The 70,670-nt window shown below is 34.9% G+C and overlaps 2 protein-coding genes across 2 annotated transcripts; one reads left to right on the forward strand and one right to left on the reverse strand.

The window, feature by feature from the left end:
* Positions 1-9,444: 9,444 nt before the first annotated feature.
* Positions 9,445-26,038, forward strand: UTS2B (urotensin 2B). Its single transcript, XM_029940796.1, has 5 exons — positions 9,445-9,547; positions 14,067-14,165; positions 15,317-15,354; positions 16,252-16,345; positions 26,013-26,038. Exons 1-5 carry the CDS (start codon positions 9,445-9,447, stop codon positions 26,036-26,038), a joined length of 360 nt encoding a protein of 119 aa, XP_029796656.1.
* A 4,164-nt stretch (positions 26,039-30,202) lies between these two features.
* Positions 30,203-60,289, reverse strand: OSTN (osteocrin). Its single transcript, XM_029940795.1, has 4 exons — positions 60,191-60,289; positions 56,982-57,196; positions 34,018-34,114; positions 30,203-30,335 (listed from the first exon to the last, which is right to left on the reverse strand). Exons 1-3 carry the CDS (start codon positions 60,287-60,289, stop codon positions 34,030-34,032), a joined length of 399 nt encoding a protein of 132 aa, XP_029796655.1. The 3' UTR covers positions 30,203-30,335; positions 34,018-34,029.
* Positions 60,290-70,670: the final 10,381 nt, after the last annotated feature.

Genomic DNA, 70,670 nt, shown 5'->3' on the forward strand with positions numbered 1-70,670 from the left:
AGCTGTAAGCCAGCTCTCAGAGTAAGAGAAAGGAGAAAGTTGAAATCAGGAACAGAGAGGAGTGAACAAAACACCCAAAATTAGTTCCTAACAAGAGTAAAGTCAGGAATGTGGCCAAACATAGATCTATTCCTCCATGAGTTAGACACTTTCAAGGGACAAATCCTTCCATCTGCAGTTCAAATCCAAGAGTTACACACAAGGAGAAAAGGCATAGAAGTTACATTTGAAGAGAATCTCTTAGAAAAATGCTCCTTTCTCCCAACCCCCTTTGGAAAAGCCTTGATTCAGACCTTAAATGAATGTGCAGGATGCCAGTTTCCTATTCTGAAGTCTCTTGGCTTCAACACTTTCTTTATCATGGATATTGACTTTCATTCTCAGGTATAGCAAGCATCATTACAGTTTATTGCGTGGCCTACTAAGGTGTTCACAAGTTAACTTGCCCATTAAATCAAAGTCACATTTGGTTCCCCTTCACCTCACTTGCTCAATGCCACGTACCTCCTCTATTTGGGAGAAAAACCACAGCAACAGAAATATGCCAGTCTTTGGCTCTCTTTCCCTCTTTTCCTCTGAGCACTGAGACTCTGATTTTGGAAATCTCATCCCTTCCTTGTTTTGGAAACACTTGTCCCTCATCTTCCTTGAAATAGCTCTATTCTGTGTCTAGAATAGTCAGGAACCTTCCTTCCTTTGGTAGGTGGATTTGAAGTAGTTGGACTAATGGGAGGCACCCAAGCACAAACGGAACTGCAAATGGACTCTTATTCTACTTGTTTATTCATTTGCTTAATCACTAGATATTTTGCTTGGGATTATTATGTACCCAAACCTCTTGTGGTTTCTGAGGATATGGTTATGAACATGGCAATAAGGACAGACAATGCACAGAAACATACATAGTAATTTCTTTAGAGTCAAAATATGTGCTAGTTAGGAAAAATACAGTGAAAGGATATGACAGGCAGACCTACCTAGTCTGGAAAAATCAGAGAGAATTTGCTGAGGAAGTGACAATTTTAACTGAGGCTTAAAATGGAGTGTGTGTGTGTGTGTGTGTGTGTGTGTGTGTGTGTAAGTGGGAAGAAGGAAGTATGTCTCCTTGAAGGTACAGAGTCCTTGTGGCAGAAAGTAGCTCAACATTTCTGAAGAACTAAAAAGATCATTGTGGCTAAACTGTGGAAAGGTAAAAATGAGTCTGGATGAATTGAAGATATAAATGGAGGCAGATACTGAAGGATTTTATAGACCATTCAATTCATGACATTGAATTTTTATCCTAAGTGTAACAAAAAAGTGTTGAAGGGTTTTAAGTAGGAATATTACAGTCTGGCATTTGCATTTCCAAAGATTACTCTAGAATCTTTGTGGGAAATGGATTAAAGGAGAGCAACACTGGTACAAGGAAACTTGGTATTAATGGCTTTTCAGTAGTGTAGGAATGAGGTGATGACTCCCTAGTCAAGGAGGTGCCTAGAAAGACAGACATGGAAAGATTTGAAAAATACTTAAGTGGTTTAATGACAGAGATTTGCAATTTATTGAAAAAAGATGGGGAGGAAGGGAGAGCAATGGGGTTCTTGAATGAATAACTGGGTAAATGGCCATCCTGCTTAGTTAGTGAACGCTGGAAGAGACATGAAACATTGAAGTGAAAAGGAAGGGTTTGCTTTGTATGTGGTTGAGAACCTTTTAAAAAATTCAGGTACAGTACTCAAAAGAGAGGTGAGGAGAGAGGTATACATTTTGGAGTCACTGGCATGTGTGTAGTGATTAAAGTTATGCATTTCCTAGAAGAGATTGAAACATGGTAAGAAAAGAGAATCTAGAACAAAATTCTGACAAGGTTCACCTTTCAAATGTCACAGGAGGAAGAAATGTTAAAAAAAAAAAACCTGAAAAGGAATGACTAGTAAAGTAGGAGAAAACCAGGGAGTTTTTCAATGAGAAGACTGTGGTCAACCAAGATTCTGAAAAAGATACACAGGGAGCGCAGAACCCGAATGGGCTCATAGGGTTTGGCAGCAATGATGTTCTTGGAGAGAGAGGGCTATTTCATGGAGCTGGAAACAGGAAGGTAGAAGGAAGATTGAAATGGGCTGAAGTGAATAAATACGTGGGAAAGAAACAGAGGAAGAAAATTATTTCCTGAAGTTTGGCTTTGATGGTGAGAGAAACTAGGGACTACTGGGGAAGTAGTTTGAAGTTGTGAATAGTGTAGTAAAGTTTATTTATTGTTTAAGATAAGAGAGAGAAAGGTTTGTTTAAATGATAGTGGCAAATGGACCCCTTTACAACTGATAAACCATCTTTACAGCTACCATCTCCATAGTAGGTGAAAGAAGAAGGTCAGCTTAGAGACATTTGTCATAGCCCAAGGCCCCTGATGGCCAAGGAGTCTACCCTTCAAACTGAGGCCCAAACCCTTTTTTTGAAAGTCTCTTCCTCTAGTCTCAGTTCAAAGAGTCTAGTTTCCTACATCTGTAAGCTTAGGGAATCATTTTTCTTACACTGGATTTTTAATTAAGTTTTTCCTCTCTTTTTATTTCCACAGACTGTGCTTTATATGATTTCTTGCCCAGTGATTTATCTCAGTTACATTTTTGAATGATATTTTGGTTTGCATTATATGCTATAAGAAAAGAACCATATATTGGACCCTTCATTTTAAGTCCCTAGTCTGACCAGAATCTAAGCCCCTATTTACTTCTACTCAGACACCTTCCATGCTTTCAACTATTATCAAAAGTGCTACTTGAAAACATTAAGCTCCTATATTACATTGTGTCTATGTCTGGAAATTTCAGTTACCTTGCCTGTTTATTGGTTTAGAGCCCCTTCTGGATGTTACTTCTTGCAGGTGTTCAGTGTTAGGTGTATTTGTTTTATTACTATTACTCTCCCATGGATTTTGCAAGCGAGGTCTCTATATCTCATGGTTCTTCTTAATAAAGAAGTAACAAAATATCTCAATGTTTTATTTCTATACTAAAATATTAATAATTACATTTAGCAGCTTGGTGATATTACTGAAAACCTATGGAAATAAAAAGGTATAAAGGAATACTATGAACAAAATTATATACCCAAAATTAGATTTTCTAGATGAAATGGACAAATTCCTGGGAAGACACAAACTATCAAAATAAAATCAAGAGGTAGAATAGACCTATAAAAATAAGATTGAATTAGTATTTCAATAACTTCCCACAAAGAAAAGTAAAAAACCAGGTGATTTAACTGTTAAATTCTACCAAACATTTAAAGAAGAATAAATACCAATCCTTAATAAAGTCTTCAAAAAATAAAAGAGGAGAGAAGTTTCCCCAATTCACTCTATGATGCCAGTATTATCCTGATACCAAAGCTTAAACAATGAAATAACGAGAAAATTACAGAACATCCTGTATAAATATAGATATAAAAACTTTCAATAAAATACTAGCAAACTGAATCTAATAGCATTTACTAAGGATCATACACCAAGTGGGATTTATCCCAGAAATTCAAGGTTTATTTAACAATCAATCAGTGCAATACATTATGCATAAAGGACAAAATCACATGATCATCTCAGTAAATGAGGAAAAGCATTTGACAAAATCCAATACTCTTTTATAATAAAAATAATCAACAAACTAGGAATTTAAGAGAATTTCCTCAATCTTGTAAAGGGCACCTGCAAAAACCATCATCTAAAACTAATATTGTACTTAAGGTGAAAGTTTGAAATCCATCCCCTGTGAGACCAGGAACAAGGGAAGTAGGTGTGTTCTCACCATTTCTATTAAACATTGTGCTGGAGGTTATAGCCAGAACAACTGACACAAAAAAGAAATAAGAGCCACCTAGAATGGACAGGAAAGAATAAAACTATGTTTATGGATGACATGCTCTTCTATAGAGAAAATTCTAAGGAATTTTTTAAAAAAACAAAACCAACCATTAACCAGCCAACCAACCAACCAACCAACCAACCAACCAACCAAACAAAAGGTTAGAGCTAATAAATGAAGTCAGAAAGGTTTCACGAAACAAGATCAATGTACAAAAATCAATTGTATTTTCATACCCCATCAATGAACAATGTGAAAGTTAAATTAAGACAATAATTCCATTTATTATAGCATCAAGAAGAGAAAACATTTAGGAGTAAATTGAACAAAATTAGTGTAAGGCTTTGAAAGACACTGAAGATCTAAAAAATTAGAAAGACCATGTTCATGGTTTGGAAGAATCAATATTTTAAAAATGGTGATATTTCCCAAATTGATCTACAAATTCAATGTAATTCTTATCAAATCCCAATTGCCATTTTTACAGAAATTGGCAAGCTAATTCTAAAATTCATGCAAAAATGAAAGAGATTCTGAAAAATAAGGAAAAATTTGGAAGTCTCACACTCCCTCATTTCGAAGCTAACTTACAAAGCTTCATCAACCAAGATAATATGTGGGGGCATCTGACTGACTCAGTTGGTAAAGCATGCGACTCTTGATATTAGGGATGTAGGTTTGAGCCCTATGATGGGTGTAGAGATTACTTAAAAAGAATCAAACTAAAAAAAAAAAAAAAAAAAAAGATAGTATGGCGGTGACCTAAGGATAGAAAAACTGATCAATGGAATAGAATTGAGAGACCAAAAATAAAATCGCTTATCAAAATGGTGCTGAGACAACTGGGTATCTATATATAAAAGAATAAAGTTGAACCCCTACCATACACCACATACAAAACATAAAGCAAAATGGGGCAAGGCCTACATTTTAGAGCTAATTAGAACTACAAAATTCTAAAAGAAAACATGGGCATGAGTCTTCATGACTTTGGATTAGGCCATGATATCTTAGATATACTAAACACACACACGCATAAAAAATAAACAAATATTGGGCTTTATCCAAATAACAACTGTGCTTCAAAGGATATTATCAATAAAGTGCAAAAATAATCCACAGAAAGAAGAAATATATTTGCAAATTATATATTGGATAAAGGACTAGCATCCAGAATATAAAGAACTCTTAATATATAATACTAAAGAATATACTATAATAAAAAATAAATTAATAATAATAAATTAATAATATAATAAAAGACAAATAACCTAATTTAAAAGGTTGTCAAGGTATTTGATTAAACATTTCTACTTTATTTTGAAAAAATACTTTCTGAACTCTTTTAAATAAAAAAAATCCACACCCACACTTATCAGAATGCCAAAGCTTCCACTTTTGCCACCTTCTTTTTTTAAAAAAAATTTTTAATGTTTTTTTATTCTTGAGAGAGAGACAGTGAGAGCAGGGGAGGGTCAGAGAGAGGGAGACACAGAACTTGAAGACAGTCTCCAGGCTCTGAACTAGGTGTCAGCACAGAGCCCGATGTGGGGCTGGAACCCACGAACCATGAGATCATGACCTGAGCCAAAGTCGGATAGTTAACCAACTGACCCACCCAGGCACCCCTGCCTTCTTCTTTCTGTCTGCTGTTTTTTCCACTCATTTAACTGTGTGTTAAAAATTCTACTAAAAGGGGCACCTGGGCTGCTCAGTCGGTTAAGCATCCGACTTTGGCTCAGGTCGTGATCTCAAGATGTGTGGGTTCAAGCTCCATGTGAGGCTCTGTGCTGACAGCTCAGAGCCTGGAGCCTACTTTGGATTCTGTGTGTGTCTCTTTCTGCACCTCCCTTGCTTGCAGTCTCTCTCTCTGTCTCTCAAAAATAAATAAAAATTTTAAAAAATTAAAAAAAGAAAACATTAAAAAATTCTACTAAGAAATCACAGGGTTAGAGGGAGGTCCAAATAAAATGTTTAAATTTTTTACTTACTGTAGAAAAAGCCCAATTGTTTAATAGAGTCAGAAATTAATTATTCACATGTGTTTGAGTCACCAGATGGACCCTGATTATCTGTGCTTTTCCTGTCACTGATTATGAGATATAGTTAAGATATAAATGAATCTTATGAGTTATCTATAAATGATAACTTGACAACTTTTTCACTGACAAAATAGAAATGTTATTCAGAAGCTATAAATGAAATAGACTAATAGATGAAAATAAAATTGCTCTTGAAAATCTGAAGCAAAATGTTGTAAGTTTCTCTTAAAATTGGGATCTTTCTTATTGGAACAACCAATCATTTTACATTTCTGTTTTCCTAACTGAGGACAAGAGACAACGTGAGTTAGAAGTGGGACTCTGCAGTGTATCTAGGTTTCCTTTTGGCGCCATAACTTTTCCTTTGTTGTAAAAGGTGAAAAATCAAAACAACTTTATAATTTTTGAAGGACTGATATAGAAGGTAAGTAAGATACTGATATGTGAAATGTTTAGAACAGGGCCTGGCATAGGGTTATTGCTCAATAAGTGGCAACAATACCCTTGTTACATATTATTACTGTGTATACACTAACAGCCCCAGAAACAAATACTCTAACTTCATTTATCTGTTTAATATAATCGATAGTGAACTTTTTTTATTTGAACAATTAGATTATATATATATTTGTATATATATATATAATCATGAAAAGAATTTAGTAAAATATTTTGATTATTAAGAGTGAGAAAAACTTTAATTAAAGGTCTTTGTGAGCCTTTCTTTCCAAAGTAGGTGAAAGGGTCATGAATAAGGCACTTATTTTTCATTACTTTGCCAACATCAGCTAAAATCTGACAGAAGATTCAGGAGATTGCATCAGATTTCCTGAAACACATGTTTGTAGAGCAAAAGTCATACATAACATTTTGTTTAGAAATTAGTCATCAGCACCCAACCTTATCAGAAAAGAAGGCAAACCTGATAGGAATTGGGGTTCCTTGACCTGCTGTTTAACATCAAAATTTTTTAAAAATCCAAACAATCTTATTTATATTTAAAAACATTTTTATTAAATTAAGGAACCATGAGCTGAACATGTCTTTAATACTGACTCATATTTAACTTGCCATTTCATTTGTTGTTTATTGCCAAGTCTTCATTTTGGATTATTAGATTTATTATCAATATGTTATATATGAATGATCAGGTTTATTATCAGTATAGTTTATATTTTTTTACTCTTTCTTTTTTAAAAAATGCATATTTATTCATTTTTGAGTGAGAGAGAGGCAAGGGGAGAGGGAAACAGAGAATTCCAAGCAGACTCCACACTGTCAGCACAGAGCTTGATGCAGGGCTTAAACCCACTAACCATGAGATCATGACCTGAACTGAAACTAAGTGTCTGATGCTTAACTGACTGAGCCTCTGTTATGCCCAGATCACAAAATCCCCAACAGCCAAGACCATCAAGGAGTCCAAATCACATATGCAAAAGCAAAGGCCGTTTATTTGGGCTTAAGCTCAGTCTCTCAGACCTCACCAACGCAGTGGATCCGTGCTGAGAGCCCCAATCATCAGTTGGGCAGGGTTTTTACTACAGTTGGGGTGAGGGATGGGGTGAAGGGGGAGTTACAAGGAATTGTGACATAGGCACAGCAGTCCTAGTAACAACCTTAACCACTCAGAGTCTCTAGGGCATCTGTTACATTTGGCAGGACCCAATCATGACATTTGGTGTTCCTTGAAAATAACCAATTACGGGGTGGGCTAAGGACCCCCATGTGGGGTTTGGGCAAGTGGCGAGTGATTGGCTAACTAACATTAAGTAACTCTCTATTGTCCCCAGCCCCCAAACCCTCAACCTCAGGAATGTTAAGCATCCTCTTGGTCCTTACTGATTGACTGGTTTAGGGGCAGTTCTTGAGCAAGGTGTAACTGCCTGATTGTTTCAGGGAATCTGAAACTAAGGCCTTCTAGTTTCTAAGGCTTATTTTAAGCCTGTCATGGCGATAGTTTGGCTCTTCACCTGGCAGGTGCCTTTTCAATCTTTTCTGTAATAATAGTTTGGGATTATACCCTTTTTCATCATAGTTGTATATTCTTTGTTTATTAGGTAGTACTGATTTTCCATTTTCCATGCTTACACACTTTAACAAGAAAAGAGCTTAAAAAGCTAATCCAAATAATATAGTAAAGAAATAATGGTGAAAGGGATCAAGGTATATTTAAATGACAGGGTTTGAAACACTATGGTATGGAAAACTTTAAGGATTAAGTTTTAAATATTGTCCTTGAATTTTTAGGCTCAAGAGAGAACAGAAACTGAAGGGTCAATTATTCTTTCCATTCATTTAACTTTATACCTAGATATAAAGTTTCAGAGCATTATCCAATTTTGCCTCCAAATTACGAGATATTTCAGTTGCTGTTTACTCTGAATTTATCCAATTTTGCCTCCAAATTACGAGATATTTCAGTTGCTGAAAACAGAACTTGCGGCATTTGATCAGAAGCTTGAGGAATAAGTAGGTGAAATGGTGCAGGAATGGAGTCTCCATAGACAGAAATTTGTCAGCAAATCTCTGAAGTGAGGAAGTGAAAGGTGTGTTCAGGAATTGAAAGCTTACTGTGGTGCACAGACATATAGTGAAAATGAGCCTGGGAAAGAAAAACAAGACTGAGTATCAAATTAAGTAGTTTAGATTTTATTTGGGGAATTTATTAAAGCAATGGGTTAGTGAAAAGTTGGGCCATTGTCCTTCTTTCACATTGTCTCATGCTGCTGTTTGTGCATAGGAAACTGAGTCAGTTTTAGAGCTAATGCATCTAGGGTTCTCCTGACAGAAGAAGTAAATGCCAAGGCCAGAGGTCATTAGCACATCTTTGGAGCCATAAAATTGGAATTGTGGATATACTGAAAGACTTTGACTTAAAAAGAAAACCATTACAATTAAAGCAAGTATTAAAGAGTGTAATTGACGGGACATTTGCCAACTTTGGATTAATTAGATTTAGCTTTAATCTTTAGAAGTGCTTGTTGCAGCAAAATGAAACCATCCTTCTTCAGTGCAGTAAGACATTAATGTTCCCATTATGATTCATTTCCAATCTGAGCACTCCCCAGTTCAAATCTATTTGGTTGGTTAAAAATGAAGTGGTGGTTTCAAATAACAGTGGGCTATCAGGAAGACCTGGGGGGTGGGTGGAAGAGTGAGGGGGGCTCTAATTCAGTCAAATGAAAGGCATTGTTCCCATTTCATTGTTATGAAAATCAAACCCACAGGTTCTATATTGCCAATTTTTGCTTTATGCTGTGTTGGAAGTACGTGAGCATGCATAGGAATGCCTGCTTTTAGTGAAATGGGCAGGTATGAGATATATCGATTGGCTTCTTCCTGTCATTGACTGAGTAGCAAACCTGTCACTTCTCCAAGTAGTGAATTATGTTGACAGAATGCATTACATTTTATAAGTTTTTTTCTTTGTCCAGATCATTTGTAGTTGAAGCACACTTGCCACCTTTTAAAAGTCATCTCTGCAGCATTCCCGAGCCACTGAAGTATTCATCTTGGCCTGGATAGTCAGTTTCTTTGTTAGCACAAAGAAGATTTTTAACATGAACAAGATCCTTTCAACCACTCTTTGCTTTGGACTCCTAACTTTGTTATCTGCAATGATTTTTTTGGAAGTGGTGCATGGGCGGCCATATCTTACCCAAGGTACGTACCTGTGAATCTAAAATCCTACAGATGGGTAAATAATCATTATCATCCTGTTTGCATTGCTTTGAGTTTTCTGCCATTATCAAAGTAGAACTGTAAGGCATTAGTATTATTTAATCATCGAACATATTTTGAGAAGTTGCTATTTTAAATTAAATTGTGATGCTGTTCTTCTCACATACATTAATTTTAACCAACATTATACTAAATTTATTTTGACTGCATTTAATTTTTTATCTAATCATGGTGCACCTTTTTCTCACTTCTGTTCTATGACCAAAGATAGTGAATAAATAAGCAGTAATATAATCAATTACCTAATTTGTACATATTTTATTTTTTAATATGTGCATATTTTAAAGTATATCTGGGGAAAGAAAAATAAAACTTTTATCCAATGAGATAAAACATGAGTTACTTATGAAAGGAGAATGACTCAGATAAGAACACATTAAGATGGAACTTTGTGTTTTCAGAGATTTGGAAAAAAGAATGCATGGGGATATCTACATGGTCTTTTCAGAAGGACGATGCTAACATCCACATTATGCATTGACTGTATTTATCAGATTTCTAACATATTTAGAGTACTTACATTAAATGAAATAATTTAATCTATGACATCTAAAATATGTACCATTAAAAGGTTGGCGAAAATAAATTTCTGCTCTCTTGGAATATTGTAATTTGTATTGATCTCTCTTTACAATATTCACCAATTTTGTACTGGAAATAGCTCTTCATCTAAGAATCAGTAGAGCTAAATTTAATGTTGATTTATTAGGCTAACAACCTCATTGAAATGTTTATATATTTCTTTATGTTGGAAAAATAGTAATTTAAAATAGTGGTCTCTAATTTTCCTTCCAGCATGAAATTTTGAGGTTATCTATCATCTAACTGACCTCCTTATTGGGAAGGAAAGTGCCTTTAGCTTTGTTTTACATAGGACAACCAAGGCAGGCTAGAATACATTTTGTTTACATGACATTGGGTGGAGAAGGGAGACTGAGTTCCTCCCTTTTGGATCAAGTTCAATTTTACTAGACCATGCTGCTTCAAATATGGTTTAAAAAAGTCAGTGAGAGAGCAGTTCTTTTGGCCATGAACATAAACTTGCATAAATCCTGGTTATTTATTTATTTATTGGGATTTTCCCGTTGAAAAATAAATTGTGTCAGAGACCTCAATATAAGGTTAGGAATCAAAAGAGTCTGGATTTTCGCCATGGCTCCCATTTTGTCTTTGGCCAATCAAAATCATTGCACATGATAGGGCTCCTTTGTTCTTCCTGTGAAATAATGATATTTTCGATGTTCTTACCACAATATAAATGTTTAAGGAAAAATGAGACCATTCATTGAGGACTTTGCAAAATTAGGATGTTAGTTGGTGGTAACTGTAACTTCTGATTTCAAGTGGATGTGGAATACAGAAAAATCAAACTCTAAAGCATTTGCTAGGTTACAACTAAATAACACCTCTGGCCCCAGAATACCACACAGTGATAGGCATATATCACTGGCAGCATATTGGAAAGGCTTTTCTCTGGGACTTTCTTGGGATTTATTTTATTGTATATAAATGGAAAAGATTATGTTTCTGGTAAGGTTATTTTCTGGTCTAAATTGTCTATGATTAGAATGAGCCTGTCTCCATATACACATATATTCAAAGAAGCTCAAGGCTCGACTTATGTCCTTGAACACATTTTTCAAATAAACATTTGTCTGCTGACAGAGTACAAAGTTGGGGTTACCATCCTGCTCTTTCTGTGTTAGACAATGTCCAAGACAAGCTACACAACCTGCCAGGTCTCATTTGGTTGGAGCGATAGAAAAGCATTGTTCAATGGATAAACCTGACATGGGGCAAACTACCTACCACAAAATGTTGAAGAGTGAATATCATGGCCAAGACGGCTGGAAAGTTTATTAATTGTTTTGTATTTTATCATTTTCTGGATTTCCAGATTTCTTTCTGGTAAAATTTCTTGTCTATATGTAGTGAAAAGCTTCAAATTTGAATGAAAAGCAAGGAGACAATGAAACCTTTAAGATCCAGTATCTTAAAGGGTGCCTGGATGACTCATTCAGTGAAGCACCCAACTTTGGTTCAGGTCATGATCTCATGGTTCATGAGTTCCAGCCCCAGGTCAGACTGACAGCTCAGATCTTGGAGCCATTTTTGGATTCTGTGTCTCCCTCTCTCTCTCTGCTGCTCCCATGCTCATGCTCTGTTTTTCTGTCTCTCAAAAGTGAATAAATATTAAAAAAAAGAGAGATTCAGTATCTTAAGTAGCAATGAACCAATATTATCAGTGTAGTTGCAAAAGCATTCACTGTCAATCTGAATAACTTTGCCATCCTTTGTGCTCAGAGTTCACTACCCTCAGGTATTTTTTATTCAAGCATTTCCCTTATTGTACCAACTTTTAGTTCAAAGACAGAAATATATTAAAAGTATGTGTAATTGGTTTTTTTTAAAGTGTATCTGTTTTAAAACTAAAAATGAGAAAAGAAAAAAGACTTATTTTCTATTATATTTCTAAAATGATATCTTATTTAACTTTAGAAATAAATAAATATATTTTTTTAATTTCTTGAAAAACTTTTTTTCTTCAAGGATTCCTGTAAAAGATGGTTGTCTTTAAAGGTAGTGGCAACCACAGAAGTGAATACCTCAGAAGAATTTCTGAGGGCAGTTATACACGTGTAACCACTGGAAACAAAAGTGGTAAAGAAAGGCAAATAGATTAGTTTTCTTTTGTGAAAAATGTATCACTTAACTATGCAGAAGCAGATTAGTATTAAGTTCCTAAAAGCCTCAGCTCTGCACTTTCCTGGTTACCTCTTCCTGGTCTTATACATTCTCTAAGTTTAAGACAATGAGTTGGTTTCTTTTATCACAGTTTTCTTTCTGAAATAAGTAGTCATTATCATCTGGCTATAAAATATACCCTATTTCTTTTTCAAACCAAAATATTTTAAAGATTGTAGACTGTAATTTAACATTTTAATGAACGACTATAATAACAATGACATTATTGCATGGTCACATCTTAACTGTCCCTGAGGGTTTTCAGATAATTGATGTTAAGCAAATTGCCATTATATTGTATTGATGTTTTAATTAATCCGTAGAAAAATGTTACAGATAATTTCTATGTTTATGAAGTAAAGGAAATTGAAGAACTGAGCATTCATGAACTATGTTTGGTCAACAGAGAAATGATATGGTCACCTGACCCACCTCACCCATTTGCTTCCTAATCAAGTCTTTCTCATTTCTTTTATTAGCCTCTTAATTTTTTGAGTTCATCAACTAACATTTTGTAGACACAAGAAAGACAGATGATTGAACAGAATAAAATAAATTACGAGACATTTCTGTAGTGAAAACCACAATATTCTCACTTCTAAACTTCGGACTCAACAAATCTAGCTTCTGCTCACACTGTCAGTTAGATGGGGAGCTAGCAAGTGGGGAGCATGATCCCTTAGAAGTTCTAGATAAAGGTTTGACTCCTCAGGTCACATCACAAAAGGTCATTTTGTGTGTAATACACTAGTTGTTATTTCAACTGCATTACTTGTTGATAGATATCTTGTTGAATCTTCATGTGTTTATAGCTTGAGTAAAGGCTATAATCCTGATTTCTACTCCACAATAAAATTACTTACAAAAAATGGGTCATATTTCTGCTTTTAAGGTGCTGAAAGAGTTGAGCATCTGATCAATGAATGGGCTGGGAGGTAAATTGGCAAAGATGGAAAGATAACATTATGGAGAAAGTAGACTTCATACCACCTCTTCCACAAGGTTTCCTTGGAGGGCTTAAAGGCAATCTCCAGAACACAAAATGGCTCATATTTAAATGTGTATAGCACACAGAACCTTAAAATCAAATATTATTTGATTTTTTTTCTTTAAAAACTAACTTTTGGGTTGCCTGGGTGGCTGTCGGTTAAGCATCGGACTCTTGATTTTGGCTCAGGTCATGATCTCATGGTTTGTGAGTTCAAGCCCTGTATCAGGCTCTGCACTGACGGTATGGAGCCTGCTTGGGATTCTCTGTCTCTTTGTCTCTGACCCTCTGCTGATCTCTCTCCTCTCAAAATAAACTTAAAAATAATAAAAATAACTTTTAATTTATATTTTTCATAATAAACACAAGCATAGAAAATTTCCACATCACTGATAAAAAAATAAGAAATTTACCTGCAATTCTACTACCCAGAAATGATGGCAGATAAATTTTAGGGTGTCACCTTCCAGACATACTCTCTGTCTTTCCTTTTCTCTCTCCCTCTCTCATAATCTCTCTTTGAGTGCTTCTATACATTCAGTGATTTTTGAAACAGCCCATCATTTTGAGCTACACATCTTTGTCTACACTCCTTTTTTTGGTGAGTATATGCATTGATAGTTAGCTGTAAAATGTACTTATTTAGAAGTGCTTTTGGTGACACAGATTGAAAATGGAAGCTTTATTACATTGGGGTGATTATTGCAGGAAATGAATTGTTTCCAGATAAAGAAGATGCAAACCGTGAAAAACTATTGCTGGCTCTACTGAATAAAAATTTTGATTTCCAAAGACCTTCCAACATTGGTGAGAAGAATTTATTCTCTCTTCTGACCTGCTCTTTCTCAATGTTAATTTGTAGTAAATAAAATAACTACTCCTTTTTATACTGCACTGACTGCTTAAGTGTGTTTTATTATTTCATATTCATGATAAAAGCAATGGCATTATTAAAAAATATTAAAAACTATTTTCTTCAATTAGAGGGTTCTTTTGGGACCAGTAACCATCTAGTTATGAAATAGGTATCTTTACTCATATTCTTATCTGTGCAATTCCTCACTGGTATAGTTAATATTTTCTTTTACTAAATGCTTCAAATCTCTTCACAGGTTTCCATTAAAAATTTCACAAATTAACTGCAGTTTTATGGCAGTTAAGTTAGCACATTTTACAATCGAATTCTCTCCATATGGGAAATGATTGGAGTAGAAACCACTGGGAAATTTAGGCACACCGATTGAGATTTTTTTTGTTGTTGAAGATCAGCAGAATCTAATTTACAATTATGCACCAGCATGTTCTCCAAGAAATGACAAATACTGTCAGAAACTTAGCAAGTCTAGCTTGAGAGAAGATGTGATAACACGTCAATGTGGTACACTCTCAGAAAACATCTGATCCTCTAAAAAATGGTCTAGTCAGGGGACAATGTACTGATTATAACAATATCTTAATGAATACTTTAAAAATGCAGGGTTTTAAAATTAGAAATAAGATATTCTCATTGAATAAAATGTATGAAATTATAAAAAAGAAAAATTCAAACTGTAAAACCCAGAGGGAGTTACTATTAATATTCTGGGAATTTCGTTCATGAATGGATTATATAGATGTTTGTGTCACGCTTATTTTTCACTTACTATTGTTTCATAAAATTTCTTCATGTTAGTAGAATTGTTTATTTCTCAATAATTGGCCTTGTTAGAACTATGGTCTGTTTTAGACAACTTTGTGCTTATTACAAGAAATCAGGTCTTTTCTTATTACATAACTGGTTGTAGTTCAATATTTCAGGCACTGAGAAAATATTTGGGTTTTTACATTAGGGATGGTGGGTGGTCTTGAATTCTTTGAAAAAGACCTTTGCCTTCCACATAAGATTCTGAATATGTGTCCTAAAGTGAATCAAGTATCATTTGCCATGAAATTTTTCAGCTGACAAATGTGTCTTGCAGATACAGAACTGGCTAGCAAATTGGAAGAACTTAACCAGGTGAGAGTGTGAAATATTCATTTCATTTTTTGATATGGTCTCATAGCTAACCCATATGGCCACATATAAAGGTGGAGCTCTTCTGTTTAAAGCAGCTGTTTGGGGTCCTGAAGGATCACCTCTTTGAACATGCTCTCAGCCTCCTGATAGGGAGACCTTTAGTAGCCTTATTCCCTGACTCCTTGACATGATGTAAAGAAAATTTGAAAATCACCAGATTTCAAAACTTTTCCCACATACATGCTTGCAAATTCATTATTATGCAAACCATGTGGATATTTGGGAGAGAGAATTGTGCCCCATCATTCTGAGCAGGTTGGACATGGACACCCTCAAGTAGCCAGGGTGAACTCTACTTTGGTAGAGTTAGATCTTCAAGACGTAGCAATCAGAGAGCTTGCTAAAAATTAACATGGGTTGAATTCCGGGTAAAAACCTTAGGGCCTCAAAATACTTCTCCCTTCCTGCTGGAAAGGAGAAATATTTCAGGAAATCTAAACATTTATATAACACCGTGGCGCTCCTTGAAAAGCACTGCTCATTATAGATGACATGAAATCAAGTCCAGGAACACAGGCCATGTTTACAGGCTCCCCATTAATTAACACCCAGAGTGGACTTCTTCACCATAAACCTGTTTTTTCCTGATGTCCCACTGAGTCATGTACCTTTTTCAGCCAGTCTCTAAATACAAGTTTCCTGTATTTTTCCTATTTAATTCTTTTTGTTCATTTTCTTCATTACTTTTTCTCCTTTTCTATTCCTTGTTTCTTCTTTCTCCCTTTCTTCCATTTTTCTTACTCTTTTTCCCTTTTTACTCAAATATTTTCTCTTCTTCAATAAAAAACAGCATCATTCTAATTAAAAATGAATAATTTTTATGTTTGATTTTAACAGCTGGAGAATCTAAAAGAGCAGCTCACGGAGGCAAAAGATCCCGAGATATCCTATTCTATAGGTGGTCTATCTTCTTCCCATCCAAATAAGCGAGGTAAATTTTTATTTCAAAGTTTTAAAATTGACATTTGAAAGATTACTTTTGCAATTATTACTAAGAAGGAAGAGATTAACTTGATATTTCTTAATCCTATGGTGGTGATCAAGATCAAAGTTCCTTTTTTATTTTTTTAAGTTTATTTATTTATTTTGAGAGAGAGAAAGCGAGAGTGAGGAGGGGCAGAGAGAGAGAGAGAGCAGAAGGCGAGAGTCCCCAGCAGCCTCCTCACTGGCAGTGCAGAGCCCAAGGTGGGGCTTAAACTCAGGAACAGTGAAATGGTGACCTGAGCCAAAGTCAGACACTCCGCCTGAGCCACCCAGGCACCTCCAAGACTCATATTTTTAAAAAAGATTCCAATGAAAATGTTCCCATATGAAGGTATCTGAGGCTCTGCCATGTTCATAGCAGCATGTCACAAGGTCATATATTCTAGGTTTGAGGAAAATAGGCCCTTATTGTTTAAAATTGTGACTTACTCTATTTTGCTTAAACACTGGAGTTAGGGGAATCACAATTAGGAACAATCAAAGTTCAAGTAAATTCAGAATTTTAGAACATCTTAATTAAAGTCATTACTCTAACATTTGGTTCAAGGTTTGATTCATTACATCTAATTTTAGAAAGATTTGTCCTTTGGATCCCTCTTACTTTTTATAGCATTTCTTGGAAAATTCTTGTTTCCTGCTGAATTAGTTCTTATATTTGAAAAACATGTATGTATATTTTTCCATTGATATAGTTGTGTGAGCCTTCCTAAAACTTGTTTTATTTACATTTGTCCTCTCCCCCAGATTTGTTTTTAACTTATACATAAACCTATGTCACAATTACTAAGAGGGAATAGGAGGCATTGGTATTATTTAAACAGCATACGCCAGGCATTTTATATTTTAATATCTCAAATATTGTGGTTAAATGCATGAGCTCTAGAGCTAAACTGCTTGGGTTCAAATCAACATTGACGTTTTCTACATGCTTGAACTTGCACAATTATCTAACTTCCTGTGCCTTATTTTCTTTCCCCCCATTAGCAAATTATAATCCTAATTATCTTTATGAGACTGTTGGGGGGATTTAATGAGTAAATATATGAAAGGAATTTAGAATAATGCCTGGCATATAGTAAATACTGTGTAAGCTTAACTTGTTTTTTACGGTTTTGATCAATGCTATAATTATTATTTTATTCTCATCATAAACACCATAAGGTAGCTATTACTGTGCCTATTTTATAGATGAGGAAATTACATCTCAGAGGGGTTAAATTATATGCCGAAAATAACCCATTGCTAAGTGACTCAGCCAGTGAGCCCGAAGGAGATGGTAGTAGATGAACTGAGAGATGGAAGGGCAAGAACCTTCAGGATTTTTAAGGACTTTGACTTTTACTAGGTACCTTGTGGGACATCACTGGAAAGTTTGAGCACAAGAGTAATATGAGATAAGTTTTAACGGAACGACTCTTGATGCTTTGTACAGAATACACTGCAAAAGATGGGCAAAGGTAGAAACAGAGAAACTTTAATAAAAATAATTTAGTGGTAGCTTGGATTAGCTTTGGCAATAGTGAATTGATTAAGAGGGGTCTTATTCTTTGGAGATGTTTTCAACAAACAAAGAAGTCAACAAAATTTGTTGAAGGATTACATGTGGGTTGAATTAAAAAATGACGGAAGGTGTCAAAAGTGACTCTAAAGATTTCTTCTAAGCAAGTAGGCAAAAAAGGGTAATTTCTACTTATTGAACCAGAGATAGCTGGAAGAGGAGAAAGTTTGGTGGTATAGAAGGGTTGGAACAGACATTTGTTGGGTCCTCTCATACTTAATATAGCTTAGGCTATGATGTGTTACCAGTTTTAATCCAAATCTCAGAGGCCTATTATATAATAAAGTCCAATATGTGTAGTACAACCCTCTTCTATTTTCTGGCTATATCATTTGGAAGGTTGTTATATCTTGATTGCCACTAATATTGCCAAGACATATGAAAGGGATAGAGGACACATCCAAGGTCTGAAGTGCCTCAGTTTAGAACTTAGTTCAGTGATCGGTGTCATTTCTGAAGTCCACTGGCTAGAATTAGTCAGGTGGTCTGCCACCAAAGTATTGGCAAGATAGGCTGATAAAGTTTACGAAGTACATATAATACCTGGGGACCAATGCCTCTACCACAGTCAGTCCTTTGAGCTTTCCTTAACCGCATAGACTGTACTTACCTCATTCCCTTTAGAGACAATCTTTCAGTGACTGAAACCAGAACAAAGAAAAGGGTTTCCAAGAGCTACTTGCTAGTCTTCATCAGATACAGTGTGGCTTTTTCCTCTTCATTCACAGACCTGTTGGGTAAAAGGACAATCCAATAATTGGCAGAGGAACAGGGACAGGATAAGCACAATCAGAAATCTATCCATAGAGGAAACAAACAAGAGACACACAGAATGCTACCTTCCAGCAATTCTGAAACTCCACTGAGCAAATATTATAAGGGTCTCCTACCCTGGGGATGGAAAAGGGTGTCTTGATTGGAGTCATTAATATCTAGGAGGAGTCATTTGCCCATTGTAACGTTTCCAGTGGCTGCACTGTCTGAGATTTTTGCGTTTTCATTTTCATTCCTGGATACATCTTATGTGCTCCTTCGGGAATATTTCATTTTCTAGGATGGTACTTTTTTGGGTCTCATCCTGCTTTTGCAAAGTTGGAGACCCAAGGTTTATTTTATCTTAAAGTGTCAAAGATATTTTTATTTTAGTGTTTATGATATCCTTTCAAAAGCTTAGAAAGTTTCTCATCCACTTGCTACATGAAAATGCTTTTTAAGAAGTAGTTTTAATTATTCTGCCTTCACACCCCTACTTGTTGGCTCAGTTGGTTAAGCATCTGTCTTCAGCTCAGGTCATGATCTCATGGTTCGCAGGTTTGAGCCTCGCATCAGCCTCTGTGCTGACTGACAGCTCAGAGCCTGGAGCCTGATTGCGATTCTGTGTCTCCTTCTCTCTCTGCCCTTCCCCGCCCCCCACTCCTACTCTCTCTCTCAAAAATAAATAAACATTAAAATTTAAAAATATTAATAACTAAGCACTCATTCCAATTTTTGCCCTGACTTCTTTCTTCAAATTGTTATTTATAGAGCCTCTGTCACTCTCATTTTATAGTGTTTGGAATCTAGAGGAAGTCAACCCTTTCAACATTTCAAGAGCTCATATTTTTGAACTCTTTATTCCATTTGCATTTGTTGTCATGTTGCATTTGGGGATGAATTAGACAAACTACATTAGCAAAATAACCTTATGATCTCAGTGATATAACTTGCTTTAAGATTTATTTTTTATTTACATGAAGGCTTGCATATATTGGTCATTTTCCTTTACTCGATATCCACACTATGTGTTCCTGTAGTGAGACAGGAAAGAAATGGAGGTAAACACATTCTTATCTGTCAAAATTAGGCACATGATCTTAATCTAACTTAATGGAGTTGGGGAAGCACCTTGGAAATGTAAAAAATAACAGAAGGAATATTTGAACAGTCACATCCCTACCACAGATGTTTTGGGCTTGCTGTGCCCTGCATAACAATATCATCCCAGTATAGCAGGCCTCCTTATGCACATTTTTGGATTTCAGTTACTTGTGGTCAACCATGGTCTAGAAGCAAATGATCCTCCTTCTGACATACCATCAGAAGGTCAATAGTACCTTCATGCTACATCATAGGGCCTATGCCATTCACCTCACTTCATATCATTCTATAGGCATTTTATCATCTTATATCATCATTAAAAGCAGGATGATTGTAGTATAATAAGATATTGTGAAAGAAGGAGGCCACATTCACATAACTTGGATTGTAGTGTATGGTTATAATTATTCTAGTTTATTATTAGTTATTATTGTTAATTTCTTTCTGGCCTAATTTATAAACTAAACCTTATCATAGGTTTGTATGTATAGGAAAAATACAGGATTTATAGCATTCAGAGCTATGTGCAGTTTCAGGTATCCACTGATGGTCTTGGAACACATCCGGCACAGATAACGGGGGACTTCCTGTAGTGATCTGAGTAGACCATTAAATAGATAAATTTGAAGTTAGAGAAACAGCTCATATTGGAGATGTACATTTGACAGTTATCAACATATCAATATTGCTTGGGGTTGTGATGAAACCATTGAAAAAATGACTCTAGATATTAAAGAAAAGACCGCCAGGCCTGAAGCCTAAGTGATTCCAAGGTTACGGATTGGGCAGATGAGAAAATCAGCAAAGGAGGCTGGGTAGGAGCAGCTACCAAGGAAGGAAGTGACAAAGAATGTTCCACACCTTCTAGGAAGATGTAGTGAAGCTTTCCTCATGAACAGCAATAGAAACATTATTAATGGCTTGGCCAATAATTATTTGGGGGACTTTTGTTTAAAGAGAAATTGATGAAACTATGTTTTTATAGTTTGCCAGGAAATGCTAACAATACACACCACATTTGAAAAATATTGTGCTAAAGGGTAGAAAAATAGGGATATTAGCTAGAGCATTGGAGGGGGGGAGTTGTCAAAGAGACTTTTTGTATTTAAGCAAGTAGATATTAAAACACATTTGTATGTAGTAGGAACAAAGTAAATATTTGTGGTGATAAACATATGAATTAGATGTCCAGGGTAGGTGACAAAAACAATCCACATTATATTTAAAGTGTGGTTCTATTACAAAATTATGAATAACATTATATGAAAGTAAAATGGACCCAGAGATACACCTAATGCAATAATAACTTAGACTTACTGGGAAATATTATAGTTTGCCTTAATCATTTAATATGTAGTTGATAGACACCTACTAAATTCATTAAGAATTTATGATAAAATCTGACAAAATACAACATCTTTTCATTATAAAATTCTTAACAGATTGGGTATAGAAGGAACATACCTCAACACAATAAACACCATATATAACAAGCCCACAGCTAATATCATATTCAATGGAGAAAAATTGAAAGAGATTTCTCTTAGATCAGGAACAAGACATCACTTGTATTAAATATAGTACTGGAATTGGTAGCTATGTAATTAGGAAAAACAAAGAAATAAAAGGCATCCAAATCAGGAAGGAAGATGTAAAACTGTCACTATTTGCTAATAATATGATCTTATATATCAGAATCTCAAAGAATTAATAAAAAAACCTGTTGGTTAATTGATGATTTCAGTAAAGTGGCCAATTAAAAAATTAACTTACAGAAATCAGTGGCATTCCTTTACACTAATGATAAAGCATCATAAAAACTATCCCATCACACTAGCATAAAAATAATAAAATACTTAGAAATAATTTTTAGTTGAATTGTATTTGATGTACAATATTATGTTAGTTTAAGGTGTGCAGCAAAGTAATATGTTAGAAAGTGATCACCAGGATAAGTCTAGCCACCATCTGTTGCCAGAGAAAGTTATTCAATATTATTAACTATATTCCCTATGCTGTACCTCGAATTCTCATGCCTTATTTATTTTATAACTCAAGTTTGTACCTTTTAACCCCCTTCCTTTATTTCACCATCCTCCCCTCTGCCAGATTATTCTTTGTATCTAAGAGTCCATTTCTGTTTTGTTTGTTCATTTGTTTTATTTTTTAGATTCTATATATTAGCGAAATTATATGGTCCTTATCTGTTTTATTTTATTTAGCATAATACCCTCTGGATCTATCCATGTTTTTGCAAATGGCAAAATTTAATTTTTTAATAGATATTCTATTGTGTGTGCATATGTGTGTGTGTATGAGTACACACACATGTATGTATATAACCAATCTTCTTTATTCATCTATTGATGCACACTTAGGTTGCTTCTATATCTTGGCTATCGCAAAAAATGCTGTAATGAATATAGGGACACATGTATCTTCTCAAATTACTGCTTTCATTTTCTTCAGTTAAATACCCAGAAGTAGAATTGCTGCATTCTATAGTAATTGTATATTTAATTTTTGAGGTACAACTGTACTGTTTTCCATAGTGTCTATACCATTTTGTCTTCCCACCAATGCATGAGGGTTCCCTTTTCTTCACATGTTTGCCAATTGTTGCTATTTATATATTTATTTATATAATAGCCATTCTGACAGGTATGAGGGGATATCTCATTGTGGTTTGATTTGCATTTATCTGATGATTTGTGATATTGAATATCTTTTCATGTGTCTTTTGACCACTTATTGTTTCTATGGAGAAATGTTTGCTCAGGTTTTACTCCTTTACTTAGGAATAAATTTAACCAAGGAAGTGGAAAAGTTGCACAATGAAAACTATAAGTCTTTGCTGAAAGAAATTGAAGAAGACACAAACAATGGAAAGAAATCTGTATTCATAGATTGGAATAATAATTATTGTTAAAATGGCCATATTCCCCAGAGCCATCTACAGATTTAGTGCAATCCCAAAATTATATTTCACATAAATAGAAGAAATAATCCTAAAACTTATATGGTGCCACAAAATACCACAAATAGCCAAAGATATCTTGAGAATAAAAGAACAAAATCTTATTTTAAACTATTCTTCAAGGACATAGTAATAAAAACAGTATGGCACTGGCATAAAAATAGACCTATAGAGCAATAAAATGGAATAGAAAGCCCAGAATAAATTCTGGCATATAGAGTCAACTAATATTCAACACAGAGCCAAGAACACCCATGGGGAAAGGATAGTCTCTTCAACAAATGATACTGGGAAAACTGGAGAAATACATGCAGAATTGAGTACATGAAATTGGACCCTTATGACACCACTCACAAAAATTTACTTGAAATGGTTAAAAGATTTAAACATTAGATCTGATAACATAAAACTCCTAGAAGAAAATATAGGATAGTAGCTCATCAATACTAGTTTTGGTAATGACTTTTTGGACACGGTCCCAAAAACACAAACAACAAAAGCAAAAATTAACAAATGGGACCACATCAAACTTAAAAGTTTGTTCACAGCAAAAGAAACAACACAATGTTACAGCAGGCTATAAAAGGGAAGAAAATTTTTGCAAATCATGTTGGATAAGAGGTTATTATCCAAAAAATATAAAGAATACCACTTAATAGCAACAACCCCTCCCCCAGAATATCAGATTTAAAACATGGGTAGAAGAACTAAATAGATTTTTTTTTTCCTCAAAGAGGATATCAAAATAGCCAACAGGCACACAAAAGATGTTCAGCTTCACTAACCAGTTGGGAAATGCAGATCAAAACCACAATGAATTATCACCTTATACTTGTTAGAATAGCTATCATCAAGAAGATAAGAGACAACAAGTTCTGGTGAGGATGTGGTAAAAGGGAACTCAATACACTGTTGGTAGGAATATCAATTAGTCTAACCACCATGAAAAACAACATGGAAATTCCTCAAAAACATAAAAACAGATTTATCATATGATCTAGCAATTTAACTTCTGGGTGTATTACAACAGATAAATGGATAAAAAAGAAAATGAGCTATATATACACAATGGAATATTATTCAGCCACGAGAAAGGAAAGTATCCTGCCATTTGTAATGACATAGAAGAACATTGAGCACATTTTGTTAAGCAAGATAAGTCAGACAAAGAAAGACAGGTACTGTATGATATCACTTATAGGTAGAATGTAAAAAAGTCAAATCTGTAGGAAAAAACCAGCAAGTAAAATAGTGGTAACCAGGGAATCATGGAGGGAAAGGGGTTGGTTAAGGTTGATGGTGTTTAAGTACACAAACTTCTAACTAGTAGTAAATAAGCCACAGAAATCTAATGCACAGTGTAATCAATGTGGACAATAATATTGTACCATAATGATGTAATATGACAAACACTACTTCAATGGCAATCATATTTACAATATGTAAATGTATAAAGTAACACTCTATACACCTTAAATTTACAAAACGTACTGTGAAATTTATCAAATAAAAAAAAGAAGAAAAAAAAAACCTCTCCTTAGCTTTTACTCCAATCTATTCACTTAGCTGCACTCCTAATAACTCTAGCTTTGTGGATGCATAAACTAAATTAGGATAGAAACAGCACATTTGAAGAAACTCGGGGATGGGAGATGAAAATAAATATAAAACTGCTTAGCACTTAATACCATCCTAAAAACAGAGATTATAAGACTGAACCAGACAGAGATAAAAAACACACCAGAATGCTGGCTAGAGTTTCCCTTCGCCTAGATGGTAAATGATGGATAAACACTAAAGAGTTTGGCTGCTCTCCCTGGAGTATCATTTATCAGACTTCCTCTAATCCAGGCCCAAAATATTTCTAACTATACTCCATTGCACACTTCATCAAGCCACTCATGTGATATAATTTTTGGATTTGTGTAGATTTATATTTTCCTGGAAGACTGAGATATTCAGTGATACCTGAAGGGCCAGAAAGGGCAGTGATGATAACTTTCTGAAGCACACTATAAAAAGAAGTTTGGATTGGTCTGCCAGGCTCCTCAGTTTAATGTCTGAAAATAAACATCTTCCATAGAATTTGACTGTGGTTTCGTTTAAAGGAGGCTGTGACTCTTGTAGAAATGAAAAGTAGACTCAGTGCCATCATAACACTGTGTGTGGAGGTGCGGGGTGAGCTTGAGGATCACAGTTTACACAGTGAGAAGAGAGGGAAGGAAACTTGGTAAATAGACGCACATCATTTATTTCAAAGAGTATCTTAACAGCACTCTGGGTTTTTTGTAAACTCTTTTTCATTGTGCACCTCATTAATCAATAGTGAATAAAATATCCATCTCCCTGGGGTCTTAATTTTAGAAGCTACTAGATGGAAGAAAATTAGAAAAAATTATAATGAGTTATATGAAGCTACTATAAGTCTGATGATTGATTGGGAAGAGCCTACAGAAACATTTAAAAGGCTCATAGGGCATTTGAAGATTAAAATATGGATAGAATGGATTTGATTTTTCTGAAATATCATTTTAATGATCAAAATGTGAAGACTCAATGTGATAATTAAATTACTTAAATAACATTTGATGGCTTTCAAAGTGAGCCTTAAACGCTCTCCCTTCATTTCCCCCCAACAAAGAGAAGCATACTTATCATACTTTTTGCTCATGTGACTTCCTCTTTGGGATTTCAGTTACCCCAAATATAAAACAGAGGGGTGTATCTAACAGGACAACCTACTGTATTCTCTTTACGGTATTATATACATTATAATGTAGAACAGTGCTGTCCACAGAACTTTCTGTGATGATGTGAGCATTCTCTAATGCAGTGCTCCTTATGGTAGTCACTAGATACAACTCAGCACTGAGCACTAGAAATGCAACTAGTATGATGAAGAAGTTGAATTTTCTTTTTTGTTTTTATTTAATTTTATTTAAATCAATGTTAGTTAACATACTGTTATAATGATTTCAGGAGTAGAATTTAGTGATTCATCACTAACGTATAACACCCAGTGCTCATCCCAACAAATGCCCTCCTTAATGCCCATCACCCATTCATTTTAATTAATTTATAGATTCACATGAGACTGAGACCTCTATACTGAACATATTTCTTTCACAAAACTCTCTCATATTGGCACAAACTATTTTATTCAAATGTAATATTTCATCAAATATCCTCCTAATAAAGAATTTGTTTTGCTTCCTTTTTTAGCCTGCTTTTGGAAATACTGTGTCTGAAGTTTTTTCTCTGGATACAAAAAGATAAGAACATTAGAAAAAGATACACATCTACTCACTACTGCTTACAGATTGTAGCTATTTTGAGCATAAAGAAATGATGACATTTATTCTGCATACGGTATGCTTAAGATTTAAGTTTTGAATGAAGACAAATCAGTTACACTTTTGCATGGCATGGGCTATCAAATGGCCTTGTAGTGCTAAAATTAACAGCACTGTCTGTATCTATTGTTTACTTTCCATTGATTCATTGTCTATACATAGATTTGTCCAGTGATGACTCTGCTTTTGAGCTATCAATTAAAATATTTTAAAATTGGGGCACTGGGTGGCTCAGTTGGTTGAGCCTCTGGCTTCAGCTCAGGTCATGATCTCACGGTTTGAGTCCTAGCCCTGTATGGGGCTCACTGCTGTCACGACTGTCATCATGGAGCTTTCTTCAGATCCTCTGTCTCTCTCTCTGCCCCCACCTAGCTCATGCTCTCTATCTCAAAAATAAATAAGCATTAAAATAAAAGTTGAAATATTTTAGGGGCACCGGGATGGCATAGTCGGTTAAGCATCCAATTTCAGTAGGGGTCATGATTTCAGAACCCCTGAGTTCAAGCTCCATGTTGGGCTCTGTGCTGACAGCTCAGAGCCTGGAGTCTACTTCAGGTTTTGTGCTTCTCTCTCTCTCCGCCCCTCCCCTCTCATGCTCGCTCTCTCTCTCTCTCTCTCTCTCTCAAAAATAAATAAACATTAAAAAAATTTTAAAAACCCAGAATATTTTAAAAATCATTTTGGAAAATTAAAATAAATTTAGTTGTATGAACTTATAGAAAAATATGCATCATTGTTCTTTCCTTCTTATGATTGAGCTAGCTACTATCTCTTTTCTGTTCATTTGGACAATTATCACTGAAACTACTACAACCAAATGAATACATTACTGGGAGCAGGAATATATGGTTTATTGGACTCTGGAAGAAAGTAATATTAGATGTCTCAGAGATAGAAAACTTTCTTATGAAACAATTTGCCTTTTTGTTTCTTAATTCTTGTCTCTGTCCCCTTCACAGCATCATGAACTATTTGAGACTTAGCATGTCTATAAGAGATTAGACTTATTGTGCTAAAAAATAAACAAAACAAAAGAGCTCATTGGCTTTCTCTTGATTCTTTTTCCCTTTTCACATCTATACATCAAACTACTCTTGCTTACATCTGAACAAGTTCAGTCAATCAATTCAAGGCAAGGAATTCAATTTCAATTTTGTGTGCCAACTGTGCTAGCCCAGAAACATTGTCAACACACCTTAAAATAATATTAAGGACTAGACTAGATGGTGAGACCAGACTGCTCACACTCCTCTACCTCACAATATGGGGGAAATGCAGTTTATCTACATAACGTCAATTTTGTGGTGCTTAAAGAGAAAACTATCTCAGAGAATGAGCCATATTGCTTCAGTTGAAAAAAACATAAAACAACCAAGTTGAGTGATAAATCTATAGTGCTATACATACACTTGTTAGGATCCACACAAATGTACATAAATATTAGTTACTCAATAATGCCTGATTATTCCTCCATATTTATACCAATCATAAACAGGAACACAAGATTATTATAAAGAAAGACAAAAATTCCCACTTTCATCATCACATATTTATTAACATTGGAACAGCTAAACAATATGCTGGCAGTATGAATCTTCAGGAGTAAAGTCACACAAAAAGGTTTTTGCTACTTCTTCCCTTTAGGAGAATCCATTGAATTATTTTTTAATAGTTTACTTTAAGAAATTCAATTCCCTAATGCTACCTGTAGATTAAAGGTAGAATTTGTTAAACTTTCTATGGCATGAGTGCGTTTAAGCTGATGTAGCATCATAAAATATCCCTCATAAAAATTGGTTATGTAATTGATGACAGAACACAGAAATCCATATTCACAGTCTGCTCTATGAAGCGTCACAAGTGAATGAGATGACTCGTCATATTCTGAACAGAAATTATGTTTTAATTTCCTGCTATGTTAAAAGAATGCCTATTTCAAATTGGTGTACTGCTGATTTATTTTCTACTTTGTATAAAGTAGTGGTAGAAATTAAAACATGAAATAAAATAGTTATAAGTGGAGAAAACATTTTTTTACTTTTGTTCATTAAAATCTTGTGTATATATTATATTATGAGATAAATGCATTATTACACATTAGAATAGAGTATAAATCCGTACACTGTGACCTCTGACTTTAATTAAATGGAATGCCATAAGCATAACTTTGCATTAAAAAAATAAAGGTGATAGGAAATCAATTTGTTTAATTCAACTTTAAACCTTCAACATGAGAAAATTTTAGGCTAAAGTAGGCTTTAATACCTTTTGCCAATGCATAAAGCAGCAGCACCCAGGTGGATTAGAAGCTTACAAATAATCAAATGGGAGACAAAGGGAAGAAACAACCTCCAAGGAATAGAACACATTTCTAGAATTCAACAGAAGGTTGGGGAAAGGTGTCAAGAGACATTTTAACTTCTTCTTAAATAACTCTTTCAAACAGCAGGTCCTACAGGATATTTTCCCGTGTACCACTGCTAACTTTCTAATGCAAGCTTGTGAAAACTGGAATTGGTTAGCCAGCTCTCTCAAAATTCATTTCTCCTTCCTACATATAGCCCATCTACCACAATTAACAGACTCATTCATTTACTAGTTTTTTCCTAAAATTAAATTTGAAGATTTTCAGCAGTTGAAAAAATTTCCCTCCAAATAAGAATTTATATATAATGCCATCTGTATTCTAAGTGCATATGTTCATTTCTGTGTTTCTTTGAGTTCATTTTATTCTTTGGATCATACATTTATTCAATTTTAGTTAAAATTAACAGCTATCCATTTCTCGCCTCTTGTTATATGAATCTATGTTCTCATAACATTCTTCCGTTTTATTCTAAAATAAACCTCTACCCTATTGATTAAACTTTTCTCTTCCCATATATGAGGTCCATCTGACAGTGATTGCTGGGGTTTAAAGAAGTTTTCCAGAGGCTTTACAAACTTCTGCCACTCTCTGCTTCAAGAAATATGTTATCTTTGTGTTTTGAAAGCATACCCAATGCACCATGGGCTTATGTACCTAAGTTGCAGTAATATTATAGTTATTGTTGAGAACCGAGCTTTCTAGAATGTCAAACTTTATACTTTGATAGATCACTTAAAAATAATTTGAATCATTTAAAGGAATCATTCTTAAACATATTATACTTTCAATGCTTTTTCAAATGCAATATATGAAACCAATCAAACAGTTTCTTAGGTGAATCGGTAGCATCAAAAAGATTGTTTATTGTACTGTGCCAAAAAGTAAGGTGCTTATATGGAAACCAACTTGGCAATAAACTATTAAAAAAAAGTACAGTGCTAAAACTATGTGTACTTAACAAGCCTCACACTGGTCCAGTGGTTTGCTGCTTGGTGATTCTTTGCCTTCTTCCATGCTTTCCTCTGTTCCTCCTGTGTGACTGTTCTCAGAACAAGCCACTGCTACTCTTAATTAACTACTGGTTGTAATTTAGAGAAAAGAAAAGTTATTAGGGGCCATGAGATGTCCAAACTTGACGAATGATTGATATCCTTCACTTCCCAATTCTGTCAATATGCTCTGACCTGCAGGTTATTTTTTTCAGTTCTTTGGAAGAATAAAATTGATGGGCTAATTACTGTTGTTTTTTCCTTGCTTACACATCTTTCTTCTTTTATTTCTGGGACTAGAGCTATGCTTTATTTGTTTGAACCTGACGGAAATTTGAATACATTAAGAGAAGCCTAATTTAATCATTTCCCAAGAGGCTCACAGGAAAAGGGTAAAAGAGAAGTAAAATATTTAAGAGAATATATACTGTATTATCTTTCTATCTTCCTCAAAAATGAACAAATAGATCCTAACTAAGTTTTATAAAAACAAATCAGTCTTCAGTTATTATTCTTCAACTGCATACATGTAAGTGGAAATATAGAAAGCATTTTAATGTATTGTGTTTTTTGATTGTCAGAAAAGTAGGGTTCAGGGCTAGGTAACCATTCCTTTGAGCTAAAATGTATATTTTTAAAAGACCCATACACTGAAATGGCCTGCATAATTTAATTAAAGCTGTAACAATACTGTGATGTGATGGACTGAAGTTCAAACTGTGGAAGGGATTTGCAGTAGGTCAGTTCCTTAAAAGTTTAATCATTAAGGGAGTGTAAAGAACTTCACTGAAGCGTCTTCCGTGTTTCTGTGACATTTCACCCAAGGAAGTTGTGTCTGCAAAAATGAAAGTTGAAATTGTTAAAGCTACTGAGAACGCCATAGATAAGGGGAATACCATCCACTTTGCTTGGGAACAACTAAAACTACATGATATTTCAGTATAGCTTTTATTTCTAGAACATGTTTTTATTGCAAAGACAATAATGCAAAATGACAGTTATAGATCAAAATGCATTAAAAAGAACATCTTCAACATATAAGCTTGGTGCTTATTCTCCAGTCACAGTTCCTTGCTTTGGGTACCTGCTATGTTTTATTTCTTTCCAATGTTCAATCTTGGTTCAAGGATGTTGTCATGACATACAAAGGAAAGATAAGGAAAATCTGACTACTACTTTCTATTTATTGCCATGATAATTGTTGTATATGTTGCTCAAAGAGGACCAACTACAATGCTGGAATTTAAACATGATATAATCTGCTCTTTGAGAGTTCTGTTAATATACTTGAATGTTTGTGTGTCAATATTGTTCTACAATTTAAAAAAGTGTCAGTATAATAAAGCAACATGTGCCTTACATTCTTAAAAGTCTTAGTGTCTGTGACAGCAAGAGGTAGCATAATCAATAGTCCTATTTCTATCAAATTTCATCAGGAAGGCATCCTGATTTCAATGACAGAGACCTAGAACTTGCTAACTGCATCTAGAGAAGCTATGAAACCTCAGATAAAACACCTCTCTGAATTTGAGTTGTTCAGAGCGGAAGGCTATAAAAAGCTCAAAATTTTGGTCCAATATGTTAATGACTTGAGGAAGACATTTTGCAAATACCAGATTATCTTCCTTTCCAAAACATAACAGAGAGGAGGTTAGCACTTCTTCTGCAAACTAGGTAACATATAGCAGCTGTATCTAGACCTAAACTCAAAATAAGCAAAACTTCCACGATTAGAACCAGTTTCATTTTTAGTGTGAAGACTTACCATGAAACCCAGAAGGTGAAAACCCACAAATAAACCTGCTCTAAAAGAGCCTACATTAACTCCCACAGAAGCGGAACAAAGATTTTCACAGTCTGACACACTGCTTCTGTTTGTTTAAAAAAATGTCTAACCAGAGAAGTTGGCATCCGACAATGACAACTTATACCCTGAAGACCTTGTAGGTAATGAAGAGAACTCTGGCCTAGAAGTCCAGAGACCTGGGTCTGGGAACTTGCTTTGTCTGAGAGTCTGTAAAATTTTGAGCTAATCAATTTCCTCTCACAGACCCAATGTCCTCATTTATTAAAAACAAAACAAAAAAGGATTGGATTAAAAGAGCCCTCGTGTTCCTGAATCTCTCAGTGACTTAACCCAAAAAATATTGTACCAATAAGAAATAATATACCAAAAATTTTTTTGAAAAGTTAAACAGAAATTAGAAATCTACTTTTATGTTTTTTATTATTCATAAACTATAAAACATAAAACTTCACATGAGGAAGTAAAAAAGCATTTGAGAAATCCTGGTGATCATGGCAGGAAATAATAAATAGAAACCTAATGGTTGAACAGGTGCACCTGCAATGATTGACAAAAGGGAAAAAGAAAATATATGTTGTTAAGTTTTATTCTAAACCTATCCTTCTGTGATATTACTACCATGAAATTTTACTCAACAAAGCCTTTTAAATGAAGGACATAATATACCAATTTGGATTTCACCCATAGTGATTCAAGAGACATTATATTAATTTAGTTACATTTTCATAGTTTAGTAGCTATCTGGAGTTTATGTGGTCTAAAACTTCAGATGAAAATGAGTTTTCTGTGTGATTCTTTTCTTATCATAACCTGTTTTGGCTTAATTCACAGATACTAAAATGGGTGATAATCAAGGGTGTCCAAGGTGACAGTACAGGTGGAAACTAATCAAAGTTTTAATCTCAGTGTCATAATGTTCTCACTACATCAACAACTGGAGGATTATGATCCTGATTTCAAGGAGTTACTTGGTTTGTAATAGCAATTAGTTAGATCCTTCTAGAATATAAGGTGGTGATTTTAACAATCCTAAAGAGTGACCATACTTGGTATACCTCTCTATATAAAGAAAGTCTGATCTATGTTTTGAAGATGGTACTGCTCAAAATGCACCATTCATCACAGTATTCATTAAGTCCCTCTATATTAGTGGGCATTCAGTAACTTCAAAACTTCATTGATCAAGGGCTCCGTGTACAAAGAAAGATTATTTTAAGTAAATCATTCTGAGAATAAGAAAGTTGAAGTAAAACATTGACTTCTCATTGTGGTTTAGGGCATTTGATGAAGAGCAAAACAGGCACGGTTTAAATTGAGAGGTTCAGGGCTAATGTGCTGCTCTTTGGGGACTCCACATCTTTGGTTTTTAAGAATCATCTTGAGAGAAATAAAAACAGAGCTTTCTCTTCTGTAGCTTGAAATTGTTAAAAAAAAAATCAGTTCCAGGTTGTCTCATCTGCTTAGGAGGTAGGATGCATTCTCTGTAGCTTTTCCTGGCAAAAAATATATTGCCTAGATTTTGTTTAACATTTAGAGTTTAATAAATATAATATGTATGGCTAAATGTACTTGTAAAAATATAGGCTCAAAATTTGAGTTTTCTGGATTTGAGTGCTACTTACATCACTTGCTAGCTATATGGCATTGTGAATTAATTAATGTATCTAAGCTTTGTACTTATTTGTATAAAAAATAATAATATTGAGTGCTACATGTCAGACACTATTCTAAATATGTAATGTATATCAATAGATTTGGTCCCCTGGACAATCTAATGTGATAGAATTTATTATCTCCCTCATTTTATGGAGGGGGATTTCAGAATTTCAATAAGGCCCCATGCTAACGGACAGATGAACTGGGACTTGACTACAAAGCTAACCTCTCTAACTGGAAATTTTATCCCTTGTACTATATACTGTTTCTCAAGGTACTGGAGAGAGTAATAGGACCTACTTTATGGAACAGGATGATTAAATGAAGCAATATGTGCACAGCACTAGGTATAGGGTCTGGCGCAGAGTAAATTTTCAGAACTATAATCTAAGATGTTATCACTTGCACGTACTGTGGGTCCAATACATTCTAGAATTACTACATGCATCTAATTTAATATTCACAATACCACATTATGTGTCACAATACAATCACTATGTTATCATCTAAGTGTACAAGATGTAGAGAAATAAGCTGTCTTGATGGAAACAAGATAATGAATGACAGAACCAGGATTTAGATTAGGTGTTCTGATTCTATGGCTATACTCTTTCGCTACATCATTCTCTGTCCTATGTTCCAAGTTATCATAATTTTGGGAATGTAGTTATTGGCAACAAAATGGTGTGTGTCACAGAAACGTGTCTTCTTAATAGAGGGATAACTACATAGTTATGTATATCTGAAGGTGATTTATTACATCAATTAGAATTTTAACCATTGTTCACATATTAATATTCAATAATTAAGAATCTGTGAAAATAACTGAATCTCTTTTATGGTGAAGTATATCTAGGACATCCTTTTGATTCTTTAATGCCATTTAAATTATTTGGCATCAATATATTATTGAGTACAGAAATGTTGAAAAAGTGATTTTATAAGCTAGGAAATCAGAAGGGCAGTTTATAAATCAAAACAGATCAATTAGCCCATGGGGAAACGTTAATCAGAAGTCTGTGTATATACTGTTATTTTGTCAAATTGTACTCACAGCTGGAATCAATTAGCCTCTGGAATTGGAGAGACGGTTTCCACCGATCCGATCCACAGGGATACCAAATCGCCTTTTTGGATGATCTACTACTTTCCTGAAATAAACCAAGTGGAACATTTTTAAGCCAAAGTCCAGGTTATTAATTAATGACGTCTGCTCCTTTATTTCTTGGAGATCAGAGCACACTCTTTGGGATGTGGTTTACATATGACAGTTACCATTCATCAGCACCCACTATGTGCCAGACACTATCTCTTGTTCTTTCAACATCTGTCAAAGTGGGTACAACTACCTCCACTTTATATCTGAGGAATCAGAAGTTTAGAGAAATTAAATGACTTATCCAAAATCAAACAGGACAGATGAAAAGTTGGGTCTTATTAGCCTATCAATCTGCTAGGTGTTTAGCTTGGATAAGTCCCTTCCTCTCTTCAAATGTTGATGTATTCATATGATAATGGAAGAAGATTGAAGTAGGTCAGTGGTTTTCCTCAATCTCTGCCTCAAAATCATTCTTCCAGGGGAAAATGGTAGTGGGGGAAGAAAAAGTGCTGATTCCAACACTGAATGTAAAGTGACTGTGCCTCTCATGTCTTCCCTCAGGTTTTACCCAGAGACACTTTGCACCCAACGGTCTATGTCTGTTACACAGTCTCTGTGCCAAATATTGTTCGGAAAAAAAAATAGCTTAATAATTAAAAAAAAGTTTAAAAATCCTACAGGAGGCCTTCTAGCTTGTATGTTCTATCAATTCTCTCTTTAGGAAGAAAAAACATTTTAATTTGACTTGTTATTGCCATTCCTTAGTTCCATTAAATCAAACCCCTAACAGGGGAGGTTTCAGAGTGCTTAGTACATAACTTTCACTGGCCGTGGAGCTATGAGAACTTTTGAGTCTTCCTAATGAAGATAGAGACAACTTTATTTTCAACAGCTTAAAGAGTTTAAAAGATTTGTTTCAGAACATTTTGAATAGTTTCTATTCTAATTATTTGCATTATATTATAAATATATGCTACACAACTTAAACACCAAAAGTTCATGAAAACTTCAATATCTATTATTTTTTCCTATTATAATTTATTATGTAAGTACTATATATAAGGTTATTTTTGTGACTGTCTTGGGATTGATAAATCAGACACAGTCTTTGGTTTCAAAAACCTATCATTAAGTACTCACAGATGGGTAATGATTTAATGAAAATAAGTAGAAGGAAAAAATCTCTCATTTTCATTGATGCCAGATTTTTGCCTTAATTATCAGTGTTCCTCATATACCTATTATGTAAATTATTTAAAAACTCTGAAAAGTATAGAGAATAATGGAAATACTGGGGATTTTTATTGCTGCATCTTACACATAGAACATTCTATAAATACTGCTCGATTGTAATTAAAACAATAGATTTGGTGGTAGTTAATATTTACTTAATGCTTTGGATAAGCCAGGCACTATGGTTTGTACTGTGTAGACAAAGATGATAAAAATAGACATTGAACCTCATATGGGTCTTATTCCCAAATGATATTGTAGGAATGAGACCTTGTTATGGGTTTTACTTAACATCCATCTTCCTTTCCAAGTTGGCCCTTAGTTTTGCTAATCAGTGCAGATAGCATTGTATGTATGGTCTTACAAGGTTGTCTGCTAGACAAGTTAGCTCAGTGGGGGGAAAGCTGAGAAAAAAATTTTTAGTGCTTATCCTTAACCCAGCCATACCTCTACCTCTGTTCTTCATATTTCTGAAAGACAGACCTCCTTAAAGAGCGCCTGGGTGGCTCAGTTGGTTAAGTGTCTGGCTTCAGCTCACATGATCTCACAGTTCGTGAGTTAGAACCCTGTGTCGGGCTCTGCACTGACAACTCAGAGCCTGGGGATGGCTTCAGATTCTGTGTCTCCCTCCTTCTGTCTCTCACTCATGCACTCTCTTTCTTTCAAAAATAATAAACATTAAAAAATGTTTTTTAAACATACTTCTTAAGCGGTGTCTATCATTTGTACCTCTGGATTTCTTGATGCTACATTGACTGCCTTTTTTGTTTTGGACTTGATAATCAAAGAAGAAACATGTTATCTGTCAAATTAGCATAAAATTAATCTTGAAGAATCATAGGGAAATGATGTATATCAGTTATGCTTTAGGTATTCTGATATCATTATAAATAATTACTGTTGTGAAAAATGTCTCTTTTCTATTTTGTTTTATTCATGTAAGTAAATTTATAGACTTTTATTTTAAGCAGTTATTTTCCTTGTGGTAGTAAGAATAAGGCCTCCTCAAAGTTGTTCACACCAAAACCCACAGAATCTATAAATGTCACCTTACATAAAAACAGAGACTTTGCAGGTAGGATCAATAAGGACCCTGAGATGAGAGGATTATTCTGGATTCTCCGGGTTGGCCCAGTCTAGTTCAGCCTCCTTCAAAGTGGAAGATGATTGAAGAAGAACGGGTCAGAGAGCTGCAAATTGAAAAGGACTTAACCCATCACTACTGGCCTTGATAAGGAAGGAGAGGATCAAGAACCAAGAAATGCTGTGACCTCTAGAAGTTCTCAGAAGAAAATGAGAACATCGGTCCTACAACAAAAATGAACTCAATTCTACCAACAATCTGAATGAACAGAAAATGAATTATTCTCTAGAGTCTCCGAGGAGTGCGGCATGCTGACCTCTTGACTTGTGTGTCTAGCTGGCAGATGGGAAGAATGAGAGCACTGAGCCACTAGCAGGGAGAAACTGAGAGGCTATCCAGTGGTCAGTGATCAATTATATGGCTGCACTTTACTGAAAAAGAGACAGAGAAAAGTTGTCTAGAATGACATACGGTGACTGTTGTACAGGACTTCTGACCTACAGTATTGTAAGGTAATAAATTTGTGTTGTTTTAAGTCTAGAAGTTTTAGGTAATTCATTACCATAGCTATAAAGTAGGAATATGCTTGTGTGATTTAGAGTTATGTCTAAGGGTAATTCACTTATATATATAAAACAAATAGACTGATATAATTTTTTATTCTTTGAACTCTTCAGTTCCTCTACTGACTACCCCCATCGTAACTCCAGAAAAGGGGTAAGATAGAAGCCATCTCAGGGTGGAAGAGAGTGCTCAGGAGAAGGGCCAGACAAGTAAGAAGAGGAAGTGAGAAACCAGCCCCTTCCAGGTGTTTAAAGGACTCGTTCAGAAGGGGAAGGAAATGGCATCTGGGAAAAAGAGTGGTGCCACACATGTGCACTGACCTCCCAGAGCACCTGTGGGATGGATGGTGGCAGGAAAAGTAACACTTCTGCTTTTTAACTTATTTTTTAAAATTTTATTTATTTTGAGAAAGAGAGAGCAAGCAAGTGCATGGGGGGAGGGGGGAGTCTGTTGTGGGCTTCAGCTGACGAAGAGTGAGATCATGACCTGAGTGTTAATCAAGGTCTGGACGCTTAACTGATTGGGCCACCCATGAGCCCCTGTTTCTGCCTTTTTAATAGAAAACATGATGGTCTCATGCATCATCACAAATCAGAACAGAACATTTACTGGTTCATAGTACCAATGCATGTTTTCAAAAATAAAGTAACAATAAGTGAAAAGAGCATTTCTTTTTCTTTCTTTACTACAGTTGATCTTTCTCTGCTCAAATAAGAGGCAGCTGTAGAATGGTGGAAAGCAAAATAATTTTTTTCCATCCTTCTTTCCTCATTCCATGTTCTTTCCCCAAGATTTGATTAGGAACCAGGACATGAAAGACTCAGATTCTATTTGATTCTTGTACGTAACTGATGGTGTGAGCATTTGTAAGACTGCTGTCATTCTGAGCTTGTCTTCCCTTTTTAATGAGATTTAGATAACACTTGCTCTATCTTCCCGGTCTGGTTCTTTATTTACCATACTTATTTGTTAAATAGTATTTGATTGCTTTATGCACAACCATATGTATTTACTCTCTGCACTAGGGATAGAGTGGTGACTAAGACATGCGTTAGCTGTGAAAGCTCCCATTACTTGAAAAAGCTAAATGAGATAACACACCTGAAATCCTTTTACACATTTTAACTGATTCTACTATTCTTTCTTATAAGTTCTGCCTGCTGGTTTTCAAACAATTTGTAGTTGCCATTTCTACAAGTAAAAGCTTTATAAAAGAGATCAATACCTAGAATGTTAAGTGAAGACCACTCTCAGTAAAAAGCGCCCCTCTTTCTCCGTATATGATGGCTCCTGAAAGAACTTCCAGAAACACTTAAGGGTATTTAGAGCAGCATTTGAAAACCACTGGCCAGGTGTATATGAATGTTTTTGTTCTAGCCACAGATCCATAACTACTCTGATTCATTTTCTAAAATTTGGGATCCCTTTCAAATGCTCACATGTATCTTGAAATCAAATAAAAAAATAAAGTAAATACATGTGAAAGCCATCCAGTATTTATAATTTTTAACACTACTGCAAATGAAAACAATTATTCCTCTAAAGCAGATATACCAAAAACATGATCATAGCTCAGTAAATTATTTCTACACAGTCTCCATCCATTTAGAAGCAAAATGGCAAGCTACTATTTATCTTAACATTTTTGCTGATAGGAAATATATATCACAGTACTAAACTCTATAACATATACACGTACGGGAATAAACAGTGTGTAAAACATAAATATTAAGACAGTGAAATAAATATGCTTAAGACCAAAGGGGAAAGCTGTACTTTCTGACTACCTAGTCCCTCTTGTGACAAAACAATGGTATGACATGGCTTATCCAATCTAACTTTTTCCATTCTAAAATTCTGAAATAGTTGAAGGATACAAAATACCTGCCAAACTAATACAATGTGAATGGATTGATCATTTTAAATATGAACTAAACTTCACACTAAAATATACCTCCTGTATTAAATAGGATTTTTAAAACATTTATATTCTTTGATAAGTCACTTTTTGCAAAAATTTTTATATTCTAAAACATCAGTTAGAAAACTTGTATTTAAACTTTTTATGGCAATCACTTCACATATACAAAATATTCTATATACATTTATCTATGTTCAGTTTAAAGAAAAATAAAATGAACATTCCTGTTGGTACCAAATTAAGAAATAGAATATTACTGGTCCTTTACAACTCCTAAGTGTTCCTGCTTCCACACTGCATCTCTTTCATGACTTGGTCCCAGAGGTAATCTATAGCCTGAATTTTGGTTTAATAATTCTCTTGCTTTTCCTTATAATTTATAGGTATTATTCAAAACTCCCTTGTTTAGTAAGGATGGTTCTAAAATTTAGTTAAAGAAATCATGTATGAATTATTCTTCTTTCAGCAAATATTTTGTGTTTTAAGATTTGTCCATTTTGATATATGCATTTTATTTTTCACAGCTGTATAATATTTTATTGTACTAATATACAACAGTTTATTTAGATATTCTATCATAGATAGAAATTTGAGTTTTGCTTTTTGTCCTTATGTATTAGTCAGCTGAAAATTTTTTTGTAGATGCCTTTAATGCATACTTAAAGATTTCTCTAAAGTATACTTTTAGAAGTAGAATTGTCAGCTGTGCCTATACTTAATTATATTACATAGTGCCAGACTGTTCCAAACTTGTAGCAATTTACATGCCCAAGAGCCATATATGACAGTTCTTATTGTTTCAAATCTAGACCAACCCTTCCTTTCAGTTTTGCCATTCTGATGTATTTGTAATTGTATCTCATTGTGGTTTTAATTTGCTTCCTTTGAATAAGTGTCTCCCCTTTTCATTTGTTTATTGGCTATTTGAATTTTTCCTTTTGGATGTGCCCTTTTCATTTGTTTATTGGCTATTTGAATTTTTCCTTTTGGATGTTCCTTTGGATGTTGCCTGTTTTCTATTGGTTAGTTTTTCTTGTAAATATTGATTTGTAGGAGGGATACAACAGTTCAGAATATTACATTTTGTAGGTTATATGCAAATATCCTTTCCCAATTGTGGTTAGTCTTTATTGTGTCTTTTATGAAAATCTTTAATGTTGTTTTAAAATTTATCAATATTTTGCTCTTTATTAGTGGCTCTGCTCTAATGTTATGAAGGCATTCTCCTATTTCATCCTACAATCTTTTTGCAGTTCTTTCACATTTATGTTTTTAATGCTTTTGAAATTATTTTTATTTATGGAATGTGACAAAGGTCATATTTTTTTATATTCATGCCCAATTATTTTTAAGTGTTAGATTCAACTTAAGTTTCATGGAAAATCTTTTTGCAGTTTTACCTAGAATTGTATTGCATCTAAGGTATAAATATGTAGGAGAGAATTAAAATTTTTATGATATCGAATCTTGCTATCTAAAATCTTTTACTAAGGTTATCTTTCATGGCTTCTCAAGAATTTTTATAATTTTCTCCATAAAGAACTTTCAGAGTTTATTGGATTTGTTTTTGTTGTGGCACCATTTAAAAGTATGTCCTGCAGGTTTTTCAACACGTGTCCCTTACTTGGTTAAAACAAGCTTCCTTCTATTTCTATTATTGGTTTACCAGTGATTTTGATCATGAATAGATGTTTACTTTTACTAAGTGCTTTCATGCATCTATTGAGTGATGTAGCTTTCCCTCTTCAATCTGTTAACTGTTTTTGTTTGTTTGTGTGTTTGTTTTGAGAGAGAGAGAGAGAGAGAGAGAGCAAACAAGCGAGCGCAGTATGAGTGGGGGAGAGGAGCGGAGGGAGAGAGAATCTTCAGCAGGTTCCATGCTCAGTGTGGAGCCCAACACAGGGCTTGATCCCATGGCTCCAGGATCATGACTTGAGCCAAAACTAAGAGCCGGTCGCTGAACTAACCCAGCCACCGAGGCACCCATATTAACTGTGTGAATTGTTTTTCCAAAGCAAATCAACCTTATATTGTATTTTTGTGATGAACCCAACATGATACAGCTATATTGTCTTTTTAATACATTACTGGAATTGTTTTGCTAAATTTTTTGGTAGAAATTTGTATCAACAGTTGTTAATGAGGTTGTCCTATAATTTTTTCTTATTCCTTCCATATATGGTATTGGGTCCAGATAATGCTGTTCTAATGAAATGTTGGGGTTTGCACCTTCATTTTTGGTTATCCTATTGTTATTTAATTACATCATGGTATGAAAACATGCTCCATATGATAACCAAGGCTTTAACATTTTAAGGCTTATTTGGTGAGCTGAAACCTCATTGGCTTTAATAGTTGTTTTATGTGAACTGAAACACTCTCTCCCAATTGTTGACAGCTTTTACTGATCCTGCTTTTGATTTTGAGTTCCAAGCCAAGAACCCTAAGAATCAGTGTGTCAACAATGATTCCTAAAAACAACAGCCTGATTTACTGGTATATCTTTTCTATTTTTAAAATGTTTATTTATTTTTGTGAGAGAGTGTGAGCAGGGGAGGGGCAGAGAGAGAGAGAGACACAGAGACAGAGACAAAGAGACAGAGGGAGACACAGAATGTGAAGCAGGCTCCAGGCTCTGAGCTGTCACCATAGAGCCTGACACAGGGTGCGAACTCACAATCTGCAAGATCGTGACCTGAGCTGAAGTTGGATGCTTAACTGACTGAGTCACCCAGGCGCCCCTGATTTGCTGGTACATCTTCAGTGGGTAATAGAATCCTAGGCTCTGTCAAAAAGGACATGCCACTCCAGCAACTTTGAGTAATATGCAAAAAGGAAGAATTTAGTAATGGGTAACAGGGGATGTTCTTTTAAATAGTTCAGTAATTTAGATTAGTAAGACATAGAATTAAGTTACTATATTATAGGGCTTAGATGAATACAGTAGCCAAGCTCCAACATGAACCCCAATAATACTACCATAATGCTATCTCCTTCTAGCCCTGAGAAGGGCTGACTTCTGTAACCTATAGCATATCATGATTAATGTGTGATGTCCAAAGCTATGTTATAAATATATTGCAGCTTCTGCCCTGCTTTGTTGGATCTCACACTAGAGAAGTCATCCGCCACTTCCTACGGACACTCAAACAGCCATATAGAGAGGTTATATGGTAATGAACTAAAGCCTCCTGCCAACCACCAGTGAGGAACTAAGCCATATTGAGTGGGTCCTTTTGGATATGGATAACCCAGCCCTGGTACAGCCTTGAGATGACTGCAGCCCTGGCCAACTTCTTCACTGTAATACTTAGAGAGACCCTGAACCAGACACATTCAGGCAAAAGTTCTCTGGATGTCTGATGCACAGAAACTATGCAAGAACATAAATGTTTATGAACGTCTTCAGCTGCTATGCTTAGGGTAACTTGTTTGCTTAGCAACAGGCATCTTACAGTGGGATTCAAAATGCCCTGGGATTCTACAAGAGATCACATCCAACTTGAGGGTTCCAGGAAGAATTTACAGAGCACATGGAAATAAAAAACAAATGGTGGCCCCTGAATTCGGCAATCTTGGCTATCACAGTTTAAAATTAAGGATTTAATAAATGACTATAGGAGGGGGCACCTGGCTGGCTCAGTCAGACAAGCATGCCACTCTTGATCTCGAAGTCATGAGTTTGAGCTCTACATTGGGGTTAGAAATTACATACATACAGAAATAAATAGAAATGACTATACAGGAACAAATATAACTATATGAACTTGGAAGGCCTGATGTGGAAGGACCGACTAAAATGAAGGACTCAGCAAAGCCCTGTAAAGAATGAAAAGGAAAATCATCAAAGTCCATAGAGTTATGTTTAAAACAAGCAATTAGTCTTTTAAATTCAAATTCCAGTATATTAGGATGAAGAACCACAACCAGTGAATGATGATGTAGTTTTTAGGGGCTAATATATAATGTCTCTTTTTCCAGAGTCTACATTCAGAAACAATAGAGAAATAAGATATGATCAATGCATGGATTTCAAAATGTCATTTGTACTAGCGATCAAGCTGATCATAGGATGTGGCTTTACACCTGAATTTGAAAGGGCTTCTTTAGATTCCTGCCTGGATCAGAAAGATTTATATAACGAGTCATGATTATCTAATAACAGCAGGAAGACAGGGGAATAACCAAACATGCTCAATTCCTCCTCAAAAATTGGCCTATTAGGTGAATGACTACTTCCTCTTCTGGAAGGAGTGGATCAGGGTTGGGACAAGAAGCCAGTCTTTCCTTAGAGTTCCTCTACATGGAAATCTGAGGCTTACTAAATGGGTTATGTTTAGGAGGATGGAAGAAAGTGCTCCTTTGCTTAGCAGAAAGTTGACATATGACTTTTGGAATTCTATTTCAAAGTGGTAATTCAATTTTAAATGGATTCTGTTAAATTTATGATGATGGTACTGTCTATGCATAATGCCACCTTCTGAAGTATTATCCCAAGGAATTGGTGTATGAAGAGGTGTTCAGAAATACACGATGAACACTAGAGTAAATAATGAGATTGAAGTCACTGCAAAGTAACACAGGCATGCTTGATTTGGAAACTGCGATAAAGTACTAAGATGAGGCAAAAGGGATCTTCATTTGCTGGGTTCATGAACCTCTCTGAGGGTCTAATGAAGCTTTTGGGACTACTATCCAGCAAGCAGATTTACAAAAAAATATCTTTTTGGAGAGAGTGGGTGATATACATATCAAAGTCTATACATAGAATCAAGTATTGCCACTTTGTGGAAAATATTTTAAATATACAAGTTAGGTTAGGGAGCAAAGGCAAAAGGGACTGTCTTAATCTGTGTTATTGAGATGAAGTGATAAGAGGCCAGCAATGAAGGACAGTTGTGAGGAAAAATGGCCCCAGATCATTATGCTTAAGAGCATTTCCTATTTATTGTATTGCCAGGCTTTTCAACTAGGAGGAAGGAAGCATGGAAATAGGGCACCAAACAGTATCATTTTTCTGTATTTCTTACTCTGAAATGGAGCCCATCTTGAATTACCTCCTTTGGTCATCACCAAATAAGAGCTGGAAAGAAATAGCAAAAACCCTGATATATCTAGGTTGGCCTCGGTATTGCTTTGCAATTGATTAGAAGGAAAATGAAATGTTAGGATTTTTATCTTTAATCATTGAGACTGCCATCAAGAAGGGCAATCAGATCTGACAAAATGAAACCACAGTTGCTATTCTCAACTATGGTCTGGATTTTATGTCTGGCTTGGGATAAAAACTCACTGGCATAATTTTTCTAAAGCTATTTATTTAATCCATATATTCTAAGTGAACCTTGCTGCTCCAGGCCTTGGAAATGTGTCTTATTCATACAGAAATTCAATTTCTTCATCAGAAGCAGCTATTTACCTGGAAATTCATTAGACTTAAACAATCTAACGTTCTAGCTGGTAATCTCAGGAAAATCATTTTGTCGCCCTGAAAATATGCAAATAAAATGAGGATAATATCTTCTTAGGGTGTAATAGGGATTGGAAAAACAAAACAACATATACCAGAGGGGTAAAATGGGATTTTTTTCCTATCTCAGTTTCAGCAGTGGCCTCAAAAGGCTGAGGGAAAAACAGAAGTAGGTGGCACGTATTTCCTCTTGCATTCCGAAGTGAAATGCTAGACTCATGCGGTATTTGCAAAGGGGTTTCCTACAAGCTGATCTTCTCAGCTTGAATCCAATAAAAGGACTGATGTGGAATAGGTGAGGAAGGAGAATTTCTGTGGAGTGAGTTCATGGAGAATGTTTTATTCCCATTCTCTCTTATAGAAGGCAGGCTTCAAGGAAACAACTTAGCTTGACGTAAGCCTGTGGAAGCGGCAGGCCTGAGAGAACAGTGTCAGTAAAATCTACAGAGCAAGAATCTGTGACAATGTGCTTGAGGCAAAAATGAAGAGATGGTTCTGTAAGGAACAGCTTCCGTTTCAGTGCCTGGAATCAAGGGCGTGGGTTTTCTGTGGAGGAGATGCAGAGTAAGTGTGTGGGTAGAGCTGGCCAAGGTTAATTATAAGAGGCATCTTCCCTGAGGGGCTGGCTGCCAGGGGTCATGGGTCAGGTGACCTCAGTGGGAGGCTGGTGGTGGTGTCAGATGAAGGAGTTGGAAAAGGAAGATGAGGATGAGGGGCAAACTGACCTCCCAAGGGAGAAGCATTGCAAGAAGCAAGGATGTTTATAACAGTGTTCCCAACAGAGGTTATGTGATGGCCTAACAAAAACATCCCATGATAAGGAATCAGCTTTGAACATTTACTGAGGCCAGAGAGTAGTAAAGTCAGGTCATGCTGGTATGAGGCACATCTTGATCTCTCTGCTTTGCCCTCCCCAAGACTGGGGAGGCAGAAGGCGGCCCACCACAGTAGGGGAAGGGATGAGGATAAACTGGGTATAAGCAACCACTTTCCCACTTCAGCTTTACAGCATGAACGGGGCCTAAGCTGGGGACAGGAGAGACTTTAATCGTATTTATAATTTGGGCTAAGACTTAAGAGTTGTTAAATGATTGAAATATGGTTGTTTGTGACCAAAGGGGTTTTTATTATTTTAATGGGACAGTAGAGTCATGGTACCTTCTTTGTTTTTATCCAACAGGTAGGAAACAACAACTCCTACTGAATGGGTGTGAGTGTGTGCGGGTGGGAATGAAAATGGTTTTTCTGAGTATGTCCCATGGAGTCCTTCTCTTTAAATTAAGTGGTTATAATAACACAGTACTGGAGCAAAGTTCATTGACCTGAATCTGTACAATATGTATAATTACGCTGGGTGTCTTCTGTCTGCTTGCCAGAGTCAATCTCTGCCTTGTCTCATTTGACTTCCAGTCTATGAGCCTAAATAAATTAAAAAAAATTCCTTTGCTCTCTGGCTTTGGTTTGGGGTAGGCAACGGGTAGCAAGTGAGGTCAGATTAATATCCCCTGCCTTGTGCCTTGCAAGGTCATTTCCTCCTGACTGAGGGTCACTGATTCTGTCAACCCATCTGAGTGTTCAGAACCATCTCTCTGACTTTTGAAAACCCTTCCCTTCCCCAATTCTTCTGAGCAGTGTGTAAATCCATTAAGATTCCCCTATACTCAGTCTTTTGTTAAAAGTCTTGTGAACAAACCCTTCTTCAATTTTCTTACTTCACAGACGCTGCCTGTTTCCTATAAAAACCCTGACTGAAAAACATTAGTTGCGTGGCTGACCTCAAAATATTAATGAGAATTCAAGCAATAACAGTTGTAAAAATGATTATAGTAAGTAAATAGAAACATAGAGTATTAGTATTGTTTTTGTTTCTACAAGGTATTTGTTGCCGTGTGAAGAAGTGAGGGAAAAACAGTTTTTAGAGAAATTCCAGGTCAATTATTAGTATATCTTCTATTAAAGGGTCAGACAGTAGATGCTATTTTGCCAGGGATATAATCATAGCTGCTTTGTTTTACTTGCATAAATGAGAAAACCATTCATTAACTCCAGGCTTTAAACAAATGAACTGAGTTAGGAAAATGGTCTTCAAAGCATAATTAACTTTGCCCTGAGAATTGAAGTAATTTGCACATCCATCTGAAAATGAAGCTAGTGTCAAGTTGAGGTGGAGAAAAAGTTAAGCATCATACAAAATAGGAACCAATAGGTGGTTCTTTGCTCCATTTTAATATGATCTGACATAGACATTTGTGTTTGACTTTTTATGATCATTTTTATTTTCCCCCAACCATTCATTCATCCTTCATTTCCACCTCTTAGGAATTTTTTTCAAAAGCAGAATTACAAATTTTTCTTTTCTAAATATTTTACAATAATTGAAAATAAAGTAATGCATGTCATATGCCTGAAAGTCAGTTTTTAAATATGGAGTCATATACCAATATAATTCAGGGATCCATAGATCCCTGGGAAAATGTTACATCTTCATATTCATTACCCTCTTATTAAAATATGAGTAAGAATGCAGGGAACAAATCACAATAGCAGCACAATACCTAGACCTTTGTCACAAATAGAAGTCACAGATATATTCAGATCACTCTTCAGCCATTGTAGAACTTTGAAATTGCTTTTATGTTCAGCACTACTTGAAATGATTGTCATTTTTCAGACTTGTCTCTTAGAACTTGTTATTTTATATATTAATAAATAAGCATTCATGTTGTTATATTACTAGTTACTTTTACATTTTTTGGTAGTTCTGTTTCTAGGTATTGGTAACCTTTGAACTCTTCCGAATACTATCCACTTAAAAAAACAATATTATGAGAAGGAAACTGTGGGTTTCACCAAACTACCAAAGTGGCCCATGACCCAAAAAAGTTTATGAATCCCTGATATAATAAATAATGGATAAAATTGTGCACCCACAATATGAAAATGGATTTTAGACCTATGTCCTTCTCTGGGTAAACATGAGAAGGTAGAGAATGCCTGCCTGAGAGCAAAAAATCTTGATGGCATACACACGAAACCACAGGGGTTGATAAGCAACAAGAAAGTGTTTAAAGTGATACGCTAATTCACAATTTTATGAAAGCTTCAAAAGTAAATAAGGAAGGGGTTAAAGCTACTTGGATTAATGGACCAAAGCTATTTTCTCAAATATGACAAAAGAAGAGCAATTAACGTAATGTGTGGCTCTCCCAAGCAAAATTACTATAATTTTTTATAAATTTTCTTCTAATAAAATAGTTGCAAAACTTTGAACTCTTTTTATACTAAATATGTGAAAATATTTATTTTTCCCTGCCACTTTATTCTATATATTTCAATGATAACAATGATTTTTATAACAGAAAATTGAAAAAATTATTTTATTTTACTTTTTAAATGCTTATTTAATTTTGAAAGTGAGCGAGAGCATGAGCAGGGGAGGGGCAGAGAGAGGGGGAGACAAGAAGATCTGAAGCAGGCTCTGTGCTGACAGCAGAGAGGCCCCATGTGGTACTTGAACTCATGAACCAAGCGTGAGATCATGACCTGGGCCAAAGTTGGACAATTAACTGACTTGGTCACCCAGGCACCCCAGATGATTGAAAATTTTAATCTTTAATCTTGAGTTATCATTATACTTTGAAAAAAATTTTAAATTATTGTTCTCTTAAAACTTAAGAAGGTATAGATAAATATTTAATGCAAGAGCTATTACTTATTTCCCATTGTTTTCCACCTTTCAAATATATAAGACAAATTTAAATATTTACTCTGAGACTAAGAATGGGAATTCCTATTAAGAAAATAAATCCTGAAAAAAACCTCACAGAATGTGCCCTTTGAATTTAATTTGAAAGAGTAAAACATAAACTTGTTGAAAATAAAATTATAAAATGCATAAATAAATTACATCTGCATAAGCAAATTGTGTACAGGTCATTCTAAATAAATTCTAAATAAAACAATCCTGACATTGAAGGTCACTTTGCTACTATGCCATAGAGTAGAGAAAGCTTCATCTCTGATTTTAATTCCAGATGCGAAATAAGATAAAAAGTCTAGATTAAGAGAGATCCTCAACTTTTCAAGTTCATGGCGAAGTTCGTACAGACATATTAGTTCCACTTAACCCATTTCCAACTTTTAGACGTAGTTGGAAGTGAAGAGAAAGGTAGAAAAGAAGAAAATAGAAAATTATGATTTGTGACCTCCTAAGATCATCAATTGCTAAAATCCTTTCTAGCTTTCATTGGATGAGACCTTCACAATCTAGCTTCAGAGATACTTTATAAGTTTATATGGGTTTTGCATTACATTTTGAACACAGCATCCCTGAGTAGCCCCAAATCTCCTTCCCAATTTCATTTTTTATTTTGTTCCTTACCTGTATCTGATATTGAGCCCACGCCATGGATTAAGCCCTCCCAAGAACATGCCCTGAATGTTCAAGCCTGTAAACCATTTTACATAGGTCTCTCTTAACAGAATAATTGTTCTTAACCCACCTAACCTTTCAATGCAGTACTAGTTATTTCAGTCAAAGTTTGTTATTACTGCCAAATATGAAAAATATTTTTTTACCATTTCCAAGAAATTATTGAAAAACACCCATTGTCTCCTTATTTAAATAGTGATTGTTTCTGTTCTATTTGTTCCAACTACACTCTCATTAGATTATATGCTATAATTTCTTATTCTGTTATCTATTTCTTTTTAAAAATTTTTAATGTTTTTATCTTATTTTGAGAGAGAGAGACAGAGAGTGAGCAGGGGAGGGGCAGAGAGAGAGGGAGATTCAGCATCTGAAGCAGGCTCCAGGCTCTGGGCTTTCAGCTCAGAGCCCGATGCAGGGCTTGAACCCACAGACCCTGAGATCATGACCTGAGCTGAAGTCAGATGCTTAACCAACTGAGCCATTCAGGTGCCCCATCTCTTTTGATATATTCTGAAATCATTTTCTTAGTCTTCCCATATGATGAATTTATTTACTCTTTTGCCAAATCGAATCTGTTATTTCTTGCACTGTGTAGTCTTTTTTTCTTCAATTTATCATGGGACATTTTAGACATCAGCCAAATAGAATATAGAGTAAGCTCCCAAGTATCTCTCAGCAAAGACAAGAACCAGCAATTAGGCAAATCTTGTTTCTTCTGTTTGGTTCTCATTCCTGTACCATTTTGAAGTAAATCCAAAATAAATACTTTTTTTTATAGTGTTATATTGGTTTCAGGAATAGAATTTAGTGATTCTAAGATAAATACTTTCAATGAAATATTTAAATGAGAATCTCTCTCGCTTTTAATGTAACCACAGTACCGTCTTCATATTGAAAAGTACACAATAATTACTTAAAATCACCAAGTAGCGCCTGCTCACATTCACAATTGTTTCTTACATACAGTATTTTTTAAACAAATCATGCATTTGAATCAGGACTCCCCCAAATTGTGCCAGTTTAATAAATGTCTTATTTTGCTTTAATCTTTAGGATCCCCTTTCAACTCCTTTTTTTTTTTTTTTTTTTTTTCCTTCAAAACCTTGCTATTTATTTACTGGAGAAACTGAGTTACTTGTCTTGCAGCTTCCTATACTCTGACTTTTGCTGTTTTCGTCCCTTTTTCGTGTCTGAAGTGATTTCTCGGTCTTTCATATTTCCTGAAAATTTACCCTACACAGATCTAGAAGCAAAACTATTTTGTCTCTTTAATGGATTTTTGCCAATTTAATACACACAAGAAGAGTATATCAGTAGGTTTTAATATGCCTATTTCTTGTGACAATGGGTGGCATCTTTTCATGTGATTTTGCATGATTTGCATTTGTTTTTTTCAGGAACTATTTTTACTTCATCTTAAGCCTTGTTCTTTCTTTCTCTCAAGTTTTAAAAGTTCTTAATATATATTAAAGTTGTCAACACTTTGATGTAACTAACAAGCACTTCTCTCATTTATTATTTTCCTTTTTCACTTTGCTTTATGATATCTGTAGCCATGGAAGCTTAAAAATGTAAACAATCAAATGTATCTAGGTTTTTCTTATTTTTTTATGAGATTTTTTGGATTTTGCATCAGAATTTGGAAGACTTTATCTACTCTATCTCTGAACAGAAGTCACCAATGTTTTCTTCCGGTACTTATATGGATTCATCTGTTTTCTCACTTAAATTTCTGATTCATTTAGAATTTATCATAATGTATAGTTTGAAAAGAGATCAGTTTTATCTCTTTTCTCCATATCTCCAAGTCATTTATTCAGACAGAATTTATCCTTTCACTCACTAATATGTGAGACTGCTTTTTAAATAAAGTTAATGTCTATTTCTTAAATTTCTGTACTGTTTTTGTTGTGGTGATGGTGGTTTTATTTTTGGTCTATCCCTGGGCTATTATTATACTACTGGAAAGAAGGGAAATTTAAAAATATTTGGTAAAGTTCTTCTTCCTTCTTTCCTTGGGGTTTTTCAGTCTATGCTAGTTTCTATTTTTTTTTTTCCAAATTAATTTTGTAATCAATTTCATTAGATCCAAAAAGAACCCTGATGGTATTTTTATTGCAATTGTGTTAAGTTTTAATTTAACTTAAGAACTCCCATCTTTCCTGCTTTTGAGTCTTTTGATGCACGAACACAGTATGAGCCTCCATTTGTTCAAACTACTTTTTGCATTTCAGCATTATTCTTAAAGGTTTTCTTATATATGCTTGTATATGAGCTTTTTAATAAGGTTTTTAAATTCCAGTTACAGTATAGTGTAATATTAGTTTCAGGCATATAGTATAACACCTGGCTCATCAAAACAAGTGTACTTCTTCGTCTCCATCACCTACTTCACCCATCCCCCCACTGCTGTCCCTCTGGTCACCATAATTTGTTCTCTATAGTTAAGAGTCTGTATCTTGGTTTGTCTCCCTCTCTCTCCGCCCCTGTCACCTTCATTTGTTTCGTTTCTTAAATTCCATATATGGGTGATATCATATGTATTTGTCTTTCTCTGACTGATTTATTTTGCTTAGCATAATACTTTCTGGCTCCATCCACATCATTGCCAATGGCAAGATTTCATTCTTTTTTATGGCTGAGTAATGAGCTTTCTTTGCCAACTGTATGCCTAGATATTTTCCTATTTTAATGCAATTATAAATGAGGTCTGTCCTCTATCTGATCTTTGCTTGTAATATACAAGTACTATTAGTGTTCTACATTTATGCACTTTGTATTTTAATCAAAAGAGTTTTGTTATGGTAGTTTTTCCATTGATTATCTTTGTTTTCCAACTCGTCATATGTAAATAAAAATAGTTTTACCTCTTTCTTTCCAATTCTTATGTCTCTAAATGTTTTCTCTTGTCTAAATACATTTCTAAATTATAGTAGAATAAGGGTTTTCTATTATGGGTATAGTTTTTTTATTTCTCACTTTAGGAACACTTCCCATATATGTCACCATTAGGTGATACAGTGACTTTGGGCAGAGGCATACATACAATACTCACACATACACACATACACATACCATGTTAAGGAAACATCTGTCAGTTCTCATTTTGTTGTACTTTTAAAAATATAGTAAGTGTTAGATTTTGTCAAATGCCTTTTCTGCCATTTAAGGATAAGATCATATGCTTTTTCTCCATTAGTCTAATGATATGATGGATTCCATTAAAGGAATTCCTAATATTAAGTGACACTTTCCTGGAATAAGCCCAATTGGTTTAGATGTATCATATTTTTAAAGGTTTTTAAAGTCTATTCATTAACTTCTTATTCCTGGGTTTTGCACTGATACTTATATATGACATAAGTCTAAAATTTCCTTTAAAAAATGTAATGCTTGTTATTTGAGGATCAATATTATATTTGTATCAGGAAATGAACTTAAAAAGTTTATTATGATCTGAAAAGGTAAAATCATCTTGGGATTATCTGATACTTACGAGTTGGTAAAATTCTCATCTGAAAATATCTAAATCTACTTTTTCTTGGCAAGCTTTTTTTTGGAACTCTGAACTTCAACAGAAAATATAGCATCTTCTGAAGTGTATACGGAGTATTAAAAAAATTTACCATATCTGAGGTGACAAACAAATTTTTATTTTTAAAATAAAAAAAATTTTCCATAGTAATTTGAATATTTTTCTCTTTTGGGGGGTCAACGTTTATAAATTAGATTTTTCCAAAATTTTATCCATTTTCCAGTTCTTCAATATATTTGTATACAGTTGAGCAAAGTAGTTCTCTTTTTAAAGATTCTCTATTTTGGTGTTTTTATCTTGTCATTTCTAATTTTGTGAATTTGCTTTCTACTTTTTTCTTAATTAGGTTAAGTTAATGAGTGGCTTGTATTTTTCTTAAGAAACACAGTTTTACACTTACTGTTTATATCCTATGTTTTGCTTCATAAACATTGATTTCAGCTTTCGTCATTATTCTTACCTTCTGCTTTTTTATCTCATGGATTTTCTTCAGTTTGCTGTTTTTTTCTGGATGTTTTGTTGTGTCAGTTTGGCTCATTTCTACTTTTTATTTTTATTGGCGTAATGATGATTTTTATCTGATATTTGCTTTATCTGCTCCTAATATTACATTTTCATTATTATTATTTTGAACAAAATATGTCATTCTATTTTGTATTTCTCTTTGACCCTGTAGCTATTTAACGACATGGCCTATACTTTTAGGGAAAAGTGACTTCTTGTTTTCTAGTTTTGTTATTACGTTCTAGTTCCACTGTGATTCAGTCAGTGAAATCTTTTTTAATATATCTGTTCTTTAGAGTTCCTAGAGGGTTTGTTTGTCACCTCAGATATGGTAAATTTTTTTAACACTCCATATACACTTCAGAAGATGCTATATTTTCTGTTGAAGTTCAGAGTTCCAAATAGATCTAACAAATTCCATTTTATGGATTATATTGTACATGTCTTCTATAGATTTTAAATTCATAATCTGCCTTGGATTTTAAAAAAATGAATTAAAGTCTCCTATTAATATGTTTCTATTTCCTAGCATACCCTGTGGTTTCTCCTTGAAAAATATTGTTACATTCTTTTTAAAATTTTACTTATTTCTTTTTTATGTTTTTATTTAAAATTTAATTTATTTTAATATAATTTTTCCTGGTATAACTTGTCCATTCTTTTATTGACAACCTTTCTAAAGATCTTTATTTTTAGTTGTATATCTTAAACATAGAAAAGAGTTGGATTTTCCTTTATTAGCCAACCTGAAGATACTTGCATTTTATTTATTTGTTTAATTATTTTTGATTTTTATTTATTTATTTTGAGAGAGAGAGAGTGTGTGTGAGCATATGGGAGTGGGGGAGGGGCAGAGAGAGAGAGAGAGAGAGAGAGAGAGAGAGAGAGAGAGAGAGAATTCTAAGCAGGCTCTGCACTGCAATCACAGAGTGCCAGGCAAGTCTGGATCTCATGAACTGTGAAATCATGACCTGAGCCAAAATCAAGAGCTGGACACTTAACTGACTGAGCCACTCCGGCACCCCCAAAATACTTGCATTACATCTATTGAAATTTACTGATATGATCAGTATTTTTTGAATCTATCATATTGTAAATGTTATATTTATATAAAGTTTTTCAACATTCCTTAGCTTTTATACTCTTTTTGTTATAAAAAATTTAATTTTTTCTTATTTTTTAACATGAAAATCTTGGTCCTTGTTCTTTTCAGTTGTTTTCTATTATTCTCCAGTAGAATATTCATTAAATTTAGTTTGTAATCTTTTTTCCCTTCTTTTCCATGTTTCCAAGTAACTATTTGTAGTGATAACTTTGATTCCCAGTTAATAGATGTGAAATAATAAAAATTCATTCTAAATTATATATGCTCTCAGTATTGTTCCTGAATTTAGGCATTATGGATCTGTATTGTCAGACTATATGATCATAGCACATGGCACTTTTTCCTTGCAACCATCATTTCCCTTAAATCCTACAGTTATGCTCCCACCAATTCTTATGACGATCTCTCTCCAGTCATTCCAGATGCCTAAAGACACTCACCTAGTATTTTTCTCAAGGAGTGCTCTTGGGAACAGTATTTCCTAATTTTTAAAATGTTTATAATAGTTTATTTGTAGCCTTTATGTGTGAAAATCTGTTCAAACGGGTATTAAATGCTTGCCAATATCCCTTTGTTTCTTGTTAGCAGAAGGAACTATGTTAGATAGATTGTATCTCCCAATACAGACTCCCCTTATGATACTTCCTAAAGACATTGATTAAATGAAACCTCAAAATGGATTATATGTATTTATGATATTGATGCAATATGTTTTTAGTATATATGGTATGTGTTTATGCTATTATAAATGTATATTTAAATATTTACATCGAACATCTATATATTGATTTTTCAATTATTTTCTAGACTATATGGCAAGATCCAGGAATCAAAAAAATAACATTTATCAGGAGGCACAATTTTTCTCCTCTAAAATTTCACTTATTGTGGGGAGCCAGAAGAACGGAGATTAGCCGCCTATAGGCAGGGAAGCGCCACTCCCTGTCAGGAGAAGCCAGAAGATCAAAGATCAACTGCCTGCGGGCAGGGTAGTGTCAGCCCCTCAGTCGCTGTGCTAAAAACTTTAGTTTGGTTCCTCCTTTACTCCAGCCTTAATCTCTTAACCCTGTTTCCTAGCAACCGACCTAGGTCAGCTGCCTTGTTTTCCCGCCCAGAACGCTTTATAAGATGCGGTATTTTCTCAATAAAAGAGAGGCTTGATCAGAACGCTTGTCTTGCCTCCACTCTCTGTGCTCCCTGCCCTGCCTATTCTCACCCCCTCTCTCAGGACCCACATCGACTGACTAGCGGAGACAACTTATTCTTTGGATTTCCATGGCCTTCTTTATACATTGGTCTATAAACATATCTCTTCTTGTTTTGCATTGTAATTCATTATAAGTATTTTCATATTTCCTATTCGTATGTGATTTCTTTGAGGGAAATAGATTATATACTTCCCTCTTCTTTCCTTCCAGAACCCAACACAATGCTTAGAATATAAGTGGAATTAATTTATATGTATTTATTTAAAATAGGGTAAGAATTTCAAAACATAAGTGAGGAATTATTTTCCAAGTACTGTAGGATAAATTACAGTCCCCAAGTGCTAATTTTATTTCTTCATGTAGCCCTGAGACTCTGAGAATAGAAGTCCAGCAATTGTATCCTGTATGCTAAGTCATGGAGCACAGCAAAGTCATGGAATTATGGATAAACATGACAAACCGTAGAACTCCAAGTAAGCATGTAAGACTGGAGCAAAGGACACGGAAATGAGTGCATGAAAAAGTGGGGTGCCAGATGATGAAATTCTTTGTAGGGTTTCCTGAGGAGTTTTCTTTCATCTTATAAGCAATGGGATAATTTCACCAAAACACTTTTGTGTTAAAAGATGCCCCTAGTAGCAGACTAGAAGATACTCTGGTGCTAAAGAGATAGTGATGGTAATAGAAGTGGAGATGAAAAGAGACTGGAGGAAAAAAAATATGAAAAAAATGATTTAGACCAGAATTAGGGAAGCATTAATGGGAAAGGATATTCTGGAGATATTTAAGATACAAAACAAATAGGATTTAAATAATTTAAATGAATTTAAGATTTAAAGAATTTCATGAAAAATGGAATGTTTTTTAAAAATTTTTTAATGTTTTATTTGTTTTTGATATAGAGAGAGACAGAGTGTGAGGAGGGAGGGGCAGAGAGAGAAGGAGACACAGAACTGGAAGCAGGCTCCAGGCTCTGAGCTGTCAGCGCAGAGCCCGATGCGGGGCTCAAACCCACGAACGTGAGATCCGACCTGAGCCGAAGTCGGAGGCTTAACCAACTGAGCCACCCAGGCGCCCCCAAAAATGGAATGTTAAAAGTAAGCAAAAGGAATACTAGTAAATTCCTCAGATTACTGACCTTAGTAATTGGGTGTCTGCTTGTGCATTACTAATATGAGACGTATGACATGAGGAACAAAGACTGAGGAGGTAGAAAATGAATTAAGTTTGAAACAACTGCTTTAAATTATTCATAGTTATTCATTGATTAAAGGGTGATTTAATTACTCGAATTCCATTATCATTACAAAGTAATCATTTGAATTTTATGGAGGTTAAAGAATTATCCCCATTTTACAGATAAATAAGCTGAGGATCACAGAGGCTAAGATTCTTGTAAAAGTCATATGGCTACAAAAGATCAGAAATTTGACTGAAACACATATATTCTTATTCCAAACCCTGAGAGATCTCTACTACCTTTGTAAAAGGGTAAAAATAGAAATGGTATTCTGGTTACCGCCATCAAATGGAAGACTCAAATGACCAGAACATTTATCCCATAGACACACATTCTCCCTCACCTCCCAAATCTGTAATGTCTTATAATAACTATTTTGCATTTGCATGCCAAGGAATCTTCCTCAGGAAAGTATGACAAAAAATATTCATGCATACTGTCCAGTCATTTTACTTCCTCCACAGTTAATTCCCAAATCATGCTATTAAACTCACAAGTTAGCTAAAACACTGTCAAATATGTTTACCTCTAAGGTTTTCATTATCTTATGTGAACCTCTGTTTCTGGAGTTAGAGTGGCAGAATTAAAGAATAAAAATTTTCCTTCTTCAAGAGTTCACTTACCTCTGTTTACCTTTATGATCCACAGAGCCAGCTGAGAGTCTGTCCAGGGGAGACCCAAAACTAGAGAAGCTCCTTTTCTTCTTTGTTTCAATAACATCATTCTCCAGAGACACAAGTTCATCAAGAAGCAAGAGTTTTGCTGCCAGATTAGTGGCTGATTTTTCTTCCCTGGCTGTGGGTGGTGACTGCATATCTATGATTCCAGAATCAAAAGCCTGTGGGGCAGGAAGGGTGATTCCACTTGTTCAAAAAAAGAAACCTCAAAAATGTATAACCATCTGCATTTGGCTTTTGCTACCTTTAGCTGACATGCCTGTCATGAAACTTGATTTCTTGTGGATTTATGCTCCCAAGAGAAAGACCTTGGGGAACAAAAATGCATAGAGAGGAGGTATATCCAAAAGCAATTAAAACAACAACAGTAGCAGCAACAACAGCAACACAGGAAATAAAGAAAAAATTATAGGTCTGCCTCTAAAACTTAGTATATTAACTGAGCATCCTTTTAGACTCTTTCCCGGTAACAACTGCATCCTTCCTAGTCATACTCCTAGCACTTTATCTTATACTTCCTTCATCATTGTACACATTTCTCTTGTGTTAGATTGATTACAGTATATTTGTGCTGCTTATTAACTTGTGAGTAACCTGAGGGCAATAACTGTGTCTAAACTAGTCTTTTACTGACGCTCTTCAATTCTTAGGCCAGTTTTTTTGCTCATAGTTTGTACTCAGTATATTTCTGAATGTTTATGAAATGAATCTTGAAAAAAAAACAAACCTCACATTGTTTTCTTTTCACCTTTCATTCATACCTTATTGATTTAAGCTATTAAGCATATGCTATGTACCAGCTTATGCATCAGACCTGGGGGACACAAAAATGAATAAAATCCAGTCTCTGCCCTCAGGAAGCTTCTCTTCCCATGTAATTTATTACCACACTGTTAATGAGTGTCTACAGTGAGTCAGGAATATCCCAATGACTTTATCCTCTGATGTAAAATTTCTTATTTGTTTGTTTCACATATTGACACTTCACACTTCATTCAAGTCATAGAAGTGTGGGTGTCATTTATGAAGCCTGTCTTTTCCTTTCTTAAGCCCAATCACAGCATTTAAAAAAATGTTCCTATTAATGGTGTTTAGTCATTATGGAGTCTGTAGGGTATTACTTCTTTTCTAAGAAAGTGAGAATATTCCCCTGTGGGAAGAAACCAGCTCCAGTGACCTCTTCCCTGCCCCCTCTGTTAATCACATTCCTCCTTGTGCCAGACTCTTGGTCTTGGTAAGACTCTTTTTCTTCACTTCTTATCTTTCTCCTTAAATTGTTTCCTCCATTCTCTATGTTCTTCATTTTCCCCAATAAAATGAAAGAGGAGCATTTTCCAAGCCTTTTCATCACTGGCTCCAGCAACTCTCTTATGAAATACATATAGTCTGACACTCAAAGCTATTGAGCCTCCTCTTTCTTAAACCAACCAAATGTACACTAAGTCTGGACAGTTCTTCCTGGAAAACCTCATCCTTCCTCCCCAGCTTCCTCCCTCCTCCCCTTCTTCCTTCCTTCCTTCTCTCCTCTGTCCCAGAGAAAGAGAATCTTAAGCAGGCTCCATGCTGAGTGCAGAGCCTGACATAGGGCTTGATCTCATGACAGTGAGGTCATGACGTGTGCCTAAATCAAGAGTTGGATGCTTAATGAACTGAATCACCTGGGTGCCATTCTCTTGCTCTATCTGATTACCATCAGTAGTAATTTATATCAACTCCTCTTCACTGCTGAGTGTACATTCTTAATCATCTTATAACCTATTTCTCTATCTTCTATCTCTTCCTTTTCTATTCTATTCTGAATACTGCCATGAAGCTAATTATTCCAAACACACTCTCATCTTGTAGAAATAAAATAAGAAATATCTCATAGTTTGCACTGCAAACTCCACAATGTGTTCTAAACTCCTCTTAAAATCCCAACATCTATCACTTCCCTACATAAGCTTGATAACACTCAGGTGCCCACTGAGAAAGAAGATGATATTACGAGAAAGAAACTCTAAAGAGCAGGAGACAAACTTTCAAAGGGCAAAAACAGGAGATCTTTTATTATCTCTCAAAGCATCCTCCAATAGAGTATGTTATCATTCTTTCAACTGACACACATACAAAACAGAGTTTTGTTCCTTTTTAAAGATATTCTTGGGGCACCTGGATGGCTCAGTTGGTTAAGCATCTGACTTCAGCTCAGGTCATGATCTCATGGTTCATGAGTTCGATCCCCACATTGGGCTCTGTGCTGACAGCCTTGGAGCCTGCTTCAGATTTTGTGTCTCCCTCTCTCTCTCTGCCCCTCCCTGCTTGTACTCTGTCTCTGTCTCTCTCTCTCTCTCTCTCAAAAATAAACATTAAAAGATTAAGATGTTCTTAATTTTCAGAAAAAAACCTAATAGAACTCATATAAAACTTGTTCTTCAATAAAATGCATTTCAGGCTCTCATTTGTTATTTAAGAAGTACAGAGACTACTTTCTAAAGTATTTTATTAAATGTTTTATTTATTTTTTAGACAGAGACAGAGCATGAGTGGTGAGGAGCAGACAGAGAGGGAGACACAGAATCAGAAACAGGCTTCAGGCTCTGAGCCATCAGCACAGAGCCCACCCAACTCGGGGCTCAAACCCAGGAATGTGAGATCATGACCTGAAGCCCAAGTCAGAGGCTTAACCCACTGAGCCACCCAGGCGCCCCTAGAGACTACTTTCTAATAAGATCAAATATGCCACATTAATATTTCTGTTTGTGGAGATGTCCTCATATTTCTTTTTCTTTGTGCTTTAGTCATGGCAGCGAGAAGACATTTGTATAGTAATACAGAGTTTGGCCAAAGCTATTCAATTTTGACACTTAACACCTTTAAATTTCACGTAAAAGCACTTCATTTTGATGTAATTGATTTAATTAAAAATATGGCTGAAACGATAATAAATTTTATGCTTTTTTTTTGTTCAAAAAATTCTAACCTTTATTACAGCCAGTTATTTTTTGACATTCCGATAACTGGTCTTCTCTGAAACTACAGTTAGGTCAAGACAGTAGAAAAAAATATCTTTTTGTGTTATTAAGGCATATATTTGTAAACAGCATCTTCTTTTGACAGTAGAAATGGATTATGATCATAAAAAATATATGATCTTTTAAGCTAGTTTCCATTACCTCTGTTGCTACATCCACTGAGTGTACTTTTCCTGAACTCCACAGCATCAATGTCACAGCCAGAATAAAATGTGCATTTGCCAATCTCCCGTACAGCATCTGAGGGTCATAAACATCATAGTCAGTATTTATTAGTTTGGCATATAAAGACAGAAAACAAAAGCTCCTGTAAAGCTTGTTAGATGCAGGTGATACACTGAATTATTCAGCTTCTCTGTGCTGGAGTGCATCTCTGCAAAACTTAAATTATACTTAATAAAAGCTGTCAGTCTCCTGGAATGAATTCTATCAAGGCATCATTTCCATGGAAACCGAGACCGAGGTTGTACAGCTATAATACAATAATTTGGACTTACCAAAGTCCGAGAAATCTCGTTTGTATATCTTATGCTTTGATTATCTAATTCAAGGATTACAACCTCACATCCCTAAGGGGAAATGTATGAAATCGGTCACGTTTTAGAAAATAAGGTCTAGTGAGGTCTGTGGTGAACCTGAGAGAATGTGCTATGTGAAAGCATTTAAATTCACAATTTCAAAATCACCACATAACTCATAGGAGGATATATTTATGTCCTTGTGCTATGTAAAGATTTCTTAAGTAAGATTCAAAAGGTACACATCTTATAGAAAAATTTGTCATATGTCCTTCTATCAAAATTGAAAAACTCTGTATGGAAAGATACAGTAAACCAAAAAAAAAAAAAAAGGTACAAAACGGAGTATACTTTCAACATGATATAAAAAATAAAGTTTAGCATTTGGAATATTTAAAACCTGATAATATTTTTTATAATCTTACTTTTTAAATGGTAATCCAAGTTAGTTAACATATAGTGTGATAATAGTTTCAAGAGTAAAATCTAGTGATTCATCACTTACATATTACACCCAGTGCTCACCCCAACAAGTGCCCTCCTTAATGCCCATCACCCATTTAGCCCACCCAACACCCCTCCAGCAACCCTCAGTTTGTTCTCTGTATATAAGAGTCTCTTATGGTTTGCCTCCCTATTTTTATCTTACTTTTGCCTCCTTTCCCCTATGTTCATCTGTTTTTGTTTCTTAAATTCCCCATTTGAGTAAAATCATATATTTATCCTTCTCTAATTTATTTCACTTAGTATAATACACTCTAGTTCTATCCACGTTGTTGCAAATGGCAAGATTCCATTCTTTTTGATCATCGAGTAATATTTTATTGTTTGCATATACTACATCTTCTGTATCCATTCAAAAACTGATAAACAAAAATTTAAAAATAACAACTTAATTAACAATTTAGTAAAGTTGGGCCAAAGTTACGAATGGACATTTCATAGAAAAGGAAATAGCCTAATGGAAAATAAGCATCCAAAAATACCCATCCAAAAATACATGCAACTTATTTAATGCAAAAAAAGAGAAATAAATGGTATACCATGACATACATCAGGTTGGCAAAAATTCACAGTGAACATTGCACATTTTAGAATGGTTCTCAGAAACAGAGAAATGTAAGTAATGCTAGTGAGGTAGGAGATGAATCCAATCATTTGGACAAAATTGAACTGTATCTAGAAAAGTTAAGAATGATCATGTACTATCTATAACACATTTATTTCACTTCTTAGTATATATTCCAAAGGAACTCTTACATGTTTATATGGAGACCTGTACCTGACAGTTCATAGTTTCATTGTTTATAGTGGTAGAAAACCAGAATCCAAGGACTCTACTCAATAGGAAATGGGTTTATAAGTTGAGGTATATTCATACTCTGGATTTAAAACAAATGACTTAAATACATGTGTCTATGGTTAAAACAAATGACTTAAATGTTACATGTGTATATATATATATATATATATATATATATATATACCTCAAAGGATTTCAGAGAAGCTATTTTGGAAGGGAAATGGGAAGTTGTAGAACAATATATATGGCTTGCTACCATTTACCTAAATTGGGGATACACAAAACAATTTTATATATATTTTGAAATCTATATTATAATCAAGGTATAAACCAATGGAACTTGATTCATGACTATGATTGCCTCTGTGGAAAAAGGGAAGTAAATAGGATTATGGAGAAAACACAAGGACTTAGTTTTAATCTACATATTTTTTTAAACCAAATGTGTCTAAAAAGTACATTTGTTAATTCTGTATAGTAAGCACAAAGATGTGTAATTTATGATTTTTTATAGTAAAAAACACTATACAGACAATTAAAGCTAATCTATGGTCTATATCAGGTCTACTGGCTGCCAATTTGACCACTGGTAAAGAGAAAGTCTTACCCGATTTAGGGGAGATCACGGGCTGTGGGCTGCAATGGAATGGTCATGACTTCACTACTTAATACATGGCATTGGGAAAGATACCTCCGCCCCATCCTATTCATCCCTGAATGAGAAGTCTCAGAGAGCTTTTATTTCCCAAAACCATCATTTGGAAAGCTGTCCGGAGCAAAAGGGAAAGGATGCTTAGATGGATCTGAAGAACTGGATTTGAGTCTCCTTGTGGCTTTAGTATTAGTGACCTTAGATATGTATCAGTTAATCTACGTGCACTTTATTTTTCATATTTATGAAGCAAGGAGTAATTCTCACTTCCAAAGTGCTTTGAGAGGATTGAACTGATTCGTGTATATCTTCTTTATCCCATATAGTATTTATAATTTGCAAGAAAGAACACTTATGAGTAATACTAAGTATTTCTTTAGTAACTACATTTGCTTTGGTGTGACTGAAGATTTTTTTAATGACATTTCCTTATAGTACTGTTACTGTGAACCTTGTGGATTTTAGCAATAAAGATTATCTGCTAGAACACAGACAAGTGTTTTGTATAGACAGAGTAGCATGTGTATTAACCAGGTCTATTAACATTTAATATGGGCATTTAATAAATATTTAATAAAAATATTTTCATGTTGATAACTTTTATCAAATTTGATTTTAATTTCATGTTATGTAGTCTAAACTAGTTCTTTGATAGGTTACCAACAAATATTTTGAATACTTGTAATGTTAATCTCTAGTTACTTGTCAATATTCCAACCTTTTTGGAAAGAGCCAGTAATTATGGGTTCTTTTTCTGACAAATGGATATCTGAGCAGAGTATTTGTAAGCATCAAAAAACAATAAATCATGATTATGTCTCTAAATTGAAGCATAACAATAAAGAATGTAGAAATGTAGAAAAATAACAATAAAGAACATAACTGTTATCTGGTAGAAATACCAATTAAAAATTCATTACCTATTCCTTAGAAAATCTGCCACCAAATCATATTTTTTTTACTTCTGATTATGCTGATGTCCCTTTAACTTTCCTCAACATAGAGAGAGATGTATCAAAACCTTAACTGTATCTTAAAAATGATCTTATATTTCTGGCCTATCTTTGTTTTAAATATAGCTCTCTTATTCAATCAAAGATAAACCACAATTGTGATGTTTTACATCTTTTTTTTTTATCATGTTAAAAACAGGTTACAAAGTGTGAAATTGCCCAATTTTATAAGCCTTCCCATGTGAATTTTCTTTAACTATTTTTACCTGTGTTTTACTAACCAGGTTTCTCTTCATCTCTGCAATATTATAAATGGCACAGGATGATGGGCATTTTATACTATTGATGACTGTGTCTGAGGCATATATTTTTGTGCTTGGGTGTATAGAGGAAAAAAGTCATACTGTATCATCTTACAGATAACCACATCCTGATTTTTTGGATAGGGGGATGTAAAAATAAATGCTGAGTTTAAATACACACATTTAATGGTTTAAAGCCATGCTTGTAGCCAGTTAACCAAAAGGCCAAGTTCCTAAATATGGCAGTTGGTACACTAATGAAAATAAACACCCTGGCACCTGCCACACAAAGGACATTTGATTAACTAGTTGAAACTTGATTGCCACAAAATTAGAAACAGAGGAAATTATAGGGAGGGAAGGAAAAGAGTAGGTTCAGTTCCATTTCCCTGTTTTGTTGATAGTGGATAAATATAGCCTATGATTTAAACATTTAGTTGGCCCCATATACACTTCAAATCACAGAAAGAGCACTCAAGGATGTTTATTGTATGAATACATCAGAGTGGAAGTGTTTGCAAATTTTTCAGTAATTTTTATTGAGTAATTTTTGAATAATATTCCTCTGGCTAGTGAGGAGGTTTAAAAGAGACAGTGAGCATGAGATCTGCCTTATAAAATTAGGTGTATACTTTCATTCATTTTTAGCCAATTGATCCACTATGTTTGTGCATTCACATTTTAAATTTTTTTGAGAGAATCTTTAACATGAATTGTTTAAAGTTTATGTATTTTTAGAGAGCTGAAGTGGGGAGGAGCAGAGAGATAGAGGCAGGGAAGGGGAAAAGAGAGAGGGGGAGAGAATCCCTAGCAGACTCCATGCTATCAGTGCAGAGCCCAATGAGGGGCTTGATCCACAAACTGTGAGGTCATGACATGAACTGAAATCAAGAGCAGGACGCTTACCTGACAGAGTCACCCAGATGCCCCAAGAGAGTGAGAATTTTAAGCAGACTTCATGCTTAGGGCATTTCCTGATGCTGGTCAGTCTCACTACCATGAGATCATGACCTGAGCTGAAATCAAGGGTCAGATGCTTAACTGACTGAGCCACCCGGGCGCCCATCATTCTGACATTTTAAATAATGCTGCTGAATAAACAAGGATTTCATCGTGTAACATCTTGACCTTTGTTTCAAAGACTTTTCCATACATAAGAATTTCATATATATCAAAGGGCCCTCTAAACAGTATCTGGAGTGGCAGTGGAGGGAGTAAGGGGAGGGGGTGAAGTTCTGTCATCATTAAGTTTGGGAAGCAACACATGTTGTATATTCCCTACAAGAACATTGAGAGTGCATTTTGACATATTAAAAGCTCTGAAAATGCAGTAGCAAAGAAATGATTTAATTATATTTAAGCTAGAATTAAATGAGAATTTTGTTAAAATGAAGAAAGATGTTTGCATTATTGAGAATTGGTGCCATAATGAATCATTTTTATGATTAAAAATAAATCCCTCAAGTGGGCAGGGGCAAAGAAAGATTAGAGCCAGAGATCTAAAAATGAAAGCAAAGGGGAGTAAAGGGAGCTGTTAGTGTGAGAGGGTTAAGTTGAAAAAAGAAACAATGTGAGCCAATGTCTGATGGAATGCACTTTGTGGTAAAAATTGTAAACTATCTGCCTTGAAGGCTGGTGTTGACAAAACAAAAAACAAAAAGTCAACAACCAGACTACTCAGGTGATTAAGAACATTTCTCTTCAACCTGAGACTTTGCCATTAATGTCTGACTTTTGGTTGGTAGATCTATTAGAGAGTCTTAAGAGTACTGAGTTTGGGGAGTGAGCCTTCATAAATTTGGAAATTTTAATTTACTCTAATTTACTGGATTGGAAATATTAAAAACAGACTTTACTCCATCCCTATTTTCAACAAACACTAAAAATAAAGGGATTAGAGATGGAAGATAAAAGACTTACAAACTAATTAAACTTTTATATCTCTTCTACCCTGTTTTCTTACTCTGGCATAAAGTAGATATTTAAGTGAGATTTACTGAGATCAAAAGTCAAAGTTTTAACCTACTGAGCCCTCTCAAAACAAAGAAAAGTTTCAGGAATAATAGATAATAGAATGACTATCATGTTTTATTTTAAAAGAGGGCCTAACAGGAACAATGCTTAACGCAAACTCTGTGTGGCTCACTAATGAAAAGACGCCTTGTCTTGACCGTATAGCTTGCGCAAACCCTTTCCTTTCTAGGCTGAGTCAATGGGTTTGGTTTAAATGACCTCTAATGTCGCTTCCAGCTTTTTAAAAGTCTGTTGGTGAATCTGGCTCTTTTCTGGTAGAAGTGGAGACCTTGCAGGTAATAATAATAGGTGGTGCATGTTCAGTTAGAAACACAGTTCTGCTGTCCCTCAAGTCAGCCAGTCTACATACTAGATTGCATCTGACTTTGGACATAAACATACTCCTATTGAATTTAAAGTATTTCTATAAATCTTTTATTTTAAGGTGTCACTTATGTGGGTGCCTGGGTGGCTCAGTTTTGAGCGTCTGACTTCGGCTCAGGTCGTGATCTCAAGGTTTGTGAGTTCAAGCCCTGCATTGGGCTCTGTGCTGATAACTCAGAGCCTGGAGCCTGCTTCAGATTCTGGGTTTCCCTCTCTCTCTCTACCCCTCTTCTTCTTGTGCTCTGTCTTGCTCTCTCAAAAATAAACATTAAAAAATTTTTTAAAACTGTCATTTATAGTGAGAGAGTCCATTTTATACATGTATTTTGAAAGAAAATTGCTACCAATTAAATGATGACATGCCATCAAGTGTAAGACTCACTCTAATTTCATAGATGTTAAAAGTGCATCAGAATGGATGAAATATGGTACATCTATGTATTTTCAAGTGTTTACTTGGATTTTTTACTTCTTTTTTTATCATGGTTAAGTCAGTAGTCTCAGAATTTTAAAAAATATAACTTTCAGTCAACACGTAGGTATTTCAACAACATCAGAAAAATATTTCTGTAATGGTGAAGAAAAAACCCAGAATTGGATTTGAAGGACAGGGAGAAACATCCTTGCTGTGCTATTTCTTGTTCTGGTGACCTTGAATAAGATGTTTAAATTGTCAAAATTGTCTAATAAAATTCATTTCATGAATTCACAGAATTTTAATGTTAGTTAATTAAATTTTTTAAATTAACTTACAAATAGCACAAATCATTTTGGATTTGGTTTAGGGTTGCCAAATAAGAGCAATAAGTGTATTCAATCTTATATTTAATGTTATTTGCTAAAATGTATAAAGATATATAATTATTTATGAAAAAAACACCAGACTTTTTATTCTTATTTAATGATAGGTTAAAGCTTTTCAATGGAAACTCTAAACTGCACATGAAAACATTGTGTAAACTACAAAATAATGTGAAAAGATTAACTACACAGTGTCAAAAGGATTCTAATTTTTGCTGAAGACAGATCTTTGAAGTCAAATCCTTCCAGGGAACATAATGTTCATACTCAACAACCAGACAGGGAACTGAAAATTTGGGGCCATACATAAAGGCAATCTGCAACACTTAATTTATTTTGTTTTGTTAAATTTTTTTTTTAATCTTCATTTATTTTTGAGAGACAGAGAGACAGAGGACAAGTGGGGGAGGGGTAGAGAGAGGGAGACAGAATCTGAAGCAGACTCTAGGCTCTGAGCTGTCAGCACAGAGCCTGATGCGGGGCTTGAACTCACGAGCCTTGAAATCATAACCTGAGCTGAAGTCAGATGCTTAACTGACTGAGCCACCCAGGTGCCCCTGCAACACTTATTTTAAACAATCAAGAGGATATATTTCAGTTGGACATCATACACATAATTTTGATCTTTCAATGAGTGACAATATTTGACCAGAGGGTTAAAGAAGGTTGCTAGTAGTTTTCTATGCAGGATGAATGAGACACGTGCCCATGGGAGGACAGAGACTCAGACCAGAGGAGCTGCAGGTCTCTTCCTTATTGGAACTTCAGTTCCACTGCCTCTGGTGAATTTGGCCACATCAACAAGAATGCTGAGTGTGGCTGGGCACTTAGAACACTAGAAGTAGAGAATTGCTTTCAGATACTCAAAAGCAATTGAGTTACAAATCATAGCTTCTGTGAGCTAATACATATATCATCTATATCGTCCTCACAAAAATACATCTGGGAACCAGACTCATGTTGCTTAGAAATTTTCTTGAGATTCTCTTTGTGAAATTTGTTCTTTTCAATAAATTTTGTAATGAGTATTTTGCTCTATGTTTTGAGTATTGTCCTGTAAGAAAGGTGCAAATTGAGACAGTGCTTTAACACTTCCCGTTTTTTTTGTTTTGTTTTGTTTTGTTTTAATTAAAACATTAGAAACATGTTCTTTCTCATTTCTCATTGCTCTTCAGTTGGCAGTAGTACATTTTCCAAAATCACAGAGCCAGTTAGAAGAAGAGCCAGAAAAACAACTTACATTTTCAGACTCTCGGTTTCATGCTCCTTCAAGTATAACCTATTTGTAAAAGTATAAAACATTTTTCCATCTCCCAAACAAGTTGCTTATAAAGTAAAATGCTTACAGATGAGGTGTCCTTAATGTGGCAGACACCTGAATTTTAAAAGGACTTTTCCTGAATGCTATGAATCAGGAGGAAAGGTAATTTCCTACTCTCCATGTGTTAATTGTTTTTACTCTATGTGGCACCATTTTCATTCTTTTTCAGACACTACTACTTTAGAAAAATCTCAAACTTTGTTGTTAAATCTCTCTCTTTTTGCTTATTTGGAATTTCCAATCATACTACTAGTGTGTTGCCAAAATTTATGGGAGCCTACGATGAGACTTTAAAGGAAGACTGCATTATTTAAAAGCTCGCCTATGTATGTGTAACAAAGTATTTAGAGTCAACATGGTGTGCTGAATGAAGGAATGAAGCAGCCTTAACTGGTAGAAAAACAGGAATGCCGAGCAGATATTAACATCTTGGCTTTATGCCCAGGAAACAAGCTTAAAGAAGGTAGAGATTTGCCCAAGTGGTACAACCACAGTAACATATGATGGAGTTCATGCCAGAGTCCCAGTAAGCCCAGTACTGTTTCACATCTCGGATTCTCATTCTAATGAAAGCAACATGAATCAGTATTCTCTAAGAATTATCCCAGCAGAATTCAGGATTTCTCCTTATCAAACCTTAATTTGTGCTTACATCCCTGAACTAATGCAACTTTCTTGATATAATGATGTCACCTGAAAACAGAATAAAACTTTCGGGGATGACTATAGACAATTCTGATAAGGGAATTTGTTGTTTAATTCTAATGCTTTATAATGAGAAAAACACGAATCTTTGAAACTATGGCTAGGAAAACGTCAGCAGAGCTGCACATAAACATGCTGCTTGTTCATTTGATACATGGAGAATTTTTACCTGGCATACAGAGGTTTTCAAAAAATAAAGTTGGATAAACGCAGTGATAGATGACATAGATAAGCCTCAGGATATTATAGACAGTTACCACCTCTTTTAACTTTACCCCATTTTGTACCTACATGTAATATTTAATAAAAATATTAGCTTACACTTTAATTACTTTAAACTAGCCAATATAATCAATGAAAAAATACTGTCTGAAATGTACATGAAGGGCCCCAAATATATATTTTATTTATTTATTTAATTTTATTTTATTTTTGAGAGAGAGAAAGAGAGACAGTGCGAGCAGGGGAGGGTCAGAGAGAGAGGGAGACACAGAATCCGAAGCAGGCTCCAGGCTCTAAGCTGTCAGCACAGAGCCCGACACAGGGCTCGAACCACGAACCATGAGATCATGACTGGAGCTGGAGCCGAAGCCAGACGCTTAACTGACTGAGCCACCCAGGCACCCCCCAAACATATATTTTATAATATACAACGGGATGCATTTACTAGGTAACTACTACATGGCAAGCCCTGGAGATATAAAAGTAAGATACCCTCCCTGACCTCTAGTCTCTCACAGCCTGGCCAAAGCGGAGACCCCCTCAACCACTTGCCCTGCTCCGGGATTTCCTCCTGCAACACCAGACTCTTCCTGGAATGCTTCCATTTCTTCCAAGTGGAGCTGTTGTAAATAACCATTTTCTAAACACTTGCATAGTACTTTATTATTTTGAAATTAATTTACCTCCCTTCATTACCACAGCAGTCATATTAGGTCTACAGGAAAAATATTATAATTTTACTTCCTTAAATAGATGTCCTGAGACAAGCAGAGTTACTTTAGAATCCTGGTACCTTAATGCCTGGGACTGGGTGTAAACTCTCTAATACAATGAAGTCGACCTGCATAAAGAGGTTGGCCCTTAAGTTACACCGATGTGGATGTGACTCCTGACTGGGCCTGCTACTTAGCGTCTCTGTTTCATCAGGAATACGGGGCACAGATTTACTCTGTAGGTTTATTATAAAGATCACAAATAATAAAAGGACTAGCACAAGATAAACATGCAGGTACTAGCTGTCATTCCCCTGTATTGCCTTCGGAATCTGGCAACTTCACAAAATATGTCCTACTACTTTTTTAGGTTATGAAAAATATTTTTTTATCCTTTTTCATTTTAAGGAAAAAAGCTACTTGAAATCTAGAATTATGGAAAAGTGGTAGAGGATAAATTATAATAAGGTAATATTGAGCGAGGGAAGGAATTTTACTGAAGAGAGTTATACATGGCAGCCACTCTAACATTTGATGTCACAGCACATTATGCATTATCACTAATTTCAGCAATAATATTTCTGTGTAATACTTCCATGAAAATATTAGCACACAGCAGAGTATCATAATGACAAGAAAGCAAAATTAATCCAAGTTATACTCAAAACATAATTATTCAAGTTCTAATTATACTAACAAAAGTGAATTTTAAATGAAATTTTAATATAATTTTA

Source organism: Suricata suricatta, chromosome 5 (genome assembly GCF_006229205.1).
Source record: "Suricata suricatta isolate VVHF042 chromosome 5, meerkat_22Aug2017_6uvM2_HiC, whole genome shotgun sequence".
NCBI lineage: Eukaryota > Metazoa > Chordata > Mammalia > Carnivora > Herpestidae > Suricata > Suricata suricatta.

Bases quoted from the DNA above. Each gene is read 5' to 3' on its own strand.
- UTS2B (XM_029940796.1), top strand. From the start codon at position 9,445: ATGAACAAGATCCTTTCAACCACTCTTTGCTTTGGACTCCTAACTTTG. The intron at 14,166-15,316 runs GTGAGAAGAATT...TGTGTCTTGCAG, and splicing joins CCAAAGACCTTCCAACATTG to ATACAGAACTGGCTAGCAAA. The intron at 16,346-26,012 runs GTAAATTTTTAT...TTCCTTTTTTAG, and splicing joins TTCCCATCCAAATAAGCGAG to CCTGCTTTTGGAAATACTGT.
- OSTN (XM_029940795.1), bottom strand. From the start codon at position 60,289: ATGCTGTACGGGAGATTGGCAAATGCACATTTTATTCTGGCTGTGACA. The intron at 57,197-60,190 runs GTAATGGAAACT...CCTGCCCCACAG, and splicing joins CAGTGGATGTAGCAACAGAG to GCTTTTGATTCTGGAATCAT. The intron at 34,115-56,981 runs GTAAGTGAACTC...GGTTTATTTCAG, and splicing joins GATCATAAAGGTAAACAGAG to GAAAGTAGTAGATCATCCAA.